Raw genomic sequence first — 72,089 nt, 5'->3', positions numbered from 1 at the left:
AGGTGCACTAATTTGCTTGTGAACAATGTGCAATGTATCGTATCGATAAAGTCACAATAATATGACTTTAGCTCCAACTATGCTGACTGGATCGGTGACTTAAGCGTCCAATTCGAAGTTATCTAGTTTGAACTCCAGAAACTAAGTTAACTTGGTCGAGAGAAAAGGGGTGTTCATACCTGAAAAAGAGACGGGACATGGGTATAAGTTAAACATGATGTCCATGGAGACTAAACAAAGTTAGCAAATCAGTGGTGGATTGTAACAATTTAACATTGTCCACCTCTGTTTAATAGTCTAAAGCAGTAAGGCTCTGGCTTAGGACAACAGACAGTGGAGACTGTCACACTAAAATCACATGAGTTAATACTTCAACAAGATTGGACACCATGTCCCAATGTAGTGAGAAAAAGGAATACATTTAACTTGATTCAGGGTTCAAGTTGACATATTGCTGCCCACAACGGGGTGGACAACTATACTCATCATACGTTACCCCAACATAAGAAGATCATGTAAATGCAATACTATGGCTGGCATCTAGCAACACACCTTGGGGAACACTCAGCAAACTCTGGAATTTCATGGATCGACTTCGGGAACGGGTGCCAGAATGTCCCTCGGAAAATGATGTTGAGAAGAGTTAACGACCCCAGTGGGTGGACGAAATCGAAGATTCGAAGTCTGAACCTGAGGGCAATAAAAAGCATAGTGCACTTAGGTTTGGTCTGGGCAAGTAACTATTTCAAATAGCATCATAGCAGACAAAGGGTCTACTCTATATTTACCTCACCAGGTACTGGAAGCAAATGTTTCAAACAAGATGTGTGCTGATCGGTATCAATCGGGCAGCTTGTTGTCTGACTCGGTGGAACTGTTGAAAGATCTGGCAAAACACAGTACCACAATGTCAGACTGAGATAAAATGGTAGCACAACCAAATAAGCAGAGATTAGGGCATGCAAATCGACCATAGGTGGTTGGAGACTGTGTGCCTCAGAGTGACAAGCGTTTGGTTTAGCTGTTGGTTCACAGCCGGTGTATGATACGTCCAAACAATGTAGCGTTCAATATCATCAGCCTAGGCCTCTTACGTAATGCGGACTATCTGTCAAAAGCAAAGTCCATGGATAAATAACTTGCAGACATTGCTAGAACAAAATGTAGTTAGCACCCCGGTGTTTATGCGAACACAAGGTTCAGCATAGAGATTCAAACTGGTCTAAAAATGGTGCTGGGGAGAGTGTGTGTGAAATACGTAAAATGTACCATCTAAAAATGATGGCAGAACGAGAACACCATGCCATCCTTTGGTCACTGCTCGGTCAGGTCGAGCTTTGAAGCGTCCGGGAAGTCGCCTCTTCCTTGCACACATCAATGTAGCAAAGGTTAGATTTCAATTGGGTTGATAACACCCGGCACACGGTTGCATCACGCTACGTTGCTAGGCAACGTGCATGGCAGGAGTGGCCGGCTGGTGTTCTGACTTAATTTGCTCAAAAAATGTTTTGATATTAGTAGTGCCTAATCTTAATTCCAACCTGGCAGCATAGTACTTAAGTGCCTCGACATAACGTGCAGCCACAGCTGGGCTGTGTAACTTTGGGTTGTTGAGTGTTTTGCCTGGTATACTCATATAAACATGAATATAGGCTGGCTGATCGCGGGTGGGGATGTTGTACGCAGTTGTGTTGATGTGAAACTCGCCATTTGATTGAAACAGCGAATGGTTGGAAAAACGTATTTTCTTAAATGACAAAAAGCGGTAGTGGATGTGTTTAAACCACAAAGCTAGTCCGTGTCTGATGGACAGAACGGAACTACTAGCTCAAGAGAAAGAAATGAGGGAATCACAAAAGGGTATGGCCACAAATGTGAGTTGACTGACCCTGATGGTATAATGGTCAGAAACCATTAACATCAGACTGTCCAGTCCAGTTTGTCGTTCAGACCATTGATCAAGGTTTTTGCTAGATAAATGAGTAGCAGTTTTTTGTCCCTATTGGTATCGGGCTGGGGTTGAGTTTCCAGATCACCGTCCAAAGCAAATCGTATAGTTTGTGGACATTCTCTACCCAATGGTCAACCAGGGGGGCATTGTGTATTCGATTGCGGATGCAACTCTTATGCTCACTTATACAGATCTTGACCTTCCTTTCTGTTTTTTCCTATTTACAGCTTGTTGCATGGGCACCAAATCCCATAGATTACCATTGATGAGTTGCAGTTGGTGAAGTTGTTTTGCTTCCAAAGTTTCCTGAGACCCAGGTCAACTTAATTGCTTTTGCAGGTCAAGCTGCAGCATACACAATTGCCACAAGGAAACTGGGCAATTTGTTTTGGCAAACCCCGCTGTTCTGGGAGCATGGTCTGTTTGGCCAGACTTTGGCTGACATTATTTCTGGAGATGTGTTCTTTTAAGCACGAAGGAGCGGCCTTGAGGAAAATTCTGCCAAAGTTAAAATTGGCTCATGATAAAAGAGTGTCAAAAAAAGAGGAATTTGCACATTGCTGGAAAAATAATGAAACAGGCTTTTGTATACAACAGCTTGAGAAGGTCAACGCTGATTAAACAGAAACCTTGAATGGTGTTTTATCAGTGAATCAGATTAAATGAGAACGAGTTTGGAGCTTCACAGTTTCCCTTCCTAGAGAAAGGGCGAGCCGGATCACAGTATGTACCTTGACCCCAGATGGGCAAGGGTAATTTAAGGTACAAACTCCTGAATTTTGACTTCTAATGCTGAGAAGTAGATACGTGTACTAGAAAAAAGGGACACATTAGCTACAGAAGACAGTAAAGGTCTTCTAGCTGTTATTTTTGGAGAAATAAAAAACTGATGACATTTGGTCAAAGGTAAGATATTTGAGTATTTCCGTGCATGATGGAGCACTGTTCAAACTTGTAGGGTGGCAGTCTGGAAAGCACCTAGGATACTGTATCCAGACATGACAGATGGGAGAGCCATCAACATGCAAAGGGCTGTCAGAGTTTGTGCCAATGCAGCCTGGGTAATTAGTGGGCCTGGAAGTAGGGCTATGATCAGAGATGCAGCTGACCATCGTGCATTTGTGCAGACTACTGCAAGAGAATTTACAGAAATATAATGCTAGGGAAATGAAAAAGTGGAATTAGTGATACCCCATTGAAAGGGCAATGCGAATAGTGGAGACAGATCCGGTTTAAGGTATGCAGCATGTATGCCACAGGGGAAGAAACAAAGGCAGCTTGTCAGGCTATAATGGGTTTGCTCCATGAGGAAGAGGTTGTCAGAATAATCAGGGAAGCGTTCAGAATAACCAAGGTGGGTTTCAAAGCATACAGGAGAATAGTCAAAGCATACAGTAGGGGCACATTAGGAGACCTCCTGCAAATTGGATATGCAGTATGTTAGAACATTTTACACGCATATGTAGGAGCCAAGGATTTGTGCAGAATGGAGAAATCTCGAGAGGGAGGATAGCACGCCCCCTAGTGTACAGCTCACAAATCAAGGAGGGGCTTTGATGAATGAGAGAAAGAATACTGAGTAGACTCTGATTCAAGGATGCTCAAACTATACTGAGGAAATTTCTTGTTTGCCATATGCAAAGTGAACTCAATATGCACATGCAGAGACTCATAATAGGGTGTGCCTCATAAACACTACAGGGGAATTTTTGGACCCAGTAATACGGGGTCACTCCCCTTGTGACTAAAAGATGACAGCCGCTGAGTATGCCATTATGAGGGCTGACAGTACGGTGATAAGATGATTTTGTGACGTAATGTATTAAACATGTAGGGTTTTTTTCTGTTTAGGAAAATCTGAGGGTATGTTGGTGTCTTCAAGGGCTACAGCCTATGAGGGGGTTGTGTTCAAACTGGCGATCAAATAGCCATAGAAAAGAGAATTTCGCCATGGGTGCAGCAGAAAGCACTGTCAGAAACTGAGCAAGCTCATGGTTGTTTGCATTTTGAGAAATTGTATGATGAGCCCTCGAGAGTGAAGGAAGAGATAGTGGCAGTGGGGGAGATTCTCTTTTTTTGACGTTTCTTTGAGAATCAATCAGGGTCATAGATTTAGAGATACAGGTGAACCTAGGGTAAAGCACACAACTAATGTAGATGTTTGAGGTATTGACAAAACGTATGCCTATCATCTTTTGTCACAGGCTGATGAATTAGTGGTGCTGATTGTCGTGCCAGAGAAATCTTGCAGACCCAGAAGTAATGTTGTACAGTGACCCCACCCATGTGTTGTCGGCAGTACACGCAAAACTAGCATATTGGAAAAGGAGGGGTGACCTCCGAGCGGGCGACACTCCTGTGCAGCATGCAGCGTTATTGAAAAAACCCATGGGAACCAGCATTACAACTCCCAGTAGTCATTATAGTAGGGTGATAGGATACTCACACTTTCTTGAGTACATCAATAAAAAAGAACCATGCCGCAATGAATGAAAGAAATGGTTTGGTTTGAATAAAGAAGAATGTGTTGTATTTTGTATAAGTAAAGTGCATTGTATGCAAAACAGATTTACTGCAGAGTTCAAGTACAAATAAGCCCACATGCAGATTCAGCAATATGCAAATACAGACTACATAAAGGCACACAGGAATAAAAGGTGTTAGTCTAAAAAGAAGGAAAGGAACGCATTCACAGTAGAACGGCCTCATAGGGTGACCTGATGCATTCAGAATTGTTAGTGGCACTAGGTTTAAAAAGGTGCCAAAAATTAATATGGCAAGGGGAGAACAAATTTTGCCTAGTGGTAGATATTGGGACTGTATGTCCATGGAGCAAAGACAGAAAGGGGGTGAATGAATATTTGAAGATTGAAGGTGTTTTTGAAGACTATAAATGTAATTTTTGTTTAGTGAGAAATTAGCAGTCTCTGGAGGAGATTGTGTTATGACACATTTTTTGTATATGCGTAACAGGCATAAATCTACTTTTTTTGTTAGCAGCAAGGAACCAAAATGTAGGTTAAGAAGTAACTTGACGTCCTTGCCAGTACCCAAATTACTTTTTGTCTCTATTTTGATTCTTAACAGAGAACAGGAATCCCTGGTAAAAGACATCCTCTTCTGCTACGGATGCACCTAGAAGACTGAGAACACGATAGATAAATATATTTTAAAAATATATATTTTTAGTTTATTATGTATTTCAACTGTCTCTATATGAAGAGATGTATATATTGTATATAAAGAGAAAGCCCAGATGACATAAGGGCAGAGAAAAATTAGATAGGCAAATATATTTATTGCCTAAAAATATATGTTTAGTGTAAACAAATCAGGTTCCAGTAAACTGGGTTTCTTGTGTTAATATCCCCGCAAAAATATCGCCACACAAAAATATTGCCATGTTTGCTGTGATATTAAGCCAAGGAACATGCAGGGGAAAACCTTGCAACCCTCATAATTTTTTTAATGGATCTGGGGACACCCTCACAAACCCCGGTCCCAATAACCCCATAAATTATCCCATGAATAATATCGCCTATGTCCTTACCCCACGACCATATATATGGCGATATTATTGGTGGGGATAATATTACCTGATACCGTAAGCTGACCATATATAGTAAGATAAAAGAAAGTATACACGAAAGGGAGAGAATTAGTAGCTTTGATACGCAATGAACAGCAATGGCTAATGTAGTTTCTCTAGGAGGCAGGGATGACCAGAAAATGTTTTAACATCATTTTTCTGGGAGGCAGGGACATTCACAAAATAAGATGAATGAAGTTTGTTTTAGAAGGCAGGTGAAGTCTGCCAGGATACGCACACAAGGTTTTTAATGGGTTGGGTTGACGGGAAATGTACTGATAATAGAGGCATACTTATTTTACAAAGAAAACTCACTCAGTTTTATATAACAGATGGACAATGAGGGCTCTATATAACTCAGAGAATTGGTACACTATAATCACACGAGGAGAGAGAAGTCCCAGAGGAACCCCATTAAACGCCCTGTTTGAATAACCCTTTGAATGTGTCTGCAAGAGACTCCGCCATCCTTGTGTTCGCTTGCTAAAAATGCCCCCTCTTTTGGACTTATTTGAACAATTGAAATGAGTGCTTTATGGAAAAAAGAGACACTAACATGCGACAGAACTACTGGCCTGTGTATAAAAGGGCCTAAGTACTTGCTGCAAGGCAGCTCCAAAAAGGAGGACAAATCGTCAGGACACAGACAGTCCACGGATGCCAAATCAAGATGAGTCAGGTGAAGACAGGCGAGGGGAAGATATATTCATGTGAAGAAAAATACATTTTGAACACTAATGATATGCCTGGTCAACAGAATGGGAGCAAGGTAAGAAATCGTCATGGATGGGAGTTGCAGAAAGAATGTGGAATATGAGCTACAATATGAACAAAATGTATGCAGAAAAAGGGATAACGGGTCACCACAAAGCTTGACCAAACTCTCGAGTGGCTGTAGAAATATCTGAGGCAAATAGTTAGTTTAAAGTAAAAACTGGGGAATGGAGGTAGGACTTAAATAAAAGAAAATAAAAGTAATGTTTAGGGACACATACATGTTTATAGTAGGAGAGTATAATATGTTAGTACTGATGTTGTAGAAATGTGTTAGGATATCTCTTAGATTAAAGTAAATTTCTCTAGAAAAAGGTGATTGGGTCTGAAATGTGTAGGTACATTGAAAATTGAGGAGGGTGGACATGGGTGTAGTTGTAAGTATTGAGTAAATGACTAAATACTATACAGTGGGGCAAGTGAAAAGGAATGCCTATCCCCTCCCCTTCAAACTGAATATATTGGAGATAGACCAACTCCCCCTCATTCTGAACGTAGATAACTTGATTCGGTGATCAATGATTTAAATGTTGTAGGAATCACAATTGTAGTGCCTTACAGAGAAGCTCTTTAAAGAATTATCCATGTTTATGAGGTTAGAATGTCTTAAATGGTAGAAGGCTTGTTAAGTAGTACATGCTAAGAATATTTTACTAAAGAGCTAGACTTGAATTGCACCAGGTATCAAAATATGACCGGAAATAGGGTGATCCACCATTTTATGAAAAGTCAGACATGGTCAGGAGATTCCTAAAATGGTGGATTGCTGTGAGTCATGATGAAACCAGTGGAGATCTTTTTTATGAAGAGTTCATGTATGGGACAAAAGGTGGGGGGAATGAGTGGTAAGAATTGGTTTAGACTAGGTATGAGATAGCTTGCGAATCACGAGTAGGAAGAGGAACAGCACAATGATCATGCCATATCATGTCATACAAATCAGAGATGGGTGTGCCTAGTCATTTTAGCAGAGTCCAGAGATGTTCCTGTTGATGTGTCCTGTGTATTGCCTGTTGGAAGAAAAATAACCTGATACCTTCTTGAAACCAGCCTGATTGTCCTGCTTCCTCCAGAGTCTCTTTTTCACCAGAGAGTGAAAGGAAAGGGGGAAGATATGATTAAAGATGCACACAAATAACAGCATCAGAATATAGCTGTTTATGAATGTATTCTGAAGACCACAGATTCACACAAAAAACGTTGACTACATATTCCTCCTACTGTTTGAAAGTGAAATAGCAACTCTATGTTATGGAGAAGCACACACATTGAAAACTGGTTCAAATTTCTTTTTTACATGTCTGCTACCCAACTACTTCAAAAGATAAAAGACAAAGATGAAGTTTTGCAGTCAAGTATCACAAATCTCTTTCCAAACATGTATGGTACAAAGGAATACTGGTTCTGACGTCACGCTGATGTACAGTGTATGCTAAGGAACCACCCACATGGTTTTTCACTTTGAGTTGTGCAGAACATGCATGGGAGGACTTGCACGACTTCCTATGCATAGCAAATCGAAACAAAAAAGGGATAAACCTAAAAACACCAGGATAACTCTGCTCTTTTGACCCTGTAAATGTATCAAGATACTTTAACCACTGCTTTATTGTAATAAAACCATTCAACCCCTCTGAGAAGTACAACCCTTCTTTTGGAGAAAAGAATATCAATCCAGAGGAGCACCACACATCCACATGCTTTTGTGGATAAAAGATGCTCCTAAATTTGGTCATGACAGTGCGCTTCCAAAAACATAACTGTGGCAAATATTGCCGATTCAGATATAAAAACAAAAGTAAATACTATACCAAATGCTGCTTTTCTTTCCCTTTACCAGTTTCAGCAAACGGACAAGTAAACAACTTCATGTTTTCTGTTAGATACAACACATACTGCATTAAAAGAAATAAAGCTTCAAAGTACATCAATAATTAGAATACAATTATTGCCCTCTTGTGGAATGCAAATATAGATATTCAATATAACCACTGCTCTTGCAAGATATGTCCCATCCTACCTAACCAAAACTTAGAAAACAGAGCTAAATGTCCTCTGGGTGACATATCATCTGACAAAACACTGCCACAAAAAATGTACAGCTTCAGCACAAACATGCTCTCCCATACAGAATGTGGATGCTACGAAGCTGCAGACTGTTTAACAGGCACAGTCTTATATGGCTAATCTAAACACATAGTCTGGCTAAGCCTTGGTCCTGCTGCATCCAAAAACTGAGTGCTGAAATCGTACCAAGACATAGAAACAATAGCCAAAAACAATCCCAGCAGCCAGGACATTTTGAAACACTATTTTTAGACACATACTACCCAAACAGAAGTAATGCTTTAGAAAACATGTGCATGCACCACATAGCCCAACATTTCTTCTACAAGAATAATGTTACACCATATGAAAAACATGGAAAATACATAGTCAAAACTTGTGAAGGCATGTGAAGGCAGCCTTGTCAAACTTGCCAAACACAGCCTAATTAATCATATCAAGTTATCATTTAAAACTCCTCAACATAGAGAAGTTTACTACATGTTCCTACTCCAATGTTTTCAAGCATGGAGAAAAGAATAAGATTTATTGCGCATTCATGACTCATTTGAAGCTGCATTCAATTCAAATGAAAGCGTTATAACACATGTCAATTTCATGCAACACAAAGACATGTTGGACAATGAACGCCAACAAGAGGAAGAAGTGCAGGCACAACTAAATTAAGACACTCCTGAGGGCAGTCAACCTTCTGTTACAAGAAGCCAAGAACCACCTGCAGAGCCACTCATAGTAAATGAAGCAAAACTAGCCATGGCTTAAGTAGATAACACATGTTTCAATAGGAGCAATCAGAAGAAAACTTGGCACTGTTCAAAGTACAATGCACTGGTGAGCAGCTTAGTATTTTCCTAGAAGTCACTAAAGAAACTGAACATGGTTTGCAGCATGAAAGTAAAACTTGTATCTGTCAAAAGTAGAAACCTGTACTCCTCTATGTAAGTGGTGAGGCTGGTTCAGGCAAACCATTCTTAATAAAAAATCATAAGCAAATTCCTGCAAAAGGTAACAAACAATAATCTTTCAGCTGTTGTAACAGCCCCCGCAGGTTTAGCTGCCTACAACATAGGAGGTGTTACTTTGCACCAACTACTGCTCCATCCAGTAGAACACCAAAACAAATTAGAGGAAAATACATTATTGTTTTTGGAGACCTCCTATAATTAACACCTGTGTAAGGTGAACCTATTTTTAAAACCTTAGGACACAAACATGGCTGCAACACACTTGGCAGCATAGGAAATGTAAATCTCTGGCAACATTTCCAATACAGAGGTCTAACTCAAAACATGCGTCACTCTGCAGGCCTCACCTATGCTAACATTGTAAAAAGCATTAGGAATGGTCTTCTTTCTAAAGATGCACAATCTATCTTAAACAGTAGACTCATCCATGTGCTGTATGAGCATGAAACATCTGCCCCTGATGTCATGGAACAATTATCACAAAGAAATGTAAAATGTATGTCCTTAATGACAACCCTAGCAAGCTGTACCCAATTCAATGAGACAATATTAAAAAGAGAAATGCAACCAATAGTGCATATTAGCTCCACAGACAAACTAGAAGTGCACAGCATGACACTACCTATGTGTCAACAAGCAACAGCACGACTAAATAGTTTAGGAAAACTATCTCCAACACAGCTGGTTTGGAGAAAATGTTAACACTCTTTTTAAACTGCAGAGTCATTCTGAAACGTAACCTTGACGTGGAGCAAGGTTTAGTTAATGGAGCAATTGGTACAGTTGTTGGCTTCCAGACACATCCACATGCCAACAACAAGTTGGTCAACATCCACTTTGAGAAACTTTCAGAAGTTGAAAGGATAGGACACTCAACAGCACCATTCCTACTTATCAAAGACATGTATGTATGCAGAGAACAATTCTCTCTGTCTCTTGCATATGCAGTCACTTTTCACAAATCACAAGGTCTAACCCTAGATCAGGCATTGGTTGACATTGACAGCACAGTCTTTAAAGAAGGTATGAGTAAAGTAACACTGTCACATCTATGTATAATTTAAGGACTATTTCTAGTAAATTTTGATGCAAACAAAGTCAAGGCTGACATTCCTTGCATCGTAGAGTGCAACAGACTACCTGCACTCTACACACCCCATCTCGATATGTTCCCTGTTCCTCAATATGGTAAATTTGTTAAAAGAAAACAAATGCAAACAGAACTTATAAGAGATTTCCCAACAGTACCATCAAAGAAACTAAAAACAACTGCTAAAGTTGAACAACCACAAAAGTATCTAGTTCAAACGCAAATGCACATCCAACAGCATAAACAAAGAGAGGAGGTCTATATCTACAATATTCTGATGCCCTGCGCATTTTATGATATCTAGCTGAGTAGGGAGTGCAAGTGCTGAGAGTAACCGTATTATCAAGGAGCCATGTTGAATTTTCGTACCATGTGAAGTCAAGAAACCTCTTTCTGACCAAAGTCTACCAAAGTTGTGAACCACCCCAAAGGCGTACTGACTGTCAGTATATATGTATACTGTAAGCCCTTCGGAAAGTTCACAAGCTCGGGTCAATGGTATAATCTCTGTGGCCTGCGCAGAGTTATGCGTGATTCTCTTGGTTTCCACGATCGTGCTCAATGTAGTGATTGCATAAGCAGCTGTGGATGTACCATCGGAAGTTTGAAGCAGGAGCCATCGCAAAACAGCTCCCCTTGTGGATTGTTCAAAGGAGTATCTTTCAGATGGATTCTACCCTTTGTCTCTTGTTCGGTAGGGTAAAGGCAGCCATGTGACTCTTCGTCACTGCAAGCAGTACCTTGCAGGAAAGATAAAAGTTCAGCCGGATTAAGAACACAACACCTCTTAATTTGTATATGCGGTGCAAACAAGATCAATTCATATCTCGTTAATTGTGCGTAGGTGAGGTGTTGCGTTTGTGTTCTGTTTAATAGAACATCTACAGAGTGAGGTACCATCTGGGTTAAAGCATGGCGTTCGACCATTCCCTCGCTCTGTTTTACAGATGCAGCAGCAGCAGCAACAGCTTGCAAACATCTTGGCAAAGCACATTCTACAGGATCAAGGACGGAAGAAAAGTAGCTGCGCGGCCTATTCTTCCCTCCATGTTCCTGCGTTAATACAGCCAAAGCACATCCATCACATTCATGCACATACAACACAAAGGCCTTTTCATAGTTTGGTGTACCCAAAACTGGTGCCGAACACAATGCAGTCTTGAGCAAATCAAATGCTTGCTGGTGTTCCAAGTTCCACGGCAATGGCAAAGAAATGCCCTTCTTCGTCAAAGCCAACATTGGTTTAATCACTAGTGAGAAATTGGGGATCCACTGCCTACAGTAAGAGGCCATTCCTATCAAGGCTCTAACTTCCTTCTGCGTATTTGGGACAGACATGCTAGAAATTAGTTTTATCCGTTCAGACGTCAACCTTCTTCATTCCTTTGACAGGAGATAGTCTAAATAGGCGACCTCCTGACAACAGTATTGACATTTTTTAAGTGAAGCTTTATGTCCATGTTTAGCCAAATGAATAAGCAACAACACGGTGCCCTCCTTACAAGCGCTCTCTGAGTCAGCAGCTAAAAGCAAGTCATCAACATATTGAAGCAGTGTACAAGTAGAGCGCAACTCAAGGGTATTGAGCTGCTCTTTCAAAGCCCTACTATAACTACTCAGACTTTCCCCATAACCTTGCGGTGCATGAGTGAAGGTAAACGAACGTCCCCCTAAGGTGAACGCAAACAGGTATCTACTGTCTTTGTGTATAGGAATACTAAAGAAAGCGTTCTTTAGATCCACAACACTAAAATGAGTAGCTGAAGCCGGGATCATAGTTTATATTGTTGTCACATCAGGCACAATTGGAAATTGTGGAGCAACGATCTTATTGATGGCACGTAAATCAATTGTGAAACGGAAATGAATTGAATTATCACCTTTTTTGTACACGGGTAAAATCAGACTATTGCACAACCTACCTGCAATTTCCTCAATCTCCCCTCGTTGCACAAAATTGGAGACGATGCATTTCAAAGTTTGCTCGCCATCGACCGAGATCTTATACTGTGGAATACGTGGCAGCTTTACTCCATGTTTCAAGACAATCTTAACAGGTTCAATTTGCAAGACACTGACATCATTATCATCAATAGCACACAAACACTCTGGAACATCACTGAATTCCGGTGGCAAAGGTCTGGTCAAGAATTGAGAGACAGAAAGCTGCTGTGGTGAAATCGTCAAACGCACTCCATCAGAAGAATAATGAATTACCGCATTTAATTCCTTCAACAGATTCCACCCCAACAAATTCTCTCCACAATTCGTAGTCAAAAGAAATGGACAGTGGTCCGTAAATGGACCCAAGGTGAAGGTACCGGTGAAGAAACCGGACAGACAACTGGTGTGCCGGAAAACCCTACAGAAACATTGGTTTGCCCTGACAGTGGAATGTCTGGTACCTGTGAATGGTCAACTGAACACTTCGGCGCCCCGGTATCTATCAAGAATGTATGTTTCCTATTTCCCACTAACATATCAACATAAGGACCTTTCTGATTAACGGGAATAGGCGTTGGTTCCAAACCCTGTTTCAGGCAATCCTAGCGAAACAGAATGTCGTCAAAAGGAAGTTCTTCAGAGAGGTAAGCAGCAGAATGATGATCAAAAATGTTTCTCTTATCCACACTTGATGCCTGATTGTTCTGCGAAAAAGGTTTCTGTGAATCCTGCGAAAACTGACCTCTACCAGGACCCCCTAAACCTGGGCAACCTCTGGATCGTCTACCCATATTTCCAAATGCGTTATTTGACCTCTGCTGGAGGATCGGGCATTGTGTACGCCAATGACCCTTTTGTCTACAATATGCACACTGGTTAATGTTTACAGGTCGCATTTCCTTGTGGAACGTACTGACATCTAAATTGTGATTTACCCCCTCTAGGGCCTCTAACAATTTCCTGCAATAGAACTTTCGTCTTTAAGTCTCCTTTTCTCTTTTCAACTCTTTCTTTTTCGTTATTGACACGATTCTCACAGTACTGAGCCATATGCAATACTTCTGACTGAGACTTCGCCTGCCAAGCGCTCTCGGAGGACATAATTTGCGACTGGATGTCAGGCAGAAATCCACACACAAATTTGTCCACAAATAATCTTTTCCCAGACTCTGTGCCTAAATCTTGTCCACTGAAATCTGAAAATACCTGTTCGAACCAATTGAAGAACTCGGTAGCACCCTCAGGCAGTAAGCTTGTCCCAAATAATCCTGTTTTCAGGAATTATAGTTTTCAACTTCGTAACTATTCTGTCAGGTAAAGTTATTATTACCTGAGGCGGTGTTTCGCCAGCTGGCCTTTCTCCATCGAGTCTAACCATGTTAGTCCATGTATCTCCTAGCGCTGGTACATCATCTACATTTCTAATCTGTTTCCACAATTCGACAGGCAGGAGTACGGGAAATAACAAATCGATATCACTTAAGGTGAATACTGATGATTGCAAGACAGACTCTATTTCTTTGTAGAACCCTGTTGTTTCTTCCTAATGTCAGGAAAAGATTGCTTGATGGTGTTCACTTCCTGTCTCGAGAACGGGACGTGAACAAACTGCGACACATAATGTGCCGCAATTTCATAGGCTTGCACACCCGTTCCGGGATCCGCTGGAACCTCGACTTTCGGGACAAGTGTCGGAGGGACCTCTCTCATAGGCAACTGAGAAGTAGGCAACTCTGAACGCTTACTAAGCAACAGAGCCAAATCGAGTGCTAAAGCAGCTGAAGAACTGTCAAACGAAAAAGCCCTTTTATAAATATTCAATAACTCTTTGGGACAACAAATCTTCTTCTTTACACACTCATCCTGTAGGTACTCTACCATTACCTGTATCACTTTCCTCTGCATTTCTGGCATATATTGACTATATGTGTCATATACTTCTATGGGAGTTATTGACATATTTGAGATCCATCTAATCGCATCTTTCCTACAAATTCGTGTTTCCTCAGTTATCGATTTTCCACAAGGAAGGAACCATTTCTGTAAAAAACATAATGTCCAAACTATCACCATCTTTATCATCATACCGTAACCTTTCCAGCTCCCTTCGATACTCAAGAACCCTCTCAACATGCTCTAGCACTTTCTCTGCAGTATCTCTAGAAAACGCTATTCATATCCCTCAACCCTTGTGGGAGATATATATTATTTAGCCTGGTCCACATTACACGTAAATGAATTCCTAATCCTTCAATAAAAACGTTTTTCTCAGGAAGATTGCCTATATTAGAAAGTGTGGTGAAAACATTAGCTTGCTCACCCTTCTCCATGCAATGCTTAGCCCACGCAGTTAACTCACGTTTTTTCTCTAGAGAGACAGTATTACGAGCTACAACCCTCGATCCCGCTCCCTGATCTACTACAAGCGGCGCAGAACCACCTGGAAGAGGGAGAGTAGGCAAGTTTTGAACATCAGAGAACAGAGGTGCTATTACTGTTACAGCAGGCAAAGGTGGAGGAATGGGTGGGAGAGCAACGACAAGAGGAGGAACAACAACTGGAGGAAGAGGAACAGCAGGAGGAACAATAGGAGGAATGATAGGTGGAGCAGGAGGAACTATGTGAGGAGGCATAACAACAGGGAGAAGAACATACGGAGATAGCAGTGGCACCAGGCCTTCGTTCATTTATTAGTTTATCGATAAGTTCATCAGAAACATGAAAGTCTTTAGAAGGGTACATTTTCTGAATCCCAAGTGAAAAAGCTGTATCCATATTCCTAACTGACTCAGACTGTTTATTTTGGTCATACAACAACGCTTTTTCAGCGTTCGTCATATGGCGGCGCGCATGCTTTTCTCTACTCTTAAGCTGCTGCAAAGCTTTTTTCTTCCAATTCTGTAATACATCAAATGCTGCAGGTCTAGCCTTTTTCTTCAATAATATAGATTCTAAGTATTCAATACGAGGGATTTCAAAAGTACCATTTATTGGCCACTGAAGTTCGGAAGCATGTCTAGTTTGTCTGTGCCAAATATCATTAAATACTATACTACCAATGCCGTGCTTAGAGTACATAGTACACGCCGGCGACCCCTCCATTGGGGCTGGTTGTACAAATTCCAAAGACTGTCCTTGCGGAATAATGCCCTGAAGCAGGCAGACAATTTCCCAGGCATATCAGAATACTGGTGTTACCTGGTCAACAATTGAACTTGCGAGTGCAATACACCAAAACAAATTATCAGGATACTTAAGAATCGGGTCACGACTCACCTGATCAAATCCTAAGGATATCCGATCGCATAACAAATTTTTCTAACAAAGATTTCCTTGTGGTTGGTGATTTCGGCAAATCTGCCCGCCTCTATATATGGTACACAGATAGAACATGGTGGACATTTCGGTCAAATATGACGCATATCGCACTTTTCATCAACCAATCAGTGGGTGCATAGAGTGTCTGCAGACATCGTGCCACCCTCTGGACCAAGCAGAACCCTGTCTGCGGAGCGGACCCAGATATCACTAATTTATTGGGACCTACATTTTGCCCGTTTTAAAGAAAACTACTGGACGGATTTACACCAAATTTACAAAGGCATGTTTTCGGGACAAAGCCACCGCCCTGCCACACATTTGGTGCAAATCCGCCCAGCAGTTTGGGATGTTGGCATAAGCAAACATTCTTTCCATGCGTCTAAGGAGAAAAAAAAAATGTTGGGACCCCCCTATAACTTTGCTCCCCCTTTACGAAACCTCACCAGACTTGCCAGAAAAATTCAGAGCGGGCCATATTCTTTGTTTTGCAAAGCTTGGTAAGGATTCGTCCAGGGGGAGCGAAGTTATAAGCCACCCAAAAAGTGCTCATCCTATGAGTTGAGCAACTGAACCATAACTACAGGACCGCTACCGCAGCCCCTGTAAAATATATATATAGATATATAATTTGCTGAAGCTGTCAAAATTGTGTTGCCAGTAGACAAGTAGATTGATTTCTGATAAGAAGGTAAAGGCATTTTCTTCACTTTTTCCCTTCCACTGTTAGGTTATGTTTTTAAAACATTTTATATATCATTTAGTGACATATTAGAATAGACCCATCACGCAAATTTTTTCATTTTCCCAACAGGTGTTAGATTATCTTTTGATGCATGTCTATTGCGCAAATGAATTCTGTCACTTCCGTATTATGAATGGAACCTGTTTTGTGGGCACGTCATCGCAGTGCTCGACAGAGAATCGGATTCTGCTATTGGAATTCTGTATTATGCTTTTGAATGTGCTGTGCTTGTCTTCTCTTGAACACAAAAGCCATTTAGTTTTGTGTTTTTAGCTGATGACCCCGCCCCCGAACCCATTTTTAAATAGTCCCCCCTTCTCACTTACCTCATTGCGGCAGCAGCACTCGCTGCTGTTACCTTCTTCCTCCTTCTTCATGCGTAAGGCTGCCATGGAAAGGGAAGAGGGGGTCATATGGAGCCCCGTCTTCCTTTTCCATGGTGGCCATGTTTGAACAGTCTTTTCATTCTGTGAGCGGGATGCCGCGAGTCAACTCGTTCACGGAATGAAAGTACTTAAAATCACCACTGTCCCAGCCTATGGGACAGATGCTACTGGCTAATTGCGTTAAGCTTCGCCCAGGCCTTTAGCTCAGGCCGCCAGACCGTTACCACCTGTAGCAGCCCTTGTTTGCTTTGAACGTCTGTTGGGCAGCATTTCTGCATTTCCCTTTTAAAATAATTTGTTTGTTGTGAAATAATCACAGTCGATACCACTGAGGAGAGGGATGTGTGGTAGAGGGTCCTTTCAATATGTCTTTTTCTTTCTTTTTTTCAGTGTTGTCATTGATGGAAGCATCAGGTGGTGTGAAGAAGCCAATTAAGGATAGGCAGTTTCGTTTCTCTTCCTAGTGATTAGCGACGCATAAAGTTTGCATCTTGTAGTACGGGTTTGAGATTTGACAGTCCGCTCTGCGACATGACATGAAAACGTGCATAATTGATTGCCATTTCAGGGAAAGTCCTCTTATGTGGAACTGAGCCAGTGTCCCCAATCCATCTACAAAGGTACTCACCTTTAATACAGTTGCACTGCTTTGCAATAAAGCAAATGAAAAATTTCACCATTGCCTTCATGGAGCCTCCAGTGGTGTTGTAGTGAAGTCTGTGGGCTGTAAGTCTGAGACACATAGGTTGCTCGGCTCTGTTATTACCGCAATTAGTATATATATATATATATATATAGTACATGTGGACGCGGTAGCGTCCATGTAGTTATGGTTAAGTTGGTGTTTCCATAGGGAGAGCATTTTTTGGGTGGCTTATAACTTTGCTCCCTCTGGACGAATCCTCACTAAACTTTGCAAAAAAAGTATATGGCCCACTCTGAAAGTTTGGAGAGGTTTGGTCCAGGGGGGGCAAAGTTATAGGGGGGGTCCCAAAACTTTAGTTTTTTCCCATAGACATAATGGGAAAAAACTTTGCGCATGCCTACAGCCCAAACCGCTGGACGGATTTACACCAAATTTGCGGCAGGAGCGGGAGCTTGGTCCCGAAAGCGTGCTTTTGCAAATTTGGTGTAAATCCGTCCAGTAGTTTTTTTTAAAAATGACCAAAATGTAAGGCAAAAAAATGAGTGATATCTCTGTTCGCTCCGCGGACGGACTTCCCTGTTCGCTCGCGGACAGCGCCCCGATTGGCCAAGCGGCTTGCGTGATGTCCGCAGACATGCAACGTGGTCGCTGATTGGATGGCGTGGTGCGTGAAGCGCGTCAGATTTTTTGTGGCGCCCGCCATCTTGCATTCGCCGACGACCGCGGACAGCGCGGTGGTACTTGGATTCAAAATTGTATTTCCTGGAGTGTGTTGGTGTGTAAGAGTGTTTGGGGAGGGTGGGGGAGTATGAGGTTCAATGTTCTGTTTTTTTTATGTGCTAGACACTTTTGTTGTGTTTGATTTGTCTGCGGACAACACAGCTGTTCTGAGATTTTCTATATAAACTAAATGGTGGGGTGTTCCGAGGACGGAGTATGTGTCCGTTTTGTTCGTAAGCAGGCTAAAATTGAGCTAAGAACACTTGCGGTGTCCTTAAATGTTGGTACATAAACAAAATGGTGGTGTCCTGAGGACGCTGTCCGTATTGTACTCTGGCAAGTTGAATGTGTTCTAAGAACACTCGCGGTGCTGAAATGTTTGCAATTAAACAAAATGGGGGTGTTCTGAGAACGCTGTTCGTATTGTTCGTTGTCAGGTTGAAAGTGTTCTAAGAACCCTCCTTATGTCCGCTGACATTACAATTTCTTATGGACCTTACCCGACTTTTTGTCCACTAAACAAACGATAAATCAGGCTGCTGTGCGCTGACCTTATGTGATAATCCTATCATTTGCCCCATCGACCTGGCTGACCTGTTTTTGCGACCCTAAATCATATCTCCCGCCCCTAAGCCTGACATTATCAAAGCATTCATATTCCCCGGCTCTCTCCGTGATGTTACAGGGTGCATAGCCAAACGCACCCAGTCGTCTCCAGCACTACGCGACTTTACACAGAACCTGGAAAACAACACACATCATCTCACAACACAGCGCGCCACAATTCGGAATATGAAACTGTGATTTAAAAGCAAACAGCAAGATTGTACATTTCGTAAAGTACATTTATTTGACATCAAATGTTTAGAGAATATTCAGCAATTTGCATTTGTCTTTGCTGTCGATCCGCAAAAGTTCATCTTGACTCACGCCCTGTTCCTTTGCGCTACACAGGGTGTTGGTTTATGATAAAAGAAGCACTATGGTCGCACTGATAATCGGAAGGCTGTTCCAACAACGAGGCATTATGGATTATAAAACACTAGCATATTAAAAATGGCAGTACACGTTTAAGAAGCGACAAAAGAACAACCTAATCATTGTGGGGTTTATTTAAATACTAGTGCATTTGCATGTGAATGTATGCATATGGATGTAATGAGTTTGCATCTGTGCATTCGCGACTTTCGTTACAAAAAAAGGGGGGAGCTCAATGAGAGGCTATAACAACCATGCCCTCGGCAACCACCCATCATGCACCTGGTGAATTATGCAAATTAGGTTATGACGTCATTTAGCTACTTCTAGCTACTTTTATGACGGCCAATAGGTACTTTTCTTACTAAGGAGTTGCCAACACTGCTCCTACGCAAATTCATACAGAATCCGGAAAACAACACAGATCATCTCACAACACAGCAAGCCACAATTCGGAATATGAAACTGTGATTTAAAAGCAAACAGCAAGATTGCACATTTCGTAAAGTACATTTATTTGACATCAAATGTTTAGAGAATATTCAGCGATTTGCATTTGTCTTTGCTGTCAATCTGCAAAAGTTCATCTTGAGTCACGCGCTGTTCCTTTGTGTTACACAGGGTGTTGGTTTCTGATAAAAGAAGGACTGTGGTTGCACTGATAATCGGAAGGCTGTTCGAACAACGAGACATTAGACCACCATAACGGTTGGTATGTTGCTTCCAGCCCTAGTACCGCGTAAGAGCATATATTACTCCTTGGCGATTGTCCCATAAAATGGTGAGGGTCATGAAGTTGTTTACTAGGAGCAGCACCTGACAGTTAAAAAATGCGTCGGCCGGGGTCTGAAAATCGTGCCATTGACAGTAGGGAAGGATGTACCTGTTTTAAAAACATAAATTAGTCTCACGAGCTGATCTTCATTAAAAATATTATTATTAGGGACGTGAAACTATTTGCTAGCAAGGATAGTGCAACGGAGTATGTTAACTTATTCCCACCAACCCACCCTCTCTCCTCTGCCTTTTTCAGAGCGGTCTGAGCGCCAGCGGACCACTTCGGCGGTGATAGTGCGCGGTACAAAACAATATTCCACATTGAACAAACAAGTACAACTTAACCAGGCTTTAAAGCCACGCTATTGTTATTATATTCTGGTATAAAATAATTTAAAGTGTTACTTACATTATATTGGCATTTTCCATTGTCTACACGTAATGCAGTCCCTAAATACCACTCGGTCTGTGCCAACGATCTTTCTCATAGTGATATAATATATAAAAGCGGTTTCGTTTCAGAAATTTCATCCTTATCGTCTCTTACGTTTTTGCACCCCTCCTTCAAAAGAAGTCTTTTGGCACGATCCCTGTCTGTCAAGGTCAAAAAACAATAGAACCTTATAGTGCGAGTCGTGGGCCACTCCGGCCCGCGAGCAAAAAATGGAAGCAGCTGACCTTCACTGTGAACTACTTTGCAACATTCTGTGTAAAGCCCTCCCTGAGAAATTGCTTTTTACACTCCATCTTTGTATATTGTCTGCGTGCTAATGAAAAAAGTTTGTGAAAGGGAGTTTATGGTTAACTTGCACTACTAAAAACCTATGAAATTCAGTAAAAAACTTTGTTAACGGGACGTTGTGGTTAAGTTGCGCTAATAAAAACCTATGAAATTCAATAAAAAACTTTGTTAAAGGGACGTTATGGTTAAGTTGCGCTAATAAAAACCTATGAAATTCAATGAAAAAACTTTGTTAAAAGGGACGGTATGGTTAAGTTGCGCTACTAAAAACCTACAAATTCATTAAAAAAACGTTGTTAAAGGGACGTTATGGTTCAAAGTAAAACTGAAAAACCCCTGAAATGCGGCAGTTATGGTAAGATAAGCAATCATAACTCGCCCCACTGTGCACTGCTAACACTAACACCCAGGACATCAAAGATGACATCACAAATGTCATTGATGACATCACTGATGTCATCACATGGCTGCTTCTCCCTTTTTTTCCTTTACTGACATATCTAAGCCACATAGTTTTCTTCAGTAACAGTCAGGAAGTAAAAAATGAAAAGGTACTATATTTGTAGACTTAGGGTCAAGTCATATCATATGAAACATATATATAGCGGAAGACACAGGCTTGAAAGAGAGCAATCCTTTCTGTGCATGAAGATAATCATTAGAGTTATCAGCACTTTCTCATAGTTTTATTTCTATTACCATACCTTCCCTGCATATGCTCATATTTGTATACATTGTACTCACACTCCTTTCCTTACGGTTCACTGACATCATTTGATACACATGCATACAGTAAGTAGCAGCTTTGAAACAGAGCAATCATTTATCTGCATAAAGATAATCAGTTAGGTTATGAACGCTTTCTGCTACTACTTCTGCTTTTTTGCTTACTTCTCTGTCCCTGTATATACTCATATTTGTATGTGTTGTTGTCTCTTTGTGTTTTGTCTGTAATAATGTAATTATGTATTAAGTGGGTTTTATTAGGAACTTATTACATGTTCCACAGTACGCAAAACTCTAATAAGAAAGCAGTTATCCTTTCATTATTCTACATGGCAAGATTATGAATATTTCACCTTCATCATGTATACTGCACACACTGCCTAAGTTTCTGCATGAGTTGCTTAGTATACTGGATAGAACTTCATTATAGAATGCTATTTATATCAATGCATTGCTTAATGCACTAATTAGCTCATGATTTTTATTCAAATGATCCTTGACACTTTTTGATCAACATTATAAGAATCCCTCCTACAGAGTTTTCATGAAAAGTAAATGCACATGTGATGTCATCAGTGATGCCATCAATGACATTTGTGATGTCATCTTTGATGTCCTGAGTGTTAGTGTTAGCAGTACACGGTGGCGTGAGTTATGGTTGCTTATCTTACCATAACTGCTGAATTTCAGGGGTTTTTCGGTTTTACTTTGAACCATAACTTCCCTTTAGCAAAGTGAATTTGAATATATATATATATATATATATATATATATATATATATATATATATATATATATTATTCAGGGGAGGCAGCGGTGAAACAACAACCTGGCTCAAAACACAAAACAATTTAAACATTTTATAAATTGACATAAAAAGGAAAGAGTAAGACACAGATGGTGAAGGAAGTAAAATAGAGATAAGACCCACCCCTCTTTCCCTCCCCTCTGCCCCCTCCCCTCTCCCCCTCCTTCTCGAGGTACCTGTTGTTCAATTGGGAACTGGGACTTATTGTGATCCTGGCAATAGGCTGTCAATGAGTTAATGCCTTGAGTGTTCTCCTATTTGTTAAAATGCTTCACTTGACCGCAAGGTTGTGCACATCGGTCGTGCTCGTTAGCTTGGTTGGGGTCTCTTAATGGCTTAGCTCGATACAGGGTCATTTGTCGCTGCAGGCGGATGTGAACGCTCACTGCTATGTGGGTGTGCTTGTGGGGGAGGTTGTTGCAAATGCACAGTTTGCTTCCCAGTACTCTAAGAAGGGGAGCCATTGCATGTCGATATGTGTGTGTGTTTCCTTGAGTGCGGCTGTCAGGCTTTCCATTGCATAGATGTCTTTAGCTTTGTGCTGCCAGTCTTTCTTAGTAGGCAGAAGGGCTCCCTTCCACTTAATGGTGATACAGACACGTGCTTCTAAAAGTAGAGTTCTGGGAAAGTGAAGGAGGACCTATTGAGTGCTCTTCTACTTTTTCTATGCCAAACAGCTCTAGGAGAGCGGTGGGTTGTCTATGAATTCCTTCTATTTCAAGGTTCCAACCTAGGATCTCCTTCCAATAGGTCTGTACTCTTGGGTAGTCCCACCACTGGTGACAGTATGTGCTAATTTGTGTGCACCCTCTCCAGCAATAGGGGCTGGTGCCGGCGTACATTTTGGCTAGTCGATGAGGTCTGAGGTGCCATTGAGAAAGAATCCTGCATTTATGCATTTTGTATTGAAAAGCTGTTGTTGACTTCCAGACTGCTCAGTATATTGCCTCGCTCCCTATCAGATTGTGCTCCCACCCCAGTGTTTCCTCCCACTGAATTTGGGTGCGGGGAATGGGCAGGTGGCCTCTTTCTAGAAGTGCTTTGTACATCTTGGCAATTAGGCCTTTGGACTCCGACTGTGTGTTCAATATGGTTTCGAAGGGTGGGAGGGGGAGGAGCAGCTGTGTTTTCCACCTTGAGTCAGTGAGGACTCCTTGCAATTGCAGGTAAGGGAGCGGCTTGATTTTGAGGCCTTGCTGCGCTTCCTCTAACTCCTTTCTGGTCAGGAAGATTCCTTCCCTCCACATCTGGCCCGCTCTGATCAGCCCTTGCTCATACTGTGGCTGAAAGCGGATTGGGTCTATGAGGAGGTCTCTAATGGGGGGGAGCCCGGATCCAACTGACGGGTGATGGCCAGGAAGTTACTCCTGACAAAGTAGGGTTTCCCTTCTTCCAGATCATCCATAACACTCCCAGAACTGAGTGTTCACATGTTTTGCATGGGATGGCTTTTTTGGTTGCCCAAAGCCATTCTCCCAGGCTGACCGGAGAAAACAGCCCATTTTCTAGGTGGACCCACTGCTTATGCTTTGCCTCTTGGATGTGGTCAACCAGCAGTGCTGTGCTGCTCTGAAATATTCCTGAAAGTCAGGGTATGCTAGGCCGCGCTTTTCTCTGGGGAGGTTTAACGTGTTGTATGCTATGCATGGTTTCTTCCTTTCCCATAAAAATGCAAGTAACATTCTTTAACTACTGCCAGGAAAGCATCTGTCAGGGTTATTGGAAGGGATTGGAACAGAAAAAGAAGACACAGCAAGACATCCATCTTTATTGCTGTAAACCTACCCGCCCAGGACAGGCCTAGCCCAATTCCCTGTGTTGTGTCGAATGTGTGTCCACAGCGGCTTGTAATTTGCTCGGTACAAATGTAATTGTTTTGTAATGGTTGTACCCAGATATTTAAATTCATTTTGCATTACCTTCAGGCCCCAGTGTTCTGGGTTAGGATCTGGATGTGCATCACCATATTTTAGAGTTAGGGCTACTGTCTTGCTTCAGTTGATACAGAACCCCTAGAGTGCACCGTATTCATCCAGTTTGGTCAGGAGTGCCGGGAAGTTTTGGGAGGGGTGGGTTAGAAAAACTAGGACATCATCTGCACAAAGGGCCAGCTTATATTATCTGCCAAATTTCTGAAGGCCAGTTATAGAGTTGTCATTCCTAATCATCTGGGCCAGGGGTTCCATAACCAGGACGAAGACTAGCGGCGAAAGGGGGCAGTCCTGCCTGATTCCTCTGTAAGCTTAAATGGGGGGGGTTGCTATGCCATCCACTACCACTGTTGCATTTGTATTTTATAAAGCACTTGTGCCCCCTGTACCTTTTCCAGGATTAGATTAATAAAACTCCACTCCACTCGGTCGAATGCTTTTTCTGCGTCGACTGAGAAGAAGGTGAGGTCCGCATCGCGCAGGTCCAGAGCTGCCATCAAGTTATGCATTTTATGGACATTGTCCGAGCCTTGTCTGCCTTGCACATACCCCACGTGGTCACTATTAAGAGTGGGAGGACCCTGCTTAATCGCTTGTCCAGGATACTGGCATATATCTAGGCATCAACGTTTAGTAGTGAAATGGACCTGTATGAGCCACACTCCAGTTTATTCTTATCATACTTTGGAATTACTATTATTTTTGCCTCATTAAATGAAGGAGGGGCTTGGCCTGTCGACATAATGTCCTTAAACAATAGGGTCAGAAATGGGGTGAGGGTGCCTTTTCCTTTTAGCCTCTTATAGAAAGCCAGAGTAAAGCCATTCTGTCCTGGGGCAGAGCCTGCTTTCAGGCTTGAAATAGCATGGTCTATTTCCTCCCTTGTTATGGGGATGTTGAGCTGTTCACGGTCTGTGGGCTGTATTGGGGGAAAGGCGATTTTTGCCATGCAATTTTCCCTGCTCTCAGGGGTGGGATTACTATCCGAAGTATATAACTCTTTGCTTTCTTAGCTGGAGGCTAGGAGCGTGTCAACTTTATCACCTTTCTCGTAATACTTTTGTTTGATAAATCTAAGGTGGTCTAGTGCTTTCCCCTGCCAGAGTTCCTTCAATTCTTTTAGCAGTTCCCTTATTTCCCTTAATGTTTCCTTTTCTCCAGCTGTGTCTGTTGCTAGTGTGGCCTCTTTTTCACTAATCAATTTCTTTAATTGGGTTTCTTTGAGCTGTCAGATCCTTTTAACTGAGGCACCCTGGCTTATTATGTGGCCTCTTTTCGGAACCTTAGCAGCTTCCCATACAGTATTGCGAGGGAGATCCCCAGTTTCATTTCTTTCGAAGAACTCTGTTATCTCTGAGTCCAGGGATTCTCAAAAAAGTGCATCTCTAAGGAGCATGTTATTACATAGCCAGCGTCTGTCTATTTGTTTGTGGGGACCCAGTTCAAGGCCTACTGTTATCATGCCATGGTCTAACCACCAGACTGGTTCTATGTTGGCGCTCCTCAGGTAGTGCTCTAGGTCTCCTTCCAGGGGAAAGTGGTCTATACGGGTAAAGTTGTTGTGCAGGGCTGAAAAGAATGTGTATGGTTTCTGCCGGGGATGGCGGGTTCTCCAAGCATCAATCAGCAGGTGTTTGTTCAGTAAGGTCTGGAAAGCTCCCGTGTCTCTCGGGCGGACTGCTCCTTCCCTCTAGGACTTCCAATCTAGTGCTGGGTCCATGATCACCTTAAAATTATCTCCGCAAATCAGGGAACCTGCCCTTTCCTTATCTAACAGTGTAAGGAGGTCTTTGCAGAAACTCAGTTGTTGGGTGTTGAGGCCGTATACCGAGCACAGTGTGACTTGTTTCGTTCTAATGGTGCCATGCAAAACTATACATCTTCTGCTTGGATCTCTGTACATTTGTGATTGAGATAGCTGTAAAGAACTGTGATATATGATGCCCACTCCCCCTTTCTTGTCTGGTCCTGAGGCCCAAAGCACTAACGGTAACAAGAATTCCTCTCTATGTTTATACTTAGTTTCCTGGACAAACAATAAGTCTAGCTTTGATTGTTGCAACAACCTTGTCAGCATTGATCTTTTCAGTGGCGAGTTGAGACCTTTAACATTGAGAGACCCTACCAGTACAGCGTCAGCCAGGATTAAAGTGCTGTAACATAAGCGCCGGATGCAGTTTCTGGTGTGGGTGCATTGTCTTGCGCTCAGCTGCCGTGTATCTGTGTGCCTCCTGTGCATTGCTGTCACTGTATAGTGTGTGTTCAGGCATTTAGATATTGAAATCCAAGCTTGGATACTGATATCAGAACTTGCATGAGGATTATCTTCCTCAGCCCTCATTTCCACCGCAACAATCGCACCCTATAGGTCTCGAGATTCCCTCACCACTCCTTTCTCGCCCCTGAGTGAAAAGGTGAAGATAGGAAAAAGAATATGTAAGAGTGTCTTTGACTGCGGAGACGCCCTAGTGCTCAGCATAGGGCCACACTACGGGTGTCTCCCTGTGAACCCACACTTTTAAACTTTCTAAACTTCTGACCATAAAGAGGGTCGGTATGTCTCCTGGCTCAAGTAACTGCCAGCCCGGCAGGTTGTGTTTGTCAGAGTCCTTAGTGTGGAAGGACACTAGACTCAGATCTTTCTTAAGTCTCCTTCTGCGTGGTCTAATCAGCTCTTCAAGTTTCCTTTTCTCTTTATTTCTCCTTCCCTCTCTTTGGGACTGTGTCTGTTCAGTACATACCTTGAATTAGCTTATTCATCCATAGGAGGGATTCAGCCTTTTGTACTTTCTCAACCTCTTTGATCGCCTTCTTCTTGAATCTGGTCCTAGCAGCTTTTGTGCAGGGTCTGATGAAGATGGCATTTCCTCCCCTTCTCCTGTGCTGTTTCTCTCTCTTAATCCTTTTAGCACTTGCATTGCTTCCTCTCCAGAAACGACTCTGTATTCCTCGTCTGCATAGTCGAAAAAGAGCGAGAAGGGGTGGCCCCACCTATACATTCAACACAACTTTATTCGGCGTGATAGCCATGAAAGTAAATATAACAATCACAAATTTACAATACAAAACATATCCAGTATTTGAAAATGGGAAAAATAAATAACATTATTAGCAGGGTGATCGCAGGCGACCTGGGTCCTACAGTATCCCCTTAGTTGGTCAAAACGAATTCAAACAAAACCCTGCTGTAGTTAATGATGCTTACGGAAGAGCCTGTTAACCCTTTTATGCCTCAAAGGGATGGCAGTTCCACCTGTCAACACTGAGCCCAAAAGGCTGGGTCCTTCGGGGCAGTAACACAGTTCGATTACACTGTTTTGGTGTGGAGTGCGAAACTTTTAAGCTTTCAGTACTTTCCTGACCACTTCATTGTCATAGAGATTTAGTTCAACAGAATCGTCTTTCCCCCATTTGGACATTCTGGCACAATTGACATTGTCATCCTTAGTCAAAATGGGCATCCCCCTGTAGTTCTCAAGCAGTGGAGACTTTTATTGAGTAGTGCCTCCCTTGGTTCTGGTCGGTTTGAAAGTGGTTTCAAGACTCTTTGCAGTAAGATAGTCCTGGTGTCCTGTGGCCTATCATACTTGGTTCGAGCAGGATGTGAGTTTAAGGGTGTAAACCTTCCTGGGGTCACAAGATTTGGGCAGCCCTTATACGCTTGATGGGCTGTGGAAGGTGAATTGGTGACCCCTCATTCATTTTTACTTTCACAGGGTTAGGCTCTGTGTTTTCCTCTGTGGCGGTAAGCAAAGGAGGGTGGGGACCCTTTCAGAGTGAGGGGCGCAAGAGAGGGATGTGGGTTGAACAAATGGGAGTGTTCGGCTGAGGCTCGGCTACAGCAGCTGCACTCATTACTGATATGGAAGGGGAGGCTGCCCGAGGGTTGCCCAGAAATTGGCAGATCTTTGGGATCAGCAGGTGAGCATCCCCGAAAGCTATGGATGCTGTGGGTGCAGTGGCCTCATAGGAGATTCCTGGCACGTGCAGTATAGTTTTAGCAATTATGGCTTTCACTTTCAAATTCCTCTTTAGCCACTTGATTTTCCCTGTGGTGCCTATAGGAGGGCTCGGGCCGAGCTCAGGTCTAAAGAACACGAGTGGTGTGGGGACTGGGATCTCCCCTGTGGCTTGACAAAGAGACACTGGCATGTTGAAGCCCCCAGGGAATGACACCAGAGATGAGCAGAGTGGAGCAGAGTAACACAAAAGGGGTATTAGTTCCTATGTTACCTCCTTTGGAGTCAGCCAGGAGTCGTCCAGGAGTCAGGATAGTCCAGAGGTCCTCCAAATGGCCTCTCACCACCTCACCAAACACCTGCGGTGCCAAACACAGTGCCTTTGTCCCGCCGCGGGCTTCACCGATGTGGGGTCAGGGCCGGTGCTATAATTCCTAGGGGGCCTGGCCATAAATTGGGTAATGAGATGCCCTAGGAGACCACTACAAGAAGGCAAAAAGGTTCCAAGAGTTCCAGAGGATAGCTCACCACCCCTCCAGAGTACTCATAGTTTGTAACATAGTTTGTAGCATAGCAGCCCCCCCAACATGGAGGCCCACCACAATGGCTGGCTCACCTCAAAGTCCAGTCCAGACCAGTCCGGTGGGTCAGGCCCCCCCATGGGGTCGCAACCACCCCAGCAGGCCAACAGCACCCGCGCCCTTAACCCTGCGGGCTTCACCCATTCGGGCCGGGGTCTGCAGTAAATGAAGGCAAGGGGGTGTAGCAAAAGGTACGGTGCCCCTCCAGGGACCAGGAAGCAGACAGTGGGCCACCAACACCCCGCGCCCTTTACCCCACAGGCTTCACCCGTTCGGCCGGGGTCTGTAGTAAATGAAGGCGAGGGACTTGGCCAAAGTTCGGTGTCCCTCCAGGGACCAGGAAGCAGACAGCGGGCCTCCAACACCCTGCACTCTTAACCCCGCGGGCCACCTATATCTTATGCTGCGTTCATGCAGCCAGGTGGACAGGGGGCAGCACGCTCGTCTTTGGGAAAGGGTAGCGGCGGACATATCTTGATAGATCTTCACTGTGGAGTCCTCAAACTCTATAGTCTCTTGTTCTCCTAGTCGCACAATTTCAGCTTTTTGCCTGTAGTGGTGGCATTTTGCTAATACTGATCTCGGTCCACCTGGCAGGCCACCCGCCCAGTGGACTCTGTCAAACTCCATTACAGGATTTAGAGGTGAGGTGAATAGAGAGTTTACCAACGCTTTCACTTCTCTTTCTAAAATTGTCAGGGTCTCGTCTGCGGTCTCTTTCAGTTCTTGAATACAAATGTTTGACCTTCTTTCTCTGTTTTCTAGGTCATTGACCTTTGCTTCTAGGTCAACATTTCTTTGCTCCAGGTCCTGTAGCCGACCTTCTTTTTTCATCTCCATAATATCCGTAGATTGCTGGTAGTTCTCCAGTGCTTCGACTTTATCTTCCACCTTGTGTACCCTTTATTGTAGTGCATTGACTGTAGCGGTCATATTGTTGTTTACGGACTGGATTTCTCCAAGTGGTCTCCTCCTGGGATGAGTGAGACCTCTTGAGATTGGGAGGCTGCCATGGCAGTGATTTTGTTCTTGCAAGGAGAAGGCGGTGTGAGGTGAGTTTTTATAGTGCAGTCCAAGCCTACTTTCCAAGTCCAGTCTAGGCTTGGGTTTGGGAGGGTAGCATTTCTCGTTCAGGCTTTGCTCATTTACTAATGGGGCCGGACTGCACTGTTTGGCCCAACACCCATCTTCAGTCGGTGTCTGCCGTCTCTGTGGCAGCCCCACTGTATGTTCGTGGCTTTCGTCTTCTGAGGCTTCCTTGACTTCAATCCCTCTAAAAGGGTAGGCGAGCCCTTTTAGTTCTGGCATTTGTATTATGTTGATTTTGCTCTGCGGTTTCAAAGGTCAGTTTGGGGGGGTGTTAGGCAGAATTATATGCAATACCCTTTGGGAATACCACACACAATTAAGACTACAAGTGACAGTACAAATTCACCTTTGGTACAAGTCTGTGCTACACAGTAAAGTGGTAGCGATGGATGAGCAGCCATACTTATCTCAAGAGCAAGTGAGCAGTATCAATAGTTACCAAAAGGACAGCAATTACTATGATTCAAACAAACACTGACTAAAGGTTTCTGAGTAAAATAATATACATTTATTTGCACATCAGTTGCATAAAGTAAAGCAGTTGAAAAATCACTCTTAACACACCATACCACTACCAATAGATTCTGGACAAGTTAAGCTCAAAAATGAAGTGTGAGCAAAATGGCACTCCAACAATTTAAACAGGAAGGGAAAGACAAGGTTAGATACAAATTGAGCAGCACCAACAGGTAAGTAAGCAGGGCAATCTAGAAAGAGGAACTACAGATATGGTATCAAATCACAATGGCTTAGTGCCAAATTCAATAGGTCAAAAATCTTTTGCTCAAGATCACACAGTTCAGGGTAGTTTGCGGTTAAGTCTTTGCCAAGAGTTCCGGATGAAGTTGGTTGGCAGAAAAGTTAGTTTAAAGAGTAGAGAAGGACAAGCCCTTGGATTGGCGAAAGGTTTCACACACCTTCACCACAGGCTGGACGGAACGAACAACCGGATTTGCACAGTACCTTTAAATGGAGAAGAAGCTGTAGCTGAGGCGGACGTTCCTGGCAGGTCATGCAGGCTCACTGTTCCTGAAGCGACTGGAAGTAGGAAGACTGGAGGGTCCTGCACTGCCCAGGGAAGAAACCAGCATCTGAGCAAAGCAACAAATAAAACCCAAGCAGGGTCCGACCTTCCTGGCTATCCGGTTCACTGTAGCTCTGTACAGAAAATTCGACCAGAGGAGGGAGTCCTGGCTTGCAGTTTGAGCAAACTGGTTGGTCCCACCAGCTCTGGGGAAGAAGATTCCTGGTAGATCTTCTCTGTCGTTGGAGTCTGAAGATTCGGACCTGCAGCAGGGCTTCACCGGGTGGTTCAGTCGTAGTAGGGGTCCTCTTCTGTCAGCTCCTCATTGGTTCTTTCGTTCCAGTCGCGACTCTGCCTTTCCAATCCCAGAGACCTGCTTTTTATGCAGTTTTCCCCCATTCACACAGCCTGGCTGTCAATCACAAAGCAGGGTGGCTGTCCTGGCGGGACAGTCACCTAGCCAATCAAACAGGAGTGCAACTTGGATTACCAAGGGAACCCATGGCATGGGTTATAAAACCCCTCCCTCACATCCTGCCTACCCAGACTTTCAGGCGCCTAAGGAGGACTTCTGTGGAAAAGCCCACGAAACGATGGTGAACAAAGGAACCAAACCTTGTTTGACGTGCGGAGTAAAACACAAGAAATACATTTTCAAAAAGAAATCTCGAATAAACCCAGCCGGAACCGTATAAAAATGTATATGGTCCAGCAGGATTAAGTCAGAGGCTACCAAGATAGCCTAATACAATACCAAGGTTATTTAAGATAATCGCGGGGTCGGAAAAATAGGGTAGTTACCACTGCCACCAGCCAAGTCTTGATGAAAAGGGTACGAAACAATGCTCCAAGAGAAACATCAAAAAGGGATGAGTATTAACCCTTTCCAGTACTCTATGTAAGATAGTTTGCACTAGGTCTGTGGAATTTTAAGAGACTAATAAAGTCAATGGCAACTTTACATGTTCTTGGAGACAGTAGTCAGTCCCAGAAAATGGAGTCTGAGTTGTGAAGTCTACGTAGTTCCGTGATCTCTTCAGTCTTCGTGTTTCTGTCGAGCCCTGATGCTTGTGAGCTGCGGTGCATTATAAATATATAAATAAATAAATAAAATAAAATAAAAGACAACCCTGTGTCACTGCACTGAAGGTGCTGTGTAACACACAGTAAAAAGAAGATGCCTATGGAGGCTACACAGTCTATGAACACAAGAATGTAAAAACACACACAGCAAAACACATGTAAGAGTGGGAAAAAAGGCTCACACTCTTACCAGGTGAAAGAAATAAATCCTAGAAATCCAGCAAAGCTGCTGAGGCACTCAGTAGTTAAGGGAAAGTAGCCATTCTGGAGAATTCTCCCTAACAGGGAGCGCATGTGTGCACACTTGGAACTTTGTATGGGAGTTCCCTAAGTTTACTTTATTCCTTTTTTATCTCCTAGACGTGAAGCCCAGGCTGCCTGCTCCTGGCAACTACTTCTTCCTTTATGTTAGAGGGGAAGGTGCCTCTAGGCTCAGTGGGTGCTTTGTGGCCCCTCTCGCTGTGTCATTCCCTGCTGGGGTGCTCTTTAGGTGGGGGACCGAGCCCTGTGTCTGCTGGGTCGCTGGTGGCCTATGATTGTGCCTTACCGCGTTTCCACGCCGCTGTCCGTAGCTTTCTGGGACTCACAACGCATCTTTACTGTCTTTGGTTACGCCAAATGGTAGTTCTCAAGGCCCACTCTCTCCGGCCCTATTGAAGTGCTGTAGTGACCGCTCCCGCGGCATGCATAGGGATGCAACTTTTGTTCTTTTTCCCAGGTCCAGGGGCACCCTTATGGGTCTGCAGGTAACTGAAGCCGCTCTTCCCCTTCGTACAGGGTGCTGGGTCACGTTATGTGATTCGATCACCTAACAACATGTTCCAACTGTTGGCTTTTGTGGCACTGTACCTTGGCCTCGGAGGGATGGGGGAGGGGGAAAGGAGGGGTGCTCCAAACGCTACTGTCTCTGTGGTTTACAACCCCCCCAGATCAACTCCTTACCGAGTTAATCTATGCGAGGAAACTGTGGTGCTGCGTGGCTGGAGCTACTCCTCTGTGTCCCAATACATGGTGCTCCGCCGTCTCAGATGGTGTCGGAGGGGCACCCATTCTCGTCTCACTGCGGCCTTGCTTGGATTCACTGGCTGGTTACTCTCTAGGGTTGTGGAAGGGAGTGTTGAATGGCGTTCCCAGCATGGCCTGTGGATGCTGTTGTGGGCCAGCGAGCGATCGCTCCTCTGCCTTCTTTCAGCTGTACTGGGCCGATTTGCACTCTTTAAGCTTTGGTGCACGGCTTCACCGCGCTGTGGCTGCTGGGCTTCCGAAGTGCTGCTTGTGAGGGCTGAATCTCAGGCTATTCTTCACTGATTCTCATCGGGCTTCGGGTGGATGATAGCTGATCCTTTATTTCAGCTACACGACGGCTTGAAACTGCTCACGGGCTGGGCAGAGCGCAGTTAAACTGCCATTGCTCATGAGTTCTCGAGGAGGCTGGCATTTAGGCTTCCATCTTGCCTGCATCCCCTGGTGGTCCCGCAATTAGTATTTTTAAAAAAAGTATCTTGAAGACTCGCAGAACGGCATCTGCCCATTATAAAATGTGGGCATATGTGGTCCACTGCTGTGTCTGCGCGACTCCTGCACTGGCACCACATTTGTATATACATGTTTCAATTTAATGGTTTAAGAGTGTGCTTCACTGTGAAGAAAGCACTTATACTGTGTTTTGGCTACTGATCTGGGGCCAGTTTATTGTTCATCATTTTTTTGGAATCCAAACTAAATTGTACTGTTCAATGCAGAGCAATTCGTAAAAGGGAAGTTTGCTCAGATACTGTATTGTCCCAATCGATCGGGCTTGTATTTTCAAGCATACTGTAATCGATCTTAAAAAAATGTCCTCCTCATCTTACCTTAGTTTTCGTCACATTTACACGTGCGAAAACAACGGGCTAGGCACAGCCATCTTGTGTTAATCGTACCCATTGATGCATCGCCCTAAGTTCAAGTGCCCTCGCAAAGTTCAAATGCCCTTGCAGCAAGAGTATAGATTGCCCACCTTGCAAACTGACATAACTTTTCCAAATGATGTGTTCCAGCTATTTTCATGCTGTTCCTGGACAGCGTAGCCAAACATACTTTGTCATCACCCACGCCATAACGTTACCTAACGTTTCCTAATGCAAAACCAGGAAGATAAACACACACATCCTCTCACAGTGCAAAACTTTTCTTTCTTTTCACAAATAGGAGAAGAAAACATTTATTTTGAAGAAAACAACAATAGTCTGCAATGATACAAGTTCCTTCATTTTTCACAAAATACTCAAATTGGAAGATTATGTCTATGAAAAAATGTATATATTTAGCCAATAGATGTTATAGCTAGCAAACATTGCATGCTTCTGAATGTTTTAAAAAACGTTCCTCATGAAACACTGATTGCGTTCAGCGATCAATTAATCCCTGTGTTTCTTTTCTCTGATATTCCTTGTGTCACTATGTTGCAACGTTGATCTTTGTTGAGCCCACACGGTGTTCCATTGATCAGAAGATAAGGGGTTGTCAAACGCAATGACTTCACATCAGCTAATTTTCATATCATAAGCACTGACAAAGTTGCTCCTTATTGCTGCTACCGCTAAAGGACAGATTGGTCTTTGGCGATCATCCCACATAATGGTAATCATTGAAGGGCTGTTGATTATTATTGTCCAATGTTGATTGAAGAATTCATCAGACGGGAGCTATAAACTATGGAATGCGCAGAATGGTAGAATATAGCTATGTAAATTACAGAATTCCAGTAGCTGTTTTATAATTGAATATACACATTAACATATGTTAGCTAACAAGTTATGTTATAATTCAGTACCAGACGAAAACGAATAAGCAACACCCACAACACACTGAATGAACACAGAGATGGAAAGATGGCGGAGTAGGTCACACCATGACATGCACAAAAGTGCACAGAAGTAGTCAGACCACCAAAGGGAGGGAGACCCGGGTTCACCCGTTTCCCATAGCGGCCCCAACCAAAACTAAGGACAGAGATAGTAACGTTGTGGGATGTATTGACCCACTTTTGCATTGCTATGCTGCGGCACTGTGTTATGATGGTGCCAGAAAACAGCATAATGTCCGCAAAGCCCTTGTGTGTGCCAATACCTCTGAAAATCACGCTTTGCAAAGCACAAAAAGATGGCTGCTAATCTGCCACACATGTTGTCAGTGGTGGATCAGAGCTCTCACTCCAGAAATATGTCACTGGGCTCCACAACAAGTGAAAATGGAGTACAGAATGAAAAAGCAGCATGTTGCTAAATGGAACCCCAAAATCTTGCTTTAAATCCTTTTTTCTTATTGCTGAAACTTCAGAATGCTGCTACAGAACACTCTCAAACATCCAAAATTCTTGCTGGGTGCTACAATTCACTTAGTTTAAGAAATCATTGTGAACTTACAAAGTCCTGAAAAGCTAAGAGCATAAAGAGATTTCCACAGCAAAAGTGGCCTGTCTGTGGATCTGTCAAAAATCTCTGTGTGCAGTACCCTGGGCCGCCTGAATGACAGCTGTCAGAAGCCTGCCTGATTAAACTTTAACATGTATAAACTGAAATAAAATGTTTGCAATCTAAGAGGCATGTAACTGAGAGTAACCCATATTGTAATTGTTTTGATCCCATGGTTTAAAATCTTAAATGAGAATTTTAGCTGTAAATTGATACAACAAGTCTGTTTTAAGCTAAGGAAAAATTTGACAGAATTAACAGTTAAATTAAAACGGGCTGAAGCTACCAAACTGGAATAACAGGTTTCCTCACAGAAGGAAGGTCTTTCCCCCCAGCAGGAAATCACACAACAGCGCTAATTATGGGGTAGGAAAGAACCTGGGCTCCAGAGGCATGAGGAACAATGACCAGCTGCAACTAAGGAAATGCGAGGTGTGAGGACAGACTGCTTCTGGACTGAAGGGAGAAAAAAAGAGGCGGACCCAAACAACCATCTGTGGCTGAACATTAACAAAGAGCACATCTTAAAAAGTCGTATAACTTACTGTTTAGAATTGTGAAAAATATAAAAGTAACAGATTTGTGAATCTAAATTTTGGCTGCATATTTCAAGAGGCGGCAAAATCGTGTGACATGTTCTGGAAAGAAACAGCAAGAAATGTGATTTTACGCAGAATGTAGTTCTGCTAGAAGTATGAAACTTTATACACTTATTCCCATGTTAAACGCGCAGACTTTTGCTCAAGAATTGGACATTGTGTTCCTGATGAAAAGGTCAAAATGCTGTAAAAAGCGGAGACACGATCCCACAGCTACGGGATTTTGAGGGGTTAGCTGCTATGGAAAATATGTAATATGTATATGTCATTGTTATAGAGGTTGCACATGTGGAAATATGTATTGTGCCAAAAGTAGATTTTGTGTTCTAGGGGCTAGGGGTGGATTCTCAGCCTCATAGAATCACACCATAAAGGTGACACACTGTTTCTCTCCTCCTATCAAGGCAGAGAGTAGACTCTGACCCAATCACCTGTCAAAAAGGGGAAGCTTAGGATAAACCTGCCCACACACCCCCTTATCATAGCATAAATAGAGACAGCTCACCACACAGAAACACAGACAGAGTCACTCACTATCCGAATGCTGGCAGAGCACCCTGCTGCTGAACTCTACATCTTCATTGCTCCAGACTCCAGAAACTTGGCAAAGCAGAAAGGGCCTATTGCATAGCTGAACCGTTCTCAGATAGGCCTCAAATTCTAGAACAGAATGCCACAAACAAAGGGGAAGCATCAAAAGACAGCTGGGCTGTGATGTACTGCTTGCCTGCTGAAAATAAGTATCATCAGAGCCAAGAAGGGCAGATCCCATCCAGTCCTGTGCCGTGCTGTGACCAGAGGTCCTTGCAGATCCAAACCTGTCCGATGTGCCCCGCCGTCTGTCTTAAACCAGATCCAATCCCCCTGACCAGAATTGACGGTTCCATTTAAAAACATATCCAGTGAGTATCTATAGAAAGAATTGTGTCACTGTCATATGTATTTTGCTTAGTCAATCCCTATCTTAAACCAATCCTATCTTGTAGTCAGAACCTGTATTGTTAGGAGTATTTTTGAATTGTCTGAACTCTCGATCCAAACCATCCTATCTTCCTCCACAACTAGTATTGCTAAAACTATATTTACACTTATGTTTTCTCATTTGAAGAAGGCGAGTTTCCTCCTCAGGCAGTCATTCTGATCAAGTGACTGTGTTCCTGTGTGGTATTCGTTTTGTTCATAGTCATCCTCTAGTGCAAGAAACCCTTTTGTCATTTTAAAAGTGCATTCGTGTTTCCATTCTTGCTTCATCTCGAAAAAAACAACCTCTACTAAAACCCCTATAACCCCCTCATTTGTAGCTAACATCCACAGCTTTAAATCGCACCTAAAACCGCATTCCAAATCAATACGGTTCTCCCTTTATCGCTATTATCGCGCAGTGAGAATTCTTATACGTGTAAAACAACTTTTGATTGCGACTTACGACTTGAATTTTAAGATTTCAAATTGTTTCTTAGCATTAAATCATTGCTTGTGTTTGTGTGCAACTATCCAAAGCGGCTTCCATAAGAATGTATACCGATTTCAGCAACTTTGACCATATTTGGTGTTTTTGCCCAGTCTATTATAAGGATAACTTTAAAATCAATTTTGAGAGCTTGACAGTCAATTCCGTTTTCTCTTGTGTTTGAAAGGGGGAAAGTGGGATTGATCTTCTGTTTGAATTCTGCCATTCCTGAATACCTGCTCTCTCCTCTTATCTCTTTACATTGCCTATTGGGGGGTTGATGGGTGGGCAGGGGGAACCTTTAACCACAGTGCTATCCAATCTGAAACCACACACAAGTATTATTTTCTGTGCTGAATTGTTTTGCTCACTACTTACTCCTTGTGTATTAAAGTGATCACTCAGTGTTACATCACGCCATTGGTGATTGTTGTGTACATATTAAGACATATTGTGATAAAATTTTAAATACATAATACATCTTTAACTTTGCAAACCATCCTTATTCCTGGTTCAGTGTGACCAGGGGGGTTCCAGGAGAAGGGTGTGATATGAGTGGTATATCGTTCAGAATAAAGAACTTTTAGACAAAAATAAATAAGGATTTCAGTTGTGCACTACATGCTAGGCATTGACTTGGGTGTATGCCGGATTGAAATCACTTACAACGTCTTATGTTGAACCACAGACAGAGGGCATTATAATCCAAGTAAAAAGAGTGCCGAGTGAACAGATAAACCCTGTGACCCAGGGAGCCCTAGTTCACAGGGAAAAGGTTCTGCCCCCTGCCGTAACGGTGACCAGGGATGCAATGGTGGCTGCACACCAGGATATGCCAGAGAACAAAGTAGTGCAGATATCTTTAGCCTGAACACAGGTTGTGGGTGCCCGTGTTGGAGGAGTCATCATCACGATATATGCTATCTAACAACACACAACTCTGCACAGAATGTATGATTGTGAAAGCCACAACAAACCGCAAGTACAACACTCGGGCCGTTATAGCTTGCAGTATAAATATCCTTCAACATAACATAAAGTACGATGTGCATTATTTTCGTCAAAAAGTAAATTCGTCCATCACATAGTCAGTCATTAAGGGCACAGCACACATGCCATTTTCAATTGCCCACATATTATTTAAAGTTACACGTACATAATTTCAGGGTGTTCTTTTGTCTCATTGTCAAGCTGAACAACCGTTCCGAACAACAGATACCAGAAATAGAAACTGAAGTTTCGTATGTCCACTTGTTATCAATTCTTTGTGGCTATTCGACACATTGGGCCTCATTAAGAGGTGGGCGGTAAGGGATTACCAGCACAGGTAAGGGCACTGGTGCCGGTAATCCCTTACCACCCTACTACGAGTTTCCTTTGCGGATCCTCCCTTAACACCTGGTTTTTCCAGGCGTTAAGGACGGAACCTGCAAAGGGACTCTGGAGCTAATAACGGTACCGCAATATGCGGTACCGTTATTAGCGCCTTCCCCATTCCCATTGAGCCCTATGGCTCAACCAAAACATCTTCTCATGTCTTGTGTAACATGAATGGTAAATAAATGTGATCTACCATGTACATGCAACCCAAACCAGGGCAATGGCGGGTAGTGAGTGTGCTAGCTAATGGTCAAGCAGCTGTATGGGCAAATGCAGTTGGGTACTTCTGCCTGGTAAGATTGCTTGATTAATACGAACCACACAACTAATAGTTACTGTTCTGTCGATCCTTGTTTGAATTTAATTTATTTGAATTTATTTTTTTGGAATGTTTGTAATGTGCCCATATAACTAATTGTGTTTTAAGGTGCCACAAAACCAACAAGGGGGTGGGGTGGTTGGGACAAGGGAGAAAAATAACAATAGCGGTCCTACCTATTAAGCCATTTTTATATTTGAATCGTGCAAGTGCATTAACAAGAAGTACAAGGAAATGGGGTGGGTGTGAGTGCCAGTTGGCTAAATGTGGAGTGCTGGAGTGGGAATGGAAGTATAGGGTAAAGAGAAGAGCGTGCAGGGGAAAGGTAGGCCATGTGTGGAAGTACCAGGGATTGCATGGGTTGCAGGGCATGAGGGTCATCCAAAGGGGCCCATTCTGATAGACAAGAGTACTTCCCATTTGGTGCCACTATTAATGAGCAATGAAGAGAAAGGGGAGAGGACAGAGATCATGTGGGTAGTCCGTATGTCCTGAGAGGGAGCGACAAAGAGGATGTCTGTGACAGTCTGCCTGGAAGCAGCAATGATGTTGTCAGCGATGGGCAGGCTGGGCAGGGATTATTCTGTATTCACAATAAATTCGAACACTATCAATATTACATCTTGCTTCTGTTGTATTGTAAATATTCAAAGATGTAATCGTATTATTTACAGATGATTTATGATTTATCGTAATGAACATTTTACACAGATTTTTTACAAACATTTAGAGAATCGAAAACCAATGATATGACATTTGTATTCAGAGTGATCAACAGTACATTTTAAGTGCTGAACTCTCATGATGGAGTTAGATGTAGTGGCCTTGGATGTGATTGGTGGATGGTTGTGTGACTGCTTAGCTGCATCCAATGAGGGAATGGCACAGAGAGTGATGTGAAAAAGGGTATAAGGGGCTGTGTAAGAGTTACGCGGTCCGCGGCTGTCCACGGACAGGGCGTGCCACATCCGGGGTTTTCCATCAAATGCAGCATGGAAAGGGGACTGTAGGGATCAGCTAATCAGATGTTGAGGTTGTGAATTTGTGTTGAAAGAGGGTGTGTGTAGTGAAGATGGCAGAGGTGGAGAAAGTCAGGGTGTTGGTGCTTGGAGATATGTCTGTGCATGGTTTACAGCAGTATGCTCAATGCAGGCATGTGGCAAACAATTATGATGTTAGAGGAGTGGAGGTGGTGTGGAGCATTGTGCCTGAATGCAATGTACAGGGAATTGTACATGTTTGTGAAGATATGGGCAGGATGAACAGTCCCCATGTGGTAGTTTTGCACTATGATGCTTTCATTTTGGGCTATGTCAGTGCCCCTAATTTGTTGGCAGATTTGGAACACTTGGTTCAAGCAGTAATGAACATTCTTCCAAATGCTAAAGTAATTTTTTCTGGATTACTAGCTAGGGCAATATGGGACAATAGTTCTGTTTTTTGTCCTCAGCAAAACATTGCTTGGTGTGCAATCAACCGAGGCATGTGTCCTTTCATGCTTAGATCTGGGTATGCTTTTCTGTAATAATGAGAATATTGATTCCAGTGATGCTGTTTATTTTAAAGAAGATGGCATTTCCTTATCTTTTTTGGGAAATGATATGCTGTTTTAGAATGTAAGGATTGCTTTGGAGAATGTTTTGTGAAGATTTTAGTAGTAATAGTAAAGTAAGAAGAAAAAAACCCCCAAAGAATACAAAATAACAGGTGTTTGTCAAGCATCTGCAAAAAACCCCCCAAAAAATGGCTCTTTTCGGAGCCAACCTCAAAGGGGAAATGGGGCACACTATTTAAATTTACATTCACCACGCTCAGATTTTCGATATGTCTGCGGACATGGCGGTAGTCCACAGACATTGCGTATTACATACAGGGATTTGGGGGTGGAGAGGCATGCAAATGAGAATGAGCAGAGCAAGGGATTGGTCAGTAAGGTTTACTGGGTGTGTTGTGTAAGGAGAGATTTTGTCAGAAAGTCTTTTTCCTGAGAGAAGAACAGATAGCTATGGCTGTGTGTTTCAGAAAACAGATTATCTGGATTTTGGTAGACTCATGGATACATTGGTTGGAGGTGAATGCAGAACGCTGTGGAGTAGCTGTAGATCTTGGATTCCCACATGTGGAAGTGCACTGGCATGGAGTGCATGCAATGACGTGGCTGGACTTGGTACCTCTCTGTGCTACTTTGGAGACAGAGCATCATCCAGACATAATTAAAATTCATTGCGGAGGGAACAGTTTAGGACATGTGTCTGGATTTTCTTTACAATTTGCAATAAAAGAGGGACTTGGGAAGGTCATGGACATGTTTCCAAATTCCAAAGTAATTTTTTCTCGTATTGCGCAGAGACAAATATGGCTGCATTCTTCTTCATTTGGTCCACAAATGGAGAAAGCGAGGCGCAATGTCAATAAGGCTGTTTGTGCCTTTCTAAGAGATGTTGGCATGTCCTCTTTTCACAATGAAAATATTATGTTTCGTAGCACATACATTTTTCGCAGAGATCGAGTCCATCTTACTTATGCTGGTAATCAGATTTTTCTGAGAAATGTACACAATGCATTGTGACCTTTTGTGGAATAACAGCCATCCATATTGCAGTAGGTGTTGACTATTTCAAGTTTTTCAAACACAAAACACACCACCAAAAGGCTCTTTTCAGATCCACCACTTCCTCCCAGAGAAAAGTGCAATGGTTTTGATAGGGCAGCACCTTAAAATTTTAGATGTCCATGGACTGTCTGCAGACTTCTAAAAAATGCACAGGGTCCTGTTCAATTTATTTGACACTTCTGTTTTTAGACTGTGAAAGGTGGCCCTGAAAAGAGCCTTCTTTTTGGATTTTTGTTGTTTTATATTGTTTTTGTTTTTTACACACGACACACTAGGAGAGGAAGGGAAAGGAGGGTAAGGGAGGGACACCAACAACGGGGATAAGAAAGGGCAGTTGGAGAGATATTTAGGGTGGGCCTTATTTAGGTAGTGGGCAGACCTTCTCATGCTCCTTAACTGTAGTCTTGAAAGCACTCCAAAGACTCTTCCCCTGCAGATTACTGCATAGCAGTACATACACAAAACTGTGACCCTCAAAAGGTAAGGGTCAACAGCATCATGGATGGACTGTGAGGCAGCTGGAGGGATGCGCTCTCCCACAGGAGTGTCTCTTGTGGTGAGAGGAGCGGAAACGGAGGATGTGGTGAGGAACTTAACCTACTACGTTGATCACAAGGTACAACCTTGCGAATGGCCCCACCGTGGAACGACCTTAGGTGTCGCTTCATAGATGTCGTACCAACACTGTATGAACCAGGCCCCCCATGACTCAGCACCATTTTGCACTGGTTGCAGGTGACCTTGTTCACACATGCTTTTGGTACGTCACCATGAATGGTAAACAACTGCCACACCCAAGACTCACAGCGAGTGCTGATAGTAGGGACTTCCACTACCTCATCCTCGTCATCCTCTTCATCCTCCTCCTCTACATCCTCGCGCCTGTTCCCCTCTTCAGGCCCTTGGGAAGGTGGTGGAGGGGGTGCGGGTGGTGCTGAGACAGATGTAGCACCAGCTGGAGCAGCAAGCACTGATGCCATCAGGTATGATGGAGAGCAGCAAGAGCAGGCAAAATCTGGAAGATTAGCAGCCAAAGTAGACAATGCTCTGTCAGATAGCCAGAAGCACAATGAGGATGAACTCTGGGATGTGGCCTTTTATAGGGGTGCGGGTGCGTGCTCCGCAGACACCCGGGCTGTCCGCGTAAAGATCGAACACACAAAAAAGGCTCAAAAAGTTCCAAAAAGTATGTAGAATGTCAGGGTCATTGTCTGGGACATGTGCTATGGTGAATTTTGATTATAAAATACTTTGGATTGCATGAAAAAGTACTTTTAAAATGTTCAGGGACCCGGACACTGTCCGCAATTCAGGACACACGCTCAGCGTGGGTGCGGTCACATGATGACATGGCGAACATGTCCGCGAAGGGAACGGGTATGCACAGGACACCAAACGGACGGACAGGAACGGTTGTGCGCATGCACACGGGTGTTCTAAGGACAGTGTTCAGGTCCTGAAAGTAATTAAAAGTGTGACACAAGTGAGACGGACAGTTACGGACAGGCGCGATGTTCATAGGACTTACAGGTGTGGTGCGCATGTGCGTAGATGTTCTATAGTTAGTATAATTTCCTTAGGACACCTTCATTTTGGATAATTGCGGACCTCCCGGACACCGTGCACGTTCTATGGACAGTTTAATTTTGCTTGCGTACAGTACGGACAAGTATAGTGTCCTTAGGACACCTCCATTTTGTTTGATTATGGACATCCCGGACACCGCGTGTGTTCTTAGAATAGTTTCACCTTGCCTGTGAACAGTACGGACAGAAATAGTATCCATAGGACACCTCCATTTTGTTTAATTACGGACATCCCGGACACTGTGTGGGTTCTTAGAACAGTTTCACCTTGCCTGCGGACATTACGGACAGGTATAGTGTCCTTAGGACACCTCCATTTTGGATAATTACGGACATTCCAGACACCCTGTGTGTTCTTAGAACAGTTTCAACTTGCCTGTGGACAGTACGGACAGGAATAGTTTCCTAAGGACACCCCCATTTTGGTTAATTACGGACATCCCGGACACCGAATGTGTTCTAAGAACAGTTTTGTTTTGCTTGCGTACAGTACGGACAGGTATAGTGTATATAGGACACCTCCATTTTGTTTAATTACGGACATCCCGGACAACACGTGTGTTCTTAGAACAGTTTCATCTTGCCTGCGGACAGTACGGACAGGTATAGTGTCCTTAGGACACCCCCATTTTGGATAATTACAGACATCTAGGACACCTGTGCTGTCCGCGGACATCTTAACTGCCTTTTAAAAAAAATAAGACACAAAGGACTGAATTAAAACACAAACAATATTTTTTTAAATTATATACAGATGTCAAATTTATGAAAGAGAGGGGGAAGCAGAAACTGACACAAACACAGGGGAATTGGGGATTTCAAGAGGATGAATAGGAGGAGATGAGCGGATGGAAGTCTCATGATAACGTTTTTCTTGGTGGGGAGGGTTTGGGGATAATTGACTGGGATATGGAGAGGGGGGACAGGTACATGTGAGACAATGATATTTAATGTGTTCCTTTATGTGGTCCTTCACAAAATGTTTCAAAAGATTGACATTTTCCATGAGCATGTCAATTTTTTGTTCCATGCGCTTCAGAGTATTTTCTAATGTCTCGTTTGATGTATTATTTTCAATGTTTGTATGGTCTGTTAAAAAGAAATATATATGTTAAGTGCACATCAAGTAATGTTTATTAATTTGGTTATATAGAGAAGTGTCTACCATTAGTATCACTATCTTCTTTTCTCACGTGGGAAATTTTCCTCAAGCCATTCTAAAGTACTGGATATTTCTTTGTAAAAAAAAAGTATATTACTTTTATTGTATCTAATACAGAAAGTTTAGAAATATATAAGAAAAATGAAGTTTACTTACTAGCTTCTGGTAAATTGTGTTCTTACTGTTCTGTAGGTATGTTGTTGCTCCTAATTGTGCAATTTCTGTGAGGTAATTATGTTGGAAGCATATCTTTTTTGTTTTGGTATATTCCATTTTAGTACATATGGTATTTAAATGGATGGTTGATGTTTTAGATATATAGGTTCCACTTCTTATTTATTATTGCATATAATGTGTTTGTGTGCTGCTTTTTGAACTTGTGCAGTGTTCATATGGCATTATAGAACAATACCTGAGTTTTTGGGGTAGTGTTGATGTTGTCCGCATCCGTCCGCGGACATACGATCAGTCTGCGGACATCAAAATCACTAGCTGGGGGTTCAGTATGTTCTATGTTACATGTATATAAAGTAAGGGAATCCTAGTAAACATCTATCAAATTTACACTATGAATATGTATATTCAGTAAAATAAAATTTGATAAGGGGAGGTTTATGGTCAAGTTACGCTAATAAAAACCTATGAAATTCAGTAAAAAAACTTTGTTAAAGGGAGGTTATGGTTCAAAGTAAAACTGAAAAACCCCTGAAAATCGCCATTTATGGTAAGTTAAGCAACCATAACTCGTGCCACCACTGTGCACTGCTAAGACTAACACCCACGACATCAAAGATGATAACACAAATGTCATTGATGACATCACTGATGACATCACATGTGCATTTACTTTTCATGAAAAGTCTGTACAATGGATTCTTATTATAATGTTGACAAAAAGTGTCAAGGATCATTGGAATAAATATCATGAGCTAATTAGTACATTAAGCAGTGCATTGATATAAATAGCATTCTAGTATGCAGTTCTATCCAGTATACTAAGCTACTCATGCAGAAACATAGGCATTGTGTGCAGCATACATGATGAAGGTGCAATATTCAATATTGCCATGTTGAATAGTGAAATGATAACTGCTTTCTTATTAGAATTTTGCGTACTGTGAAACATGTAATAAGTAGCTAATAAAACCCACTTACTACATAATTGCATTATTACAGACAAAACACAAAGAGACAACCACACAAACAAATATGAGTATATACAGGGAAAGTGAAGTAAGCAAAAAAGCAGAAGTAGTAGCAGAAAGAGTTAATAACCTAACTGATTATCTTTATGCAGAGAAATGATTGCTCTGCTTCAAAGCTTCTACTTTCCCTATGTATGTGTATCACATGGTGTGACTGGACCCTACAGAAAGTAGTGTTAGTACAATGTATACATGAGCATATACAGGGAAAGTACAGAAATAAAAAAAAAAACTATCAGAAAGTGCTGATAACCCTTCTGATTATCTTCATGCACAGAACGGATTGCTGCCTTTCAAACCTGTGTCTTCCGCTATTTATATGTTTCATATGATGTGACTTGACCCTAAGGGAATTACTGTAAGAACATACTTGAAGGATAAGTCTACAAATATAGTACCTTTTCAATTTTTAGTTCCTGACTGTTACTGAACAAAACCATGTGGCCTAGATATGTCAGTAAAGTAAAAAAGGGAGAGCCAGGCATGTGATGTCATCAGTGATGTCATCAATGACATTTGCGATGTCATCTTTGATGTCCTGGGTGTTAGTCTTAGCAGTACACGGTGGTGGCGCGAGTTATTCTTATCATAACTGGCAAATTTAAGGGGTTTTTCAGTTTTACTTTGAACCATAACGTCCATTTAACAAAGTTTTTTTACTGAATTTCGTAGGTTTTTAGTAGCGCAACTTAACCATAATGTCCCTTTAACAAAGTTTTTTTTACTGAATATATATATATATATATATATATATATATATATATATACACAATAACAAGGGAAAGCAATATAAAGAAAGGAAAGGTAAAATGAAAACATTTATGCATATTTAACACGATTACATCGCCAAAAATAAATAAATAAAAATACATTATTCAACAATAACATTGCAAGTGATATACCATTACATTATTTGTTTAAGTTGATACAGTGTCCAAACATTGGGTAACATATTGAAACTTGCTTGTGAACAATTTGTGAAGACAGCTACAAATCATTTAAATCTGGAAGTCAACCTCTCAACAAGTTCAAGTTTTGGAGGACAAGGCCTTTTGCAATGTTCCGTGGCATAGTACGGGCTGTGGAAACAAAATCTGGAGCTATTCCATGCATATGCATGACCAGCAGAGTCAATGACAGATCTTTCACAAATGTAGAATCCATTTCCTGGAATATTGGCTTGGCCACCCACTGTTTGTTTCGGTTTGTGAATGCCATGTGGTAACGAGGCATCCCGAATATTCCTTCAGTTTTTGCTTGTTCCGTCCCAACGTTCTCGTTGTATGGAAGTACAGCCAGTCTTGTTCTGGCCTCCATACAGTCTATGCCGAAATTTAAACTTTTTGGCATGTACTTTAAGCACATATTATGGATCACCTCAAATCTCCAGTGTGGCAGAATTCAGTGAGTCCCTTCAGGTCTCTTGAAAGCGCGTTGTCAAACACAATTTTCTTGAGTGCTGCATGAGGAGGGGAACCTGACACTAACCACGTCTTCTCATGATCCTGCTCCTTAGTCAATGGCCCATGTTCACAATCATGGAAATATTTGTTTTTTCTTCAAGAGATTGTGTTGGAACAATGGTCCAACAATGAACGCCACATTTCAAAAAAAAAATTCTACAGAACCATTACACGTTTTTGAGCCCCACCAAAGATGGTTGCTGATAGACTGAGACCATTTTAAAATGAAATGTTTTCTGAAGCCAATTCTTTACAAGCAGCTGCAATGTTTTTAGAAATGGACTTTGCAATGTGCCATGAATCAAATTGATGATATATATATGTGGGAACTGCTCTCGCATGGCTATCAGATCTATTTGCAGTCCCCAGATCTATTTGCAGTCCCCAAGTGGTAAATGATGCTCAATATATGTAAAACACATGACTCGAAAAAATGTTGGTACATATACAGGCATTACCTGATTGAAGATGAGAACATAGATGCCAATGTCATCACATTGGAGGAGTGGACGAAATACATTTCCCAGCTGTGTTTTGTGGAAAATAAGATGAATAAAATAATAAAAGAACTAGGATAGTGACAAGATGACATTCTCATATGGTATGGTTTACATCTTGGAAATTATAAAGAACATGAAATCTTCAAGAGCCCCCAGGCCGGAAAGGTTGGCAAACATTGTCATTAAATGGAACCCGGAAAAATGGGTATCTATTTAACTAGAATAGTTCACTTTGATGTGGAAAAAGGGAAAAATACCAGATAGTTGGCGTGAAGCCAGATTTGTTCCACTGAATATAAAATTGAATAGAACTTACCCCAAAAATGATTGCCTTCTTGCTACGGCAGATACCAGCGGCAAAATATTTTGTTCACTCCTTCTGAGAACCATTAATCAATTGAGTAATGGAAATAAGCTTTTATCCCTACAACAAACTGTCTTTAGGCAGGGGTACAGTACCCTGGATAACAGATGTTTGATTGATTTTATGAAACCATGTTTCTCCATGCCAACAGACGCTGTACATTCAGAAACCTGCATGATGACCAAACTCACTATTTATTTACTTTCCATGTCTTGAAAGTGATAAGTGCAGTATTTAGCGGAAGCATGACCCTTTTGCCAGCTAGTGTACAGTCAATTGATATCTGTTTTAGCTCTCAGGCCTGGCTAATGGAAAGGAACAAGAAATCCTTCTGATATTTGTAGTACTGGGTTTTAGCAAGCCACTAAAGTCCCACAAATTGACAGAAACTTGAGATGTTTATGAGCGTTGATCTTCTGAACAGCAAAGCAGATGAACAAAGTACATTTCCAGAAGGCACTTTTCCAATCAACGATTGTGCTGTCCATGAAAATGTATTATGGTGTTGGATATTAGCTGGCCTGGATTTTCAGGTTGGTGCCTTTGACTACACAAGTAAAATGCACCAATGCTCCCCACATATCCTCCTATGTAATTTATGATCACTTTTTAATTATTTGTATAATCTCTAGCAGGCAGCAGTCAAATGCAATGTATTTGTGCTCCTCTAATAGCCAATCATCCTGCAGTACTGTGGTTTGTGATTCGATGGTGGTGGACAAGTCCCCAAAGTAGAACTACTGAAGTCAAGATGATGAGCAGATTTGTCAATCAATTGCGAAGATACTTAGTTTATTTGGGGCTATGATATTTCCGCATGAATTGGAGAAACAGGGATAATTTAGTGTTTCAACTGTGGACATTTTTTAGAGGGTGTAGATTGTGTCGACAGGTCTGCAAACAATTCCGATGTATCTTCTGTGTCTTCAGTTTCATCTTGGTGACATTTCTGTGGTTACCTTCCTTGGCTCGCTGGTGACATTACATTAATTTTCCAGACTCTGGACATCTGCATCACGACTCTGAATCTCGACTGGACCATGATGTGCCTCAAAAAGTAGTTGCTCCATAGTAACATCCGTTGGGCAAGCGACATCATTAGTTTCTGTTGTTGTCTGAGTCTTTAAGCTCCTCTTCCTCCGAGGCCTCTAACAGATTGAAATCAAAACATGCTCATTTTATAGCACACGTTCAGAAGATACGATTTACTAACTAAAATGTAATATGAGCAAAATATCCACTCTAAAACATCTCCTAAACAAACAGGTTTTTTTCTTTACCCTTGTTTTCTTTATTTGCTTTGAAACAGTGGACTTCGATGTGCCGACCATAAGACCAAGCAGAAAAAAAGCATTTTTACAATTTGTAAACCGAGCAAATTTCTTTTCCACTCAAAGAAACATAGATACATAGCTACAAATAGAACCTACTTTACGTACGTACAACATTGCAACCTATTGAAAACGGCATGCCAATCAGATGTGTTGATAAATGATATTTCAGATTATGTTATGCATACCTCTGGTCTATGTGTCTCTTCAATTTCGACTACTTCAGCGGTATGTTCCTTGGACACAAATTTCATTAAAAATAGTTAATTGTCAAGCACATTTAATTGTACAATCTTCCTTCTCACAAAGTACTTCTTGACAAAGTTGTTTTAAATAATTGTTGACCTAACATGATACGGTTAGTCGTTGTGATACAGTTTGGAAATTCTTAGCAAGATAAAGTCTAACTTGTGCTATAATTGTGCTTGTGCTATATTTTTTCTTTTTAATCTATTCCGCTTTGGGTAGGAAGTTAAAGGTTATTAACAAAAACTAAAAACATACAAGGTTACATGCATTTCAGTTACAAATTATGTTTTGGGGAGGTTTTACTTTCATTGTTGCATGCCAAGGTTGTTGATTTAATTTTTTGCACTTTGCAGTATTGTACATTTAAAAATAATAAAACTCTTATGTTCATTTTAAACCAAATAAAGTAGATCCACAACTACCAATGTAACTCAAATTCTAACTCTGCGTACCTCATACTACATACCGGTTGCAAATGAGGAAGGGATTGTTGTTGAAGTTCCGGCATCCCCTATAACATAGTAATTGTTTTAATACGGATGTAAAAGCAAAATTAAAAAGAAAACATCAGATGAAGACGAAGGTCCATATTGAGAGACACTCCTTATTATACATTATAATCTTCATTATGTTTCAATTCGAAGTAGGCCACATGCAATTATTGTTCAGTCGCATATAAAGGATTAGTACAAAATAATTACTTGACAGGTGTGTGAGGTTGCTGTTGACTCCTGAATAGTGATCGATGATGATTCTTGCCCCTTCATTTTATGTATATACTGACCCTCCAGCTTATAACGATTTTGCAATCCTGCAAAATGGGGTGAAAAACAGCGGTTTTTGCAAAAAAACATAAAAACAGCTGTTTTTGCAAAAACACCCAAAAAATGCTGTTTTGTAAAACAAAAACAAAAAAATCAATGGGCAGTTTCTCTACTCAAGAAATGAAATGCGCAAGCACATCTTATCACTTGGGCAAACAAAAAAAAGAGCAGTCCAATCCACAAAGCACATCTGAATGGATGCTTCTTATATGCACCCATTCAGATGTCATTTTTAACCCCTTTGTGCAAATCAGGGGGCGTGTCTGCGCATTTGAAAGTGCAACCCAAATTGACAAACAAGATGCACTTTTAAATGTACAGAAATTGTAGGCAACCCTATGTGCCCACTTTGAATAGGTCCACGAGGGGTGCCACTGTGTTACAGCGTCTTTAATGACCCTACTGACTCACGCAATATATATTTTTTAAAATAATTTTCTTAAGTGACAGCTGCCGTCTCACTTGAATTTCTGTTTCCCAAATGGAATATAAATGTGTTTTTTTGGGTTGCATTTTACAGTAGCTGGACTCTCAAGTTCCAGTCATGGTGAAATGCATGGGAAGCCTGTCGACCATTGTCAGGAGAGCGCTTCCACCACCAACGTATTTAAGGTGGCTGGCCAGCGCATCATTTGAGCTACAGCTCAGTACTGTGGAAATGCGCAGGTCACCTTTGAGAATAAGGTGGCTTGCTCATTCCCAAAAATGGGTTATCTAAAAACAGCACATTCTCTGCTCTATTTTTAGATGCCCCTTTTTCTGAGCAACTCAGCCAAAATGTGCTGTTTTCAAAAAAATTTAAATGGTCACAATATTATCAGAAAGGATAGAGAGGGTGAGCGATGGGTGAGCTGTGGAGTTGTAGGCAAGACAGCAAAGGGAGATCAGAGGGACAGCAGTGGGTCAGAGGGGAAGCAGCGGGCAAGAGAGCAAAGCGGATGCAGTGGGCAAGAAATCAGAGAGGTAACGGAGGCACAGAAATTGGAAGGAGCATGAGCTATGGTGTAGTACTGGGCCAAAAGCAGAGAGGGATTGGACGGAAAGAGGTAGTAAGCTTCAGATTGAGAGCAAGGATGAGGGAAGAGTGTGATAGAATGGGAGAAAGGATGCAAGATGCAGTAGTAACACGCAACAATAAAAGACTATACTGCGGGAGGAATTGGGTAGTGTAAGGTGTGAGTTGGGAGTACGATTTGCAGTTGGGCATACATGTGATGGGGAATTGATGAGATGTTTGAGGTGTGTTGGGTGAGAGAGGTGTGTGGGTGTTTGGTTGATTGGAGAACATAGAATGGGAATATTTTCAGCATTTCAACTGATAATGATTAATACTGTTAATAATATTAAATAGGCATGCACATTAAACCAAAAACGTACCCAAAACGAACACTGTTTTGGCAAGCCAGGGACATCTAGGACGCTTCCGCTTAAATGGATACAAAAGATACATATAATGACACCCTGGTTCTCTTATAGCCTCGCACACAGCCTCTTGCCTGCAATGTACCAATCTTGCACCCTCCAGTCAATACAAATTTTGCTGCAAAAATGCTGGCATAAATAAGGGTTTATGCCTCAAAATTTGCCATTTCATGCCGCAAAATTTGCCATTTCATGCCGCTAAATCCTGGAGGGTCTGTATTTAGTCACAAAAGAGTCCAACTTTAAAGGTACATTAGTGGCAATTTGCCAAGGCTTCTGGGGTGACACTTTTTAGTGTAGTGGGATGCGTTGTACATATCGTCTGAGAAGTGCATGCCGCAGATGCGGAATCGATTTATCCTCACGTCTTCCAAGACATCTTTGGCTCTGCTTTCAATCTCTGACAATGGAAAGCTGCAATTTATTTATTAAATCTAAATCCTTTGGGAATACATGCAGGACTGTGCCAGGAGTTTTGACATGGCTCACAGTAGGGCAATCAAAAACGATACATGAAGGCATTCTCGAAATGTCTGTAAGATCTGTTAAAGAAACATAAATAATTATTCAAATTAATAAAGTATCACTGTGAGCAAAGCAACAATCACATAGCTTTGTTTGTGAACGTTGTTTTAAATTTAAAAAAAATCTGTAACCTTGTCTATTTGTCACAGTGATCAAATTAGTCAGAACTTGTTGTTATACTGCAAATTGTAACATATTATTAGTCCATTGAATAAACTTTGAGCCACCAAAAGAAACCATGCTTTGAAAACATGGACTACGAAACATTACATTGCTCTGCAATGAAATGGGCTAATTCCAGAGATAAAAATACATTTTTTTTCGATAATGGTGAACACTTTGAAATAAATTAAAAAGAGAATGCAGTGTACATTGGGTATAAAGCAATAGAAACTTTCCAATCAGCGATCGATGAAACTACAGAACATAATAGTTGACAAGTATATCAATGGCGATATACCTTGTGTATTGCAGAGATGTTCCCTAGTGAACTATCAACGCGTTTATAAAATCTTAGAAAAGTGGGTGTGTATGTGAATGTGTGACGTGTTCCTTGACACCCATCAAGCCTCAATGCCAATGTTTGACATCCTCATACCAATCCTCTCAGCCCCCTCGGGAGTGCATGGACATAGGCGCAAACTTCCAATGATGCAAGAAGACAATGGATGGGCATGAGGCCTGCGCAATAGGCCCAGAATAATGTTCAAGAGATACATATATATGTTGATTGCAGGGATAGGGTCTTCAAAGGGGAGACTGGAGAAACCGGTTCTGGGGTGGCCATGTGGACAATAATCAGTGTGGTAGATCCCTTTGAGGTGTATATGGTGTTTTGAACCTTGAGTGTCCCCATGCATCCAGCTCCCTCGGGAGCCCACAGTCATAGGTATGAATTGCCACTGATACTGAAGGGGTGGATGCGAATGAGGGATGAGGTGAGCACAAAATGCCACCAAACTTCTTTCATGAACTTCCCAGATGGTTGCACGTGTTTTTGCCTTACTGAAAAATTCAAACAACTATACATATTAACTCTTTTTTTGTAATGAAGATGACACAAACAAACTACAAATTGATTTGATGTGGTTGCAGTACTGTGTGTAAGAATCCTTTGTACTATATGCTACCACTGTAGTATTTCACCCGAATTACTCGAGCAACACAGGCAGGTATTACTTGTGGAACGCTGAATCAAAGCCTTCCATGAATCCACGCATGATAGGCCACAAGCGCACCTGTGAAATAGAAACAGAAATATTTTACTAGAATGAACCAGATAACTGTACTTATTTAGTTTGATACGCCCCCTCATTTGATGGCATTGTTACTCTTAAAAGTACCTTTCAGAATAAAGTACTTGTGATTTGAAGCATCGAAAAATTACAAATATGAACGCCCTTTGAAGCAAGAACAGTTCTGTATCTAAGGAAATATTGTTTTTAAGTTCAAAGGGAAAGAAACTTAATTGTTCAGATGTTACATCTAGTGGTGAATACTCTGGTTTTACATTAGCACGAGAAATGTATTCAAATTACAGAAAAATACATTTGTTGGTGATTGATGTAAGTTACAATGATGTAGGAGAACAAGATCAAATGTTAGCTGTCTCAATTATTAAACATACTTCAGATCTATAGTAAACTTACTTGCTTGGATTACGAGGACATCACGACTCTCATCCGATTCCCCATTGTTTCTGGTTATTTCTCTTTTAATAATTCTTCCTCTGAATATTCAGGCTCATACTCCCATTCCATCTAAAAAAGAGGTGGTAATTTTTGCGATTAGTGAATGCCAGACCCTCAAAAGGTTATTGGATGATCGAGATATTATCTTTAAACTGGCAGCCAGGGGGCTGCACTAGTATTAATTAATAAAGCCGATTATAGGGAGGAGGTGGAGAGACAATTATTGGTTCAGGAAACATATATAAAGATCAACTTTGATCCAACAAAGTGTGTGCACTCATACAAGAAGTCCTAGATAAAGCAGAGAGCAGAGGGGTTATCTCTGACAGGGCACGTCAATTCCTGGAAAATACACACCGATTATGCCTGTCTTTAACATTCTCCTCAAAATACACTATACTATAGAAACCTACAGGACGCCCCATCATCACGGCAACAGACAGCCTCTTGGAGCCACTAGCTAAATATCTGGACAAGGTCTTACAGCCACTTATACAAATTAGCGCCACCTATGTAAAAGAGCCTATGCATTTCCTGTCCCAACTAAATAATGTATGTTTCATCAAGGAACTTATTAATTACCATGGATGTAACCTCATTATACACCAATATAGTACATGAGGCCGGCCTGGATGCAGTTGAATGTCTGTTGCTTCAGAGACCTGCAAGGGGGACAAGGTGTTTGTGCTCACATTGCTAAAATTGATTCTTATTAACAACTTTTTCTATATTCATAGACAGGTTCTTCTTACAACTCTCAGGCACAAGCATGGTTGAAGCTATGGCTCGAGTTATGTCAATGCATGTATGCTCTATTTGGAAACCAAACATGTATCAAACTCACCGCGATCGTTACAGCATCTATTGGTCTTAGTCCGTTACATCGATGATGTATTTGGCATATGGACAGACCCAACAGGGGAACTGGAGGAATTCTTTAGAATGATGAATGGCATGCACCCACAGATTAACTTCACAACACAAACCAGTGACAATCGAATCAACCTCTGGATGCATAAATCTACTTTCAAGATGACCAGCTGAACACGAGAATTTTCACCAAACTAACAGATAGAAATAGTCTGCTATTGGCTACAAGTTTCCATCCACAGCGCACTATTGATAGTGTACCGCTAAGTCAATTTCTTAGATATAGAGGAATACAGGAGACAAGCAGGTACACTTGAAACCAGGTTTCTGGAAAGAGGCTACAACTGCTCTTCCATCTCCATTATAGCAAAGAAGGTAGAGGAAGTTGATCAGGAAACCCTACTGACACCAAAATCAACCAAGCAAGAAGGCCAGCTGGTGTATGTAACAACACACTCCCTGCAGAGTAATATAATTTAAAAAAACATTAAACAGAACTGGCCCATGCTCCAAATGGACCCCCAGCTCCAAAGTCTGTTCCCTCGAATACCCACGTTTGCATATAGAAACAGCAGAGAGAACTGCGCAATAGCCTGGTGAAAGCGGAGCTACCCCGGTATCAAACACGTAAGGTTGCTCATAAAGGTATGCAACAGTGTCATAATTGCCAGCTCTGCAGTAACATCATCACAGGTACGAGTATTAATCAGCCACATTCAGGAAGGACCATCGAGCTTGCACATTCATGTACATGCGACTCCATCAATGTGGTGTATGCATTAAAATGCGGAAAGCCAAACTCAGGTTGAATTAGCACAAGTCAAACATTTGCACAAGGAATTTAAAATCTCCTGTTGTCACACACTTTGTGGAGGCAAGACACAGAGTAGCACAATTGAAGTGTGTTATCCTTGAACAGGTGAAAGTGAGAAGTAGAGAGGGATCTACACAAGAGGCTACTACAGAGAGAGATAGTGTGGATAGATCTGCTCAAGGCATGCATTGTGAATTTGATTTGATGTGCTTTGTTTGAATATACAATTAAACTAGGAAAATGACAGGTTACTAGATTGGGAGTGGACTCCTACGCTTAATCCACGAGGATTATTACAAATGTACATACATGTTCCTGTCATATATACAGCTTGTCTGTCAGTAGGATGACACTAGAGTGTGAGCGGCGCTTGCAGAGCCGCAAGGGAGCTTGTGTACAGCTAAAAAATGCCTCCTGGAGATCATGGTTACAAAATAGTTTCAGTGACAACGTAGACTAGTACACACTTCACAAAGTGTTGTCACAGTGGTGTAATAGACCAGTACACACATACTTAATCTTCAAGCGAGCTGCTCGTAGGTGAAATGGGCTCAGCAGCAAGACTGTTTTTTTCTATCTGTAGACACATTACTTCCCAGGGACATGTGTCTTTCAGTAATCTTTCTTAGACCTCACAACTAAACCCTTTGATCTTATCTGATTTACCCTATGGTCTGAGATCAGGCCCGAGTCACCTGTGCCAATTTACAGCTGGTTGCCCGGTGCCCGGCTCATCCTACCTTACAAATAACCTATGGTCTGAATCAGCTCTATACCCTAGCATTGAAGGTGGTGCCAGTGTTGCACACTGCCCCGCACATCCCTTAATGACCTAATAGTCTCAGACCTCACTGTTCGAACTCAACTAGCATTAGAGTGGCTTGCCTAAATATGTTACATTGTCAGGTAAGATGGATGCAAATGCATGATTGTTTTGCCATCTGCAGATATGATATGATTGGTTATTTATAACACACTTAATACCCAGAGGTTTCTAAGCGTGGACCCGGGGATCGAACCTGTGTTGCTTCGTGTCATCTTGCTTCCAAGGCAAGCATGTTGCCCATGAGCTATCCTCCCGAGACACATGAGGTCGCCTCCCAGGGACATGTGTCTTCCAGAAATGAACATTAGATCTCACAGCTAAACCCCTTGATCTTTATTTGTTTTACTTTATGGTACGAGAGCGGGCACGAGGCACCTGAGCCAACTGACGGCCGGTTGCCCTGTGTCCTGCTCATCCTACCGTATAAATAACGTTTGGTCCCAATCAGCTCGCTACCCCAACATTGAAGGTCGTGCTGGTGTTGCACACGGTCCTGCATATCCCTTAATGACTTAACAGGCTCAGTCATGGGCCTCTACACCACATTATAAACACATGGTTGCTATGGCGACCTGGCTGACGATCAGAGTATGCTCCGGAGCAACAAGACCCCACTGTCCAAATTTGACTAGGCGTTTAGCGCACTAGAGTGGCTTGCCTAAATATACCACACAGTCATCCGAGGATTCTTTATGAATATTGTGGTCTAATCTATGTTCATATAGGCCCCACAGTAATATGGCAGCCTTGGTGATCGCTGCAGCAATAGGCAGGCACATGGGCGACATGACACCGGTTTATACACAGACTATGTGAGCCGCGCTGATCGCGGATGTTCGACTCAGGAGTCTGTGTTACACAACTTCGGTAAGCACTGATTTAACATTTCTGGCTTTACGAAACAGACGTAGATATGATGTCTAATGTTAACACGGAATGATCGGTAATTCTGCACTTAGTAAGTTAATGCTTGTTGAATGTTTCTGTGAACATGAGAACAGGCATAGATATTATAACTAATGCCTTTAAGGAACAATCAACAATTATGCACATATTCGTGGGACATAGCGAGATGGCTTACCTTAAGCCTTCCAGCAATGGAGTGCCACGGTAAATTACTCAGACACCCCTATGAATTTGATTGTACTACAACCGCTCCGTGTGGGCATCCATCCCGCAGTGTGTGGGGGCCTCTTACCCCAGCAGGGGAGGAGGCGACACTCCACTTTATATACATTTAATGCACACACATCCATGTGCTGCGAGTGTATTGTGCCAGAGGCACAGGTATTGTGCATCAATCTCATTAATTAAGGAACACTGAACATGAGATAGTATGGGAAAGATTGGGGCTTTTTAGAACCGACTGTCCATGCGCTAAGGTGTTTATTGTAATCCAAATGCGTCACAGTTGAGTGTGGTGCAAATACCCCTTGAGTGAACCAGTAAAAGAGAAATGCTCCACACTTCAGAAAACTGTGCCACAAATAGTATCAAGGCGAAAGAGAGTATAAGAATATTTATTGCGTTGCCCTCTGGGGGCATTTTGAGCATTTTGAGATTTTTGGATTAAGTTTGATTTGTCTGAAATGAGTAAGTAATATGTATGATCTAGCACAGCAGAAGAACTGGGAAATGTTGGACTGGGAAGATAGCTTAACAGAGCAGAAACAAGTCATGGAGGCTCAAAACGAAACACACTGATATGAAGGATATGAAGGAAAAAGAAATTCAAATGTTATGTGATCAGAAAGGGTTTGATTACACTTTTCAAGGAACAAGGCGTCTTGGCATTTTAATGGAGACACATCAATAGATTGCGCACAGAGGACATTGACATGAGACATGCATTGGCGTTATGAAAAGGGGCGTATGCGTCTAGTGATTCCAGTTTGAGGGGGGGCAATTTATATTCTTGCCACAATGGCATTTGAACTTAACTTCACTTAACTTCCACCATTCAGCAAATCACAGCAGAATTAAGAATTAGAAAAATCACCCCAATCCTTTCCACTATAGACTGCGGACACTTGGAACAGGACATTATTTACGTATGTGTTAAGCATACCCCATTTCGGTTAAGTAGGCTCGAACAGTAATGTCGTCCACAGTTTTATAATCTGCAGGAACTACAAGTCCCAGAATGCCCACATTAAACCAAACAGCACTGGCCATAGGAATCGCAAACTGATTGGGCTCTTTAAATATTGTTCATACTACAAAGACAGAGTGGATTTTACAACATTATTATTGTAGTACTGTATCATACATGTTTCCTATCTAATCAAAACTCCCAGAATCGTAGCCCATGGTAGTGCATCATTAAAATAGCTCAAGTTTTTTAAAAAAAGACGTTGTGACCCTCAATCATACCGTGAATTGATGACAAAAGCATAATCATATCCAAAAATGAAACAATCACATTTCTTTTATAAGGATTCTACCAATTGAATAAAGTGCGAAGGTCAAATAAGTAATTGGGCCTCATTACACGGTAGGCGGAGAACCATGGCGCTATTAGCGCCATGGTTCATGCCGGTAAAATACCGGCACCACCTTGGTGGAAAGGGGAATTACCGCCCCATTCCAAGGTTGGCTGGGCAGTAATTCCCCCTTCCACCATTGCCCTTCCCTATTCCCATTTTTGCCCCATTGGGCTCTATGGGAATGGGGAAGGCGCTAATTACAGTACCGCAAATTGCGGTAGCGTAATTAGCTCCACTGGTCCCTTTGCAGGTTGGTTTTTAACGCTTGCAAAAAGCAGCCGTTACATTCCCCAACCCGCAAAGCGACCTCGTAGTAAGGTGGTAAGGATTTACCGGTACCGGTAAAATACCGGTACCGGTAAACCCTTACCGCCTACCGTGTAATGAGGCCCATTGTCTTTTATAAGGCATGAGCACACATATTCCATCACCATGGCTAGCCGTATATAAAGGGTGCTTTAAACTTTGAAATTTATGTCAACACTTGTTATGCTTAGCAAAAGGTAAGATGACACACTTACCCTTTCCTTCATGGAGCTTCCACTGGTGTTGCGGTTAAGTCTGTGGGCTAGAAGCTCTAGAGGCCCAGCTCTCACACAACCACATTCCTTTTTTTTTTTTGTATTTGTCATTAAGACTCGGGAAACGGCTTGCACCCTCTTTAAAATATGGGCAGCAACTTATGGGCTGACTAAGCGGTATGGCTCTATCTAATGTTGGCTCAATGTCAGGTTTCCCTTTTCAAGGCACATGAACCCAAAAACTGGAAAACAAGGTTGAAAGCAACCCTTCTACCAACGTTCATGCTAAAAGCAATGTGCAAGCCGAAACAGCTTGTGCCCAATAATCCCATACCATAGTGCATTCACAAAGACGAACACGTAGCTGAAAAAACATAATCAGCTTCAGTGCTATGTGCGCAAACTCGCGCAAATCAAAGCCCTTGGCAGCATTGGAAATTCGGCACGTGGGACACAAAACATAATCCAGCCAAGGTGTATTCACGAAAAGCACTGCCCTCATTGTGGACAGGTATGGTTTCACTCTGTATTTTGCCTTGCTAAATGGATGTTACTCACATACGGCCCGATTTATGGAAAAGTGTGCATAGATCGCACAAAGCCTGCGTGCCGAGATCGACTCTGGGTGGGCCTGCGCACATACGTTTATCTGCGTACTCTGCGTATTCATGGATTTGACACTGCAAAGTAAGCCTATGCGCAAGTCGCAGCCGGAACTCCGCAGACACACCCTCCTGCAAAGCAGATACAGCCACTAATACCTACCTGTGCACTGTCCTCGGGCGCAAACTCATGCCCCCACTATAATCCTGCATGGGTTTCCCCTGCAACCAAGCTAGCACCCCGGTGGCAATGCGTTATGTCCCACTATTCACAGCAGCTCATCAACATGCGTACGATGTATTGTAAAAGTTTACATTTCCTGTTAAGTATGCGTGCTAAACTCTGTAAACCATTGCTGCACTCCGCTACAATGCTTACGTGCACCCTTCACTTCTATCAGAACCTCGACTGTGTGCATGCACCCCTAAATCCAACATGTGATCTTACTTCTGCACAGTGATTCCTATGTGCAAGGGACTGTATGCCTTCCTTCGGGTGGCGGTTACATCGAGAGCTTTGTGTGGTCATTACCACAATGTGAGGTTGTGCGGTCAAATCCATAAATATGATTTTACCTGTGCAGTTGTGGGCGTGCGATCGCCTCGCAGGGGCCATCGTTCAGAATGCCCACATTTTCCCTTGTTCTTCCCCATTTTGCAGGTTCCGCCCCTACTCCGGTTTATGCATAGCCACATCCACGCTCTGTGAGGTGTCTCTCGCAAGGCACTCGGCTGCTTGCAGAGACGTGCCAAACCTGTGCAAAGTCTCTGCAGAGTATGAAAAAGTCCTGCGCAGTCAAATCCATGAATCGACAAACGGGGTTTCACATGCGATTTGACGCACAATGTCCCGAATTACTGCGCAATAAATTCCAAGGCCCATAGTATTGCCTTTTTCTGTTTACGTTGTTTACAGAAACTGCCCTGATGATGCACCTAGTGTCCGAAATGAATTGGCCAAGGGTTCTGCCACTTGAGTAATGGTGAAGAAGATGACACCAATAAAGGACATGTGTATTTCATGAATATGGCGTACTCTCAATTGATTGAATTCCAGTAGTTTTTACTACCATAGTTTAGCCAACACTGGTAGTGTTCCATCAGCTTTTTTAAATTCTATATAGTGCCCCAATAATTCAACATTCACATGTGTCCATTGTTCCATCTTTTTTAGCTCTTTAATTTGATATGTCTGTTATGCAGATGAAACCCAAATCTACTTTGGATGTGTTTTCCAGTGGCCTCTCTGTGATCATGCTGTGAATGCTCAATAACACTGGTAAAACTGAAATTAAATTCTTTGGGTGGCTGACCTCGCTGTTTCCCCCCATTTAACATCCTGTTTAAGGATAAAGTGAAGAATGCATGTTTTCTAGATGCCTGGTCATTTGGCTGCTCAGTCATCTGTTAAAGGTGCCGTCTTCCAGCTGCAGAGACTGAACATATCCTTCATTTAATTCCTACAGCCTATAGTGCCCATGTCATAGACCCTTCAGAGCAGGCCCAGCTCCAGCATAGAAGACCACCACCTGACCCCCCCTAGAACAGAACCCTTGCCAGTGATGTTAAACCCCACTGTAAGAGGATTTGGGGGTTTAAAACAAGGGGGATTTCTCCCTAAACATCCTGCAGCAACTTTAGTGTGATTGGCCAGGTTTTTTATGCTTGACCTGAGCAGTGAGTTATGCCCCACAGCCATGAAAGCACAAATGACCAGGGAGATGGAGGACCATTTACACCTCTAAGTGAGGTAGCATACTTGCTCAACCAGGCTTCCTACAACTATCTAGCAAGATTCTGTGCTGCTTTTGTTTTAACTCCCGGATCTGAAAGACAATAATCGAAAAACTAAAATGTCTTTAGCTGTGTTCACCCGCTGCAGCCCTTCTGCTTTGTATCTTATGACTACCCTGATTACAAAATCGAATCTAGAGGTCTTTCACTAGCTACAGCCATGCTGCTTTCTGCCTCATGTGTACCCTGATTGCAAAATCGAATCTAGATTTATTTCACCCGCTGCAGCACGGCTGCTTTGTGCCTTAAGATTGCCATGTCAGTAAATACCAGCATGTTTACGTGCATCAACTACGCCCTATGTATGCATGCCAATGTAGCTCCCTATAACACGTGGAGAGGCTTTACCAGTATGTCTACTTGCACCAACCTTGTCCTATGTATGCATGCCGATGTAGCTCCCCGTAACGTGAGGAGAGGCTTTACCAGTGTGTTCACTTGAACCTATTATGCCCTATGTATGCATGTCTGATGTAGCTCCCGTAACATGAGGAGAGACTTTACCAGTATGTATTTTCTGCAGATTCTCGTATCAAGTACTTAATGTAACTAGCGCATATATGTTTCAAGGTTTTGTGCACTGTAAACAAATGACAAATAAATGAATAAACTGAACTGTTCATCTTACCTACATTCCCAGCATCACAGACACATGGTCGCTATATTCTCAAATCGAAAATCACAAGTTGATTTCTGTAATTTAAAGTATGTTTTGCTTTTGGGAATATAACTGTTATTCCCATCATGCTTAATAAAATGGTTAACTGTAACAAACAATAAATGGCAGGTGATGTTGCTTGCACATGGGAGAGTGTAGTAAAATCAAAAAGTGATAGATGCAACGCTTTAAATTAAACATTACCACTGTTGTTGCTCTGGGAAGCCTCCCATGTTGTATGTCTTAAGTATCTCTTTGTCATTACAAAAGGGGACACGCTATTAGCAAATGAGCCTTTGTTCCACCACCAAAAGGTGCAGTTCAACCTCAACTGCTAGGACATGGCCCCTCTGAACTGGAACACAAGCTCACGGCAGGCATTTTTAGGCCTTGTGGTCTAGCAGTTTGGGCAAAGCTGTTCCCATTAGTGACAGGGCGAAGGCTGATTTGCAAACAATGGCCTCTAACGCTGTCCAAAGCAATGCTGGTGGTTATGATTGATTCAGAGACTTACACCCACATGTTTTTTAGTTTTGGCTGTTAGGTGTAAGCAAGAGCTCTTGCACTGGAACACAGATAGGATGGAGATGGTATGTTGTAGTATTGAGAATGTTGGGGGAGATTCCAGTCGAATGAGCCAGTTGGAGGGAAGCTGAAGGAGAAGGAGAGAGAGAGAAATGAGATTCATATCAAGAGATTGAACGTGCTGTGTGTTGGGTGTTGGGTCAGGATTAAGTTACTGGTTGTGTTGAGGGAGAATGTATGTCAATGGTAAAAACCAATTGTGGTTGTGGAGGTGCTGTGACAACAAAGGAGGTGCTGTGAGAACAAAGGAACAAATAGTGTGGAACAAGGAGAGAGTAATGCTAGTGACAAGAGATGTGGAAAAACGCAGGAGGTGGAATGGTGGAAAAGCTAAGAGAGGTGGTAGACGTGATACTCCTTTCTTTGGGAGTACATTTTTCTTGGCAGAAAATACAGATGTCTCGCTGACGACATCAAGGTTTGGAAGAAGCTACTGAAGACCAAGATATTTCAGTGATTATGCTGAGTTGTAAGAGACTGCAGTCAAGAGGAACCTCAAGGAGATGTTATGTGAAGGAAAGGGGATGTGTAGTATTGTGGTATCCTGGGGTACAGAAAATGTTGGGGGAGATTCCAGGATCAAATGGAGAGAGGAATGCTAGCGAGTTATATGGAGGGAAGCTGAAGGAGAAGGCGAGAGTGACGACTTTCATATCCCCACTTACCCTGTATTCCTTTTAATGTATGTAAAATAAAGTATACTTGTGAGACCAATCTAGCGTTCACCTATACTTCAAGTGGTTATGAGGGTACTCACTAGAAGTGTGGCGATCAACAGAAGTCCACAGTCTGCAGTGGAATCACAAGGTGAGAGCGCAACTGTGACTGCCACCACGGCAAAGGAAAAAAAAAGAGGGACAGTGAAGCCATAGAAAGCAGCTCAGGTTTATGCTGCATATATATATATTTGTTCACTGAGAAATACGGAGGCCAAGGCAATAGGATGTTAAAGGAAATTACCCTATGATGTGACCCATCTTACGTAGCATGCAGCCATTTTAAGGGGTCTGGCATCAGCACAGGCTCCAACAAAGCCTCCTCCTCGTCCCAGTATTGGGTTTACTTAAAAAAAAAAAAAAAAAATATATATATATATATATATATATATATATATATATATATATATATATATATATATATATATATATATGTATATACATATATATTTTTCATTTTCTTCACGCTTCAGTGCTAAATAACAAAACATTGGGACCAAAATAAAATAATGAAATATAAACCATCACAAATGTACAGCAAACCTTATTGAAGTTTAAACATTCAGAGAATTACAAAAAACTATTCATGAATAAATTACCCAGGTAGGACAACAGTAAATTTGGAAATTTCAGGTGTGCCACCACCCAGTTGACATATCAGAACGACTTCCCAGAGGAGCGTGGGAGACATGTCGATACACAGTGTTCCTGCGCCTCCAATGTTTTTGCCTGAAGTTGAGGAGCCTACACTGCCATGGAAAAGATGGTTTAAGACATTTGAACACTGTGCCAAAGTAGTATGTGGCACAAATTACAGCGTGGACAGAAAAATATCTTTATTTTTACACTGTCTAGGCCCGGCTGGCCAAGAGAAATTTGAAGATCTACCTGACCTTGTTGCTGATGAGTGAGGGGATATGAATGTATATGAGAAGTCCATACAGAAAATGAATAAACATTATGCGAAGAAAATAAACACTATTTTAGAACAATATAAGTTTGGAAAAAGAATACAGGATGAAGGAAAGAGTGTTGAACAGTACATCACAGCTCTTAGGAAATTGGCCAGAACGTGCAAATTTGAATAACAACTAGAAGAGAGATTGTTCAGCAATTTATGTTAGAATGTAACAGCAGCAAAGTATGAGAAAAACTGTGGACAGAAAATGCTCCACCCCTAGATACGGTACTCAGGATGGCCAAGGAGGTTGAACACACAGAGAAGTGTGTGAAAACTTTGGAAAGTAGAGTGAAGAAAATTGCAGTCAGGGCAAAAGCAGTAAATACTGTGTAGCCAGTCAGTGATAAAGTGATTACAAGTGTGAGTAATCAAACTAGAAGGAGAGGAAGCAGTAAATATAGAGATTCAAGATTTAATAATGAAGGGAGGTTCAACAGTGAGAACAGAGATACTTGAAAAGGGATGAACAAGGGCAGAAGACTCAACACTGATTATCAACCCTGCGGTCGAGATGGACAATGAGGAAGACGACAGACCAGCTCGAGAACATGCTGCAGGTGTGATAGCCCTTTTCATTGGGCTAACAGTCCGGATTGCCATGCTCTAAGGATCATTTGCAGAATCTGCAGTCGAAGAGGACACCTGGCTAGATGCTGCAGGAGTAGGAATACTGCCATAAGTTGTATTGGAAGCTAAGACAGTGATGAAGGCGGAGATTGTGTCTCGGCGGCAGTGGGAGAAGATGAAGATCCAGATAGTCTGAAAACCACTGTCATGGTCAATGGTCACCCGATAGTTATGACGGTAGATTCGAGAGCCAAATACACACTAATTCCTGAAGTAACATGGAAGAAATCTAAACCAAAATATTTACATGAAGCTGATATTAAACCAAGAGCTTATGGTGTTGTGGAAATTGAACTGTTTGGATGGTTCATGTCAACCCTAGCTTTCAAGGATAGACAGGCCGAAGGAGGCATTTACGTCTCAAATAAAGGGGCATCTCCTCTTCTCAACTGGACTCAACAAAGATTGTTAAAGGTCTGACTTGATGCCAATGCAGCAGAAATTATTTTTTAATAGATGTTCCTGAGGTGAACGAAAAGAAAATACAAACTGAAATATTCAAGTATGACATAGGCTCTGTAAAACGGTTCACGCAACGCATATTACTTAAACAAGGTACCCGACCAGTGGCACAGAAATTGCATATTGTTCAATTAGCAATGAGAGATGAAAAATAAAAATGCAATTTAAGAAGTTGGAAGAACAAGGGTTTATTGAAAGCATTGATGCACCCAGAAGAGCTCTTCCAATATCTCAGGAAGCCATTTGGACTAATTTCAGCGGCTTCACTGTTTGAAAAAATTATGTACTGTATTCTGGATGGAGAGGTGGAAGTCATGTTCTTTCAGGATGATATTCTGGTGTACAACAAGAATGAAGAAGCACATAACAGAAGGCCAGAGAAAGTATTCAAGAAGTTGCACCCTGTAGGTTTGACTCTGATTAAAGAAAAGTCAAAAATCAATAGGAACGAGATTGAATATTTAGGACATGTAATCTCCAAAGAAGGGATTGCACCAAAGAAGGATCTGATGGATGCAAAAAAACACATTATCATGCCGAACTGCAAGAGCACATTTTTTAGGTATAGCTGGATATTATTTATTTAAGGATTTGCCAATCACATCATGTCTCTAAGGAACATGATGAAGATGAACAAGAAGTTAATTTCTGATGAAGAATGTTAAAATGAATTTCTATACATAGAGGAAGCTCAACTACGGCACTGGCTTTACAGAATTATGAAAGAGGGATATGCACAGTGATCACTACAGATGCCAGTAATTTGGGACTAGGAGTGGTTTTTATACAGTTCCATGAAGGAAAGGAGTACATTATAGTGTTTGCACCTTGATTGGTTAAAGGAACAGGACAAGCTTATGTAACTATTGAGTAGGAAGCACTAGCCATTAGATGGGCTGCAGACAAATTCAGGAGCTTTGTCTCGGGAGTTAAATTTGAGTTATATACGGATCACAAACCGCTGTTGGAAGTTTTCTCAACAAAGGATCTGGAAAAAGTATTGGGCAGGAAAAGGAGATGGGTAACTAGACTACAAGAATTTGGTTTTTCTGTGACATTCATCCTGGGGGTGAGAAACTACACAGGAGATTGTTTATCAAGAATGACAAACAATATGGACCCCAAGGATGAAGATGATGATCAGGAAATGATTTGTGAAATATATGATGCAGCAATATCGAAACAAGAGTGGTATGAAGCAATGTTGAAGGATATGAAGAGGTGTTTTGTGACCAATAGTTTGTAAGAAGGAGTATCAAACAAGGAGAAGATGCAAAAGGCAGGAGTAGAAGGCTTCTGGAACGTGAAGGATGAACTATGTGCTAATATTGACCCTCCTGCTCTTTACCTGTGCCGTACTTCCTTGCCGAGCCATGGCTGCATCCCGCTTTCGGGTTTTAAAGCAGCCGTGACTCGTGTGTATACGCAGCTTTGGAACTACAATTCCTAGACCATCTTGGTGATGTCCACCAAGCGGTCTGTGGTGGTCCGTGAAGGGCCGGAAGAGAGGAAGTTGGTGAAAACAACTCCTGAAATTCCTCCTTCATCATGGGGATTGCAGAAGTACTGGCTTCTATTGCTGCAGTTACAGCTATCTTTGACTGCAATAAACCTGTTTCAGACCTCAGAAAAACAGTAACCTTGTGTAAAAGTGATGAAAATAGCCATTTTCAGAAACATAGTGCCTATACAGTTTCAGGAGATATCTCAGAAGAAAAGACAGATGGTTTAGTATTAAAGGAGGCTGGGCGGATTTCCGATTTGGGTAGTACTCTGGAGGGTTTACCGGATACAGAAAATAATCAGGCAGCCCCTCTCCTCTAAGCGAGTCGTTCTTCATTTATGAGAACGATCTGACCCAAAATGGCCATATTTACAAAGTAAACAGGGTTCATGACACAAAAAAAGGTAACTGCAATCCCCTCTGTGTCCTTTTACTTAATGCAAGATCAATGGTGAAGCACGCCATTGAAATAGCTGATTATATAGTTGAGCGGCAAATAGATTTAAATTTGCAGTCATAAGCGCCAAAACTTAATCATATGAAGCACGTATTCAAAATGCTGAACATGACATCAAGGAAATGTTTGCAATTCTCAGAGAATTGGAGAAACCTGATACTATCAGGATGTTATTAATAAGTATCAGATGTGGTGCACTCAGATTCAAGAATCAATGATAACCAAGACAAAAAAATAAAAAACGCCATTGAACAAACCTTTTATTCACAATTCAAGGTCCCATAGGAAAATGTAGCCACTACTTTGCAGTCCATACCCAAGTTCAACTTCAGGAGCATCTCAGAAGAAACACTTTGCACTGCACTAGCTAAACTTAAGCCGTCCACCTGTAAAGGGGATCAGTTTCCAGCTACAGCGATTAAGGCCTGCTCTGAGGTTCTGATTAGTTCCATTACAAGGATTGTGAATGCTTCATTTAAAGAGGGTAGGGTTCCCACGAGATTGAAGGGTTCTTGGATTACCCCCCTTGCTAAAGAAGCCTGATCCCGACCCTAATATTGCCACCAATTATCGGCCTATTTCCAATTCCCCCTTCATCTTGAAGATAATGGATAGAGTGGCTTACAAACAACTCCTTTGCCATATAAAAGACCACTCTATCCTTAATGAAGGTCAGTCGGGTTTCCGACAAGGTTTCATTACCGAATCAGCGTTGCTGGAACTTAAATCCAACATGATGACTATTATAAATGATGGCAAAACAATGTTGTTGATGTCCTTGGAGCTATCAACCGCATTCGATTTGGTGGACCACCCCCTCTTCGTGGGTAGACTGCAGAAGGTAACAAACTTTAGTGAGCAAGCACAGAATAGGATGCAATCTTTCCTAGGGATGAGGACTGTGCAGGTTTGTAGTATGCAAGCAAAAGCGGACCCTATCTCAGTTAGCTATGGTGTTCCACAAGGGGCTTCACTTTCCCCGGTCTTATGCAACCTCTTTACAGTCCCATTCTTTCACATTCTAGAAGTAAAAAATATCTGTTTTTTAAATTACGCCGATGATTCGCAGTGTCTTATTCCCCTAACAGGCATCTATGAGAAGGTTGCAATAGTAGTGTCAGAGGTTTATGACCTCAGACACAAGTGGATGGACATGAGTGGCATGGCGTTGAATCATGGCAAGACAGAACTAATGATTATTGGCTCTAGATCCAGACTTGCTAAACTTGAATCAGAGTATAACTAATTTCGCATAGCGGATTATGACATTCCGACGAAGGAAAAAATTCAAATTCTAGGAGTGATACTCGACCAGACTTTGAGCATGTCTGCCCAGGTCGGCAGCCTGCTGTCAGCATTGGCCTATTATATTAGATTGCTTTCTCACATCTGCCCATTTCTATCCCAAAAGGGATGTGAAATAATTGCTCGAGCCATCATCTAAATTTGATTATTGCAGCTCCCTTCTCATAGTAGTAGTAAAAACTGAACTCGCCAGATTCCAAATGGTGCCGAATAGTACCATCAGACCGATCATGGATCTATGTAAGTTCGCCCATGTGTCGGAGGTCAAAAGAAAATTACACTGGCTACCTATTGCGCAGAGGATAGAGTTCAGGCTGCTTACCGTCACTTATAAGTCTCTGATCGGATACTTCCCTGCTTACATCGCCAAAAGACAAAAATATAAACCAGTGGTGTACTCCCTTCTCTCAAATTGTGAACAAAACCTGCACATTCCGTAAACGTCACTGGAACTGGTTAGAAGGAGTGCCTTCTGGGTGATTGCCCTGGCGAAATAAAATGCCCTGCCTTCACATTTGTGAAATTGCCTGACTTTGTAAGTATTAAAAAACATAAAGCACTTATTCAAATAATAATGAGTGCTTAAATCTCTTTTACCCTAATTCTCTGCTATTGACTGTCTTCAGCACGCACATGCCTGTGGGCCCCTCTGGTTGCACCTTATAAATAGCTTGTAATGTAATGTTCAAGATGGCGGTCTTATGCAAGGAGATAAGTTGATGCCACCTGAGGGATTCAGAGAGAAGGTAATATGTCTTGGGCATGAAGGTCATGAAGGAATTGTAAAGACCAAGTGCAGAATAAGGAGTACTTATTGGTGGCCAGCATGTGACACACAAATTGAAAGGAGCATCAGGAACTGTATCCTTTGTATAAACTGTGATAAAGGGTGTGTGAGTGAAAAGTATGCAATGGCACTTATAGATATACCGTAGAAAACATGGAAGAAGATAGCCATTGATTTACTAAGGACTGTATGGAGTGGGGTATGTCAGACATATTGCATTGTGGTTATTGATGTGTTGACAAGATGGGCAGAGAAGACAATCACCCCACATGTGACAACTAAAAGGGTGATTGACATTTTAGAACAGTTGTCTGAGGTATTGACTGATAGTGGTTCAAAATTCAGGTCTAGAGAAATTGAATCTTACCTTGAGGAAAGATCCATTGTCCACATCCCAGTGCCATATATCACCCCAGACTAATAGCATTGTGGAGAGGTACAATAGAGGGATTAAGAAAGCCATTAGGTGGGCATGGTTGAATGGGAAAGTTTGGAAGGAGGTTGTGAGAAGAACAATGGTGGCCCATAGGTTCACACCGCATAGCACTACGGATGCTTCTCCTTTCGAGCAAGGGAAGGAGGGTAAACACTAAATTGTTTCCAGGTTGGTTGGGTTTTGTGGCAGATATAGATATGAGGTTGTATGAGGTGAAGGACAACATCAGGGAGAGACAATTAACCAACAAATTGCTGCAAGACAATAGGCATTTCAAGAGAGCGAAAGTGTGTGTTGGGTCAGGATTAAGTTAACGGTTGTGTTGAGGGAAGATGTATGTCAATGGTAAAAACCTATTGAGATTGTGCAGGTGTTCAATCTTGCTGTGAGAACAATGGGTCATGTATTGAAACAATGACATCTGTTGTAGTGGTTGAAACCAAAATGTAATCATAGCCCTTTGTGATGACACGTGTTTCGACACTGCTTTGTCTTTATCAAATCTGGGTAAGTCCTCATCTTTATCCAAGTTGGATTCAAATTCGATTTTCCAAATTCTTATGTCAATTCCTGGGTTAAATCCCACCTTTACGGAATATCTTGTCTCGCGACGCGCCAGGTTATTATTATTGGATTGGCTAACTGATAAAAAGGGAGGTGGTTTTGAATGACACATGAGGATTTAGAAAAAGACTTGCAGAACGAAAAGGGGGGGGGGGTTTCACTCACCCATTGGCCCAGGAGCTGACAGCTGTCTAAAGAGGATTTGTTCCTGCCACTCTTTTCTTATGACTGACTCTCTCCAGAAAGACTGGCAGAGGGTTCATTCCAGGTGAAAAGGGTGTGGACCAGATACAGAGTTCTTCTGTCTGACAACTAGATAGGGGTCACATGCAGTTCAAAACACACACATGATTAAAGATTTCTTTGGTAAGTTGAGTCAATTTGAGGAACATGCTGATGAGTGAATGCTTGATATTAGATAGTTTAGAGTGGGCAAGTCATTTCATTTTTAGGTGCTGCACCATGACATTTTAAACGTGTATGTAAAACTGTGTTCATGTTTTTCCAAGTTTTGTTTCGATAAAATTCAGATGTGACAGAAGCCCGTGTTCTGCCAATTTGTGTTCTGGAATTCAAGGGCAATGTTGGCAGAACTCTGGGCGGGCATTATTGCAAATAGAATGTTTTGTAACCCATTGCAGGAAAGGCTTCGCTTATGTTTCAATTAGAATGTGGATGCACATGTCATTCTGTGTAACTTGCATATTTCTAACTTCTGATAACGAATAATAATTGAAAAAAAGGTTAATTAGCCCCAGTGTACTTATTCTGTGCTCAGCTTTACTGAGCTGTCATACAGAGAGATGCAGAACATGTGGTAAAATATAAAAGGAAAATGAGTCATTGTAAATTGTGTTACTCTGAGAGGCTCTGAATGAATGTTTGTGTTTCATTTATATCGTAAATATATTCTGAGATGCAAGCCAAAAGGGTATAATGTGGTATTGTAAGTAAGCTACCATGCAAAGGGATGAGTTATTTGTTTAGAATGCACTAAGTCCAGTATTTGATTACCATTAGTGATTCCGGTAAAAGAACAATGATCAGGCGGTACTCTGAAGTTAGGGCCACTATACCACAAA

The sequence above is a fragment of the Ambystoma mexicanum genome, chromosome 12, assembly GCF_040938575.1.
Source record: "Ambystoma mexicanum isolate Mex_15411 chromosome 12, UKY_AmexF1_1, whole genome shotgun sequence".
Lineage (NCBI taxonomy): Eukaryota > Metazoa > Chordata > Amphibia > Caudata > Ambystomatidae > Ambystoma > Ambystoma mexicanum.
Note: the sequence above shows the minus strand (reverse complement) of the source record.